Genomic DNA, 56,829 nt, shown 5'->3' on the forward strand with positions numbered 1-56,829 from the left:
GAGTGCTTGAGAGTACAGAAACAAACAGTGAGGTCCCCCAAGAAAGAGACTGACAGCAAGCCAGGAGAGAGGACAAGGCCTCCGGCAATCCAAGTTCACACCCACAAGGAGATTGTGCTGAATTCTGAGTCAGGTGGGAGACTCCAAACCAGAAAGTTAGTGCACAGTCAAGAAGTGCCAGTGTCAGGAAGCCCTGAGCAAACGGAAGATCTTGTACATGATCAGTAGATTATTAAAACAAATTCATTCAGTATCTTAGCACCACAAAGAAAAATAAACTTGTGGAACCTTGTGTTTGATAATTTGGAGTTAAGTGTCCACTGTTAACTCAAGTTCAACTTATGGTTCTTTATGAGCCATAGACTATCATTCAGTGCATTTAAGAAAGTTATGTTATTTGTCAACTATTATTTCTGTAGGCATTTTTTATTTCTCCTATTTACCCAACTAAAGAAATACTGTTTTATTAAGTCAGGTGTTGAAGAGGTCTGCAAAAATGTAAGCCAATGCACTCTCTGACTAAATTGCTTTTGTGAACATATAATTAATTTTTCATGAAAATATGTAATTTATGCTGATATGCAATGAATTTATTATTGTTATAATAAATTAATAAGTTTTTTTAAAAAGCAAAATAAAACCAAAGAATTATGAAAAAGAACCAATTAGAAATGTTGATAATTTAAGCCCAAATTATTGAAAAGAAAAAAGTCAAATTATATTCTGAATAACAGAACAGACAAACTAAAGTGTAAATTAGCCAGCTGGGGATTAAGCTGAAAGGGTCTTACAGAATAGTACAAAGAAGAAAGGAAAATGAAAAAGTTAAGAGACATAAAGAACAGATAAGGACATTTTAGCTTTCATTTACGAATTCCAGAGGGAGAGAACAGAGAGAAAGGAGGAGAAAATATGTAATCAATGGCTAACTGTTCCCCAGAAGTGAAGAAAGCTATGAAATTTCAGCACATCAAAATAAAGGGAAAAAAACGCTGAAAGTTACCAAAGCAGAAAGATGGTCTAAAGAAATAAGGATCAGATTTTCATTGTCAATTTCATTAGCAACACTATATACAAGAAGACGATGAGGCAATACTTTCAACGAGCTATTGAAAAGTCACGTCATTTTAGAATTCTACACTCAGAGATAGTGTCACTTAAGCACAGGTGAAGAGGCATATTTTAAAGCATTCAGCCTCTAAGAAAGTTCAGCACCAGCTGATTCTCACTGGAACAAGTACTCAAGGTGTACACCCACACAGGAGAAAGACTGAAGGAATCCGGAAGAAAAAGCAGTATGAAAAAAGCAATCTCAACCACTGCGTCAGCTATTCCTATAGTTTAAGACTAAGTTAGTACTGATTACCAAAAATGTTTACAAGAACAATCTAGAATTAGAATTCTGGATGATCTCAATGGAGGATTTGGGGAGAAGGGAAACAGCAGAAGGAAGTGAAAATGTCCTGTTTGGGAAGAGTATATGCCTACTGATTAACTTTAGATTTTGTTAGGCAAGTATAACTTTCTGTGGGGATATAAAAAATTGAGTAAAAAAATAGCAATGGAATATATAAATTTCACACCAGCAGAGGAAAAAAAATGGAACAAAGAAAATTTAATCAACCCAACAGAAATCAGAAATGGGGAGGAAAAAAACAAAAGGAGACCACAGGGAATAGCAAACGCAAAGTAAGATAACATGGTTAAATTCAAACAAATGATTGACTGTAATAAGAAAAAAATTTAAAGTGAATAAAAAAATGGGAGATTTGTGTGAAAAAACTATTTGAGGAAAAGGAAAATTGCCAATAAGCTAAGGAAACATGCTCAATCTCCCTGGTCATGAAGGAAATACAAATATATGGCACCAAGATGCCATTTTTACTGATCAGATTGCAAATATTTTAATTTTGATAATAGCACAAGTTAGTTAGGAAGTTGGACAGTTACACCCTCATAGACCACCATTGGAGGTGTATTTTGACACAAGTTGGAGAACAATTTAGCATATCTACTAAAATAAAAATATTTGCATATGGGTACAAGGAAGCATAGTCAAGGATATCTAGCAGCTTGCCTTGTAACAGTGAGATATTAGAAAGAACCTAAATAAGTGAGGTAACAACTAAATAAGCCATAGCATGTTCTTACTGCAGAATACTTCACAGTAGTTAAAAAGAATAGTTTAGCTTCTGATAGTATGGAGAGGTATATTGTGAATATTTAAAAATATGCAGAATGAAAGGTACAGAATCCGTGTCCATGTGTGCAGGCATGGACACTTAGTCACGTTTGACTTTTTGTGACCCTTTGGACTGTATCCCGCCGGGCTCCTCTATCCATGGGATTTTCCAGGCAAAACTACTGGAGTGGTGTGCCATTTCCTCCTTCAGGGGATCTTCCTGACCCGGGGCTTGAACCCAAGTCTCCTGCGTCCCCTGAATTGCAGGCGGTTTCTTTACTACTGAGCCATCAGGGAAGCAGTTTACATGTGTAAAACCACATATATAAATCCTGTATGCATAGATCAGATAGACAGACAGGTAGACACATATACATAAACACCTAGAAAAAGCTCTGAAAACTTAAACATCAGACCCAGAGTTAAGGTCATCTCTAAGGGATGAGCTCAGATGAAGAGCAGGGTGAGCGGTACATGTTGGCTTGCGGGGAGAGTTTGGAGTGGGGTACATACACGGGCTTTAGTCTTCTTTGTAAAGTCTGATTTTACTTTCAAAGTCTGATTATTTGCTGAATGAGTTTGATTACAGTTCTTTTCCTTCTGGACACGTGTGCCTTTGCACAGATGGCAGATCTGCTAACCTAGACTAGCTATGCATTCATGGAATGGGCTGTGTAGGCTCAAGTGGCTTACCAACCTTCGCACAACAGGATGCTTGCTCTCTCTCTCCTCCCTCCCTTCTACCCCACAGTACTCACCAGACGCTGGAATCTTAAGGAAGGAGAGGCGTCTGCCATACTCAGCTGTGGACTAAGGATGGTAGCACCCACTCTCGAATATGCCGGTTACTAGCACCCTGCTAAGCAAAGCCGTGTGTGTGTTTGCGTATGTCGTGTGTGTGTGTGTGTGTGTGTGTGAAAGTCGTCTTTTATATAAGCAGGCTGGAAAAATTATACTTCAGGTAAGGTTTCAGTGACACAATGAAACCGACCCAATAGTTTCTAGACTATTAAAGCTTTTCTGTGACCTCTCTTGAGCTATCCACTTTCCAAGCTCTAGCATATAATATCAAGAAAAAGGGAAATCCTCTCCACTTGAGCAGTGAGAAGCTGGAAGCACATTCAGAACAACTCTTTATGTCACTAATTAGTATCAGGCTTACGCATTTTGCTAGTTTAAATTTGTCCCTTCTTTCCAATCAACTGCTTATAAATCTTTCTATTTGGCAACCTGGAAAATTTAATTTGCTCTTCCAAAATGATGCTGTTGTAGAAATAAAATACGAGAACATTAAATTCAAATTTCATACTGCAAAGTCTGAAGTATTTCCTCTCTACCCCCACAGCCCTCAGAACTTTATCCATATTCTGAAACCCCAGTATTAAGTCATAGTTTGCAGAATCTATTTGGAATTTACATTTTGAATTTTTACAGTACTGCTGATTGTATTGTACTGATAGCTTACGGTGAATGATGTTGGATTCCTGATCTCCGAAGAAGATTTAGCTTTGCTACCAGGGACCAGACTTGATTACTCAAGAGCTTTCATGTAGCAGGGTTTTATTAAAGTATAAAAAGGGACAGAGAAAGCTTCTGACATAGACATCAGTAGGGGGCAGAGGCAGTGCCCCCACTCACTAGCCTGATCAAGGCCTTATATACTGTTAACCAGGCCCACTCCCACAATATACATCTTAAATTAACAACATTAGAGCTAACAGTAGAAAGGTCTTACCAGACTCACTCCCACAACATATATCTTAACAAGATTAGTCAGAAAACCTCCTTAAGGAGAAACTGGACTTTGAGTAAGATACATTGTTATATTGACTAAGACAAAACAATGTAGAAGACAATGTACTTTTCTCCTGGAGAGCCTCAGACTCCTTTCTCCTTCTCAAGGGCTCTGGAGTCCTTTCTCCTCCTTGGGGACCCTGGACTTCTTATCAACCTACCTGGGAATGGACTCTCTCAGTACCACTGGTTCTATTTCTTTCTCTCCTTTGAAGTTGCTAATGCAGTGGCTACTGGTTACTTAACTGACTAGACTCTCAAAGTTCCTGGTGTATAAACATCATTAATGCTTGATTTCCTGAACTTGCATTGGCTTGGTGCCTGGACAATGGCTGGGCAGACCCCTCTCCTTCTCCCGTGTTCCCGTGGTCCAGGGGGCTGCAAGGAAACTGCGGAGTCCTGCTATGTCTGGGCCCCCCCTAAAGCCAACAGTTCAAGAGAGGGCTACTTCAGTTTCTAAGCCTAAGCAATTTTCTTCCACTACCATGCAAAAGGTTTGACCCTAATACATTGCACTCCCACCGAAGATCCTCTACATAAATTGTAGGGCCCACTTCCTGGCTTACATGGGAGCCTCCCGAAGCAAGACTTGGCCTCTCTCCTCTGTGACAACCTTTCTTAATGACTTTTCATATGGCACAGACACACGGGCTCACAAGGTTGGCCATGCAGCTGTACTGCTCACCAGGGAACTCAGCCTGGCTCTTTATTCCAACACTCTTTAGTTTGAGGAGTCTGGGCATCACCTGGGAGCTTGTCAGAAATGCAATGTCTCAGACCCCATCTCGTACCTGTTCATTTAGAATCCGCATTTTAGCAAGATCCCCGTGGAGACACCTCAGGACAGAAAATCAGATTAATTCAGAGAAACCCAGATTAAGGTTCTAGGTCTGAGATCTCCCCTGATACACTTGACTTCACAAATATCCTTACAGGAAACTCCTCTAGGATTTTCATTTGTTGACAATTTTAATTATGTAAGGATAGCAAGAGGGTCACCCATATGATAGGTAGATTTATGTGAATTTTCATGCATGGTTATTACAGTACAAGATCTCTTTAACATGAATAAATTCAATACAAAACATGACTCAAAAACATGTGAAGAAATACCAGTAAAGACAGTAAGACTGAACACACAGGAAGGGGAGTTCAAAGCAGCACCATTCCAGGGGAAGCAGGAAAGGCTCAGTCAAGAGCCTAGTGGTTACTGGCCTTGGACAAAAGGGGTTGACTTTTCCAGAGACTGGAAACAAGCAGCTAGGCAGTTTGCAGCCTGTTTCTTTTGCTTGCCAAGCACCCTTCTTCCTACTTTTTGCAGCATTTTTCTTATCATAGGCTTGTGTGCATGCATGTACACTCATGTCTGACTCTATGCAGCTCCATGGACTGGAGCCCACCAGACTCCTCTGTCAATGGGATTTCCCAGGCAAGCATACTGGAGGGGGTTGCCATTTCCTACTCCAGGAGATCTTTCCAATCAGGACTGAACCAGCATCTCCTGCATTGGCCAGCAGATTCTGTACCACTAGCACCACCTGGGAATCCCCCTTCTTCCTGCTTTTGGTAACAGTCCCAAATTTTCACTGGGGACTACTTCTCTCCATTCTATATGATCTCGGTAGAAGAACCAATTAGGGAAGTGGGAATGTGATCTGAGGGAAGCTAATGGGATTCTATTTATCTCAGGAATGTGAAATTCAGAGGCAAAAACCAAGAAGGAAGATGACTGGAACTGAGTTCTTTTGATGGTGGTGACTCAGAGGAGACTGTCCCAAGTTCCTCTGATTTATGTATGGCCTTCCCAAGACCAGTGTCTGCTTGACTTTCCTTAAGTTCCGTGAGCTCTGCAATATCTTTCCCCAACCCCAATTCTGTTTTGAGTTTGCCAGTCATATTGTTTTTCTTCTGCAAAGAAAAAAAAAACACTGTATGGGATACAGAACGTGTAGACATAGAAACATCTTAAGTTGAAATGAGAAGTGGAAGTCTGTTTTCTCTGGCAGAGGCAAATAGAGCGGACACTTGGAACCACATGGTAAAGTTACGGAAGAGATCTAATCGAGGTTAAGTACACGGATCAAGTATGAGTAAAAGAACTGTTAACCAGTGCTGAGGGGCCAGCTATGTTTGCAGAATATGAAATCGTAGTGATTTCCTTCAGGAACCTAGGTGTCAGGAAGGAGAAAGGGCATAGTTAGACTGATTCAAAGCTAGGAGCTAGCACGGACCATGTATCAAAACTATGAAGTGAGGCTATTAATGGGCTGTTAAGAGAAGTCGAAGGCTAATATCATGAGCTCTAGGCAGGAGAAGCGAGGAAATAAAGCTGAGAGGGTGAAATGGTGTGGTGGGGCATTGAGAGACTTGGGTTAGTTGAGAAAAGACCAGGGAATAACAGAGGGACTTGGAAGTTTAAGAGGCAGCTCTGTTACAGTCCACAGTGAGAAGTCAGCAGTTTCAGTTGATAAGGTCCAGGGTGTGGGTAATTGAGGGGCTCTGAGAATTGGAATGCAGATTAAGGTACATTGAAGCCAAGCTTACCCATGTGCCCACTGAAGTTGTCCATGATGATGTCAGAGGAGATGTAAGTTTGGTAATTGGCTTGGCCCAGTTTTACCAACTATATTCTAAAGCAGTTTTATTTATTAAAAATATTTTAAATGAATGTGAAGGAATGGCCGGGAGGCTGGTAGATGCAACTTAAAAGTAAAGTTGCTTCGAGAAAGTAAGGCTAGCTATGGAGCAACGCAGTGGCCAATAGTGTGGCTCCAGGCACTGCTTGCTTACTGTTTTGTCTGTCACTTAACCTCTCTGTGCCTCTTATTTCCTCAACTATGATGCAAGCATCAGAGTACCTGCTTCACACAGTCATTGTGAGGATTAAATGAAGTAGTATGTACAAAGTAGTAAATTCTTACTACTTCAAACATGTTATATATTATTATACATGAGACATTATGAAACATAATATAATGGGATACTCTATGGTGAATATTTGTGAAAAGCCTGACCGTGTTAGTAGCTCGGTCATGTCCGACTCTTTGGGACATGGACTGTGGCCCACCAGGCTCCCCTGTCATGGAATTATCCAGGCACGAATAGTGGGGTGGGTAACCATTCCCTTCTCCAGGGGATCGTCCCAATCCAGAGATAGAACCAGGCTCTCCCGCATTACAGGCAGATTGCTTACTTTCTGAACCACCAGGGAAGCCTGGATATTTGTGCAAACATGTAGAAAATAACTGAGGTGGTGGTGGTGGTTTAGTCGCTAAATTGTATCTGACTCTTGTGACCTCATGGACTGTAGCCTGCCCGACTCCCCCTCCATGGGATTTTCCAGGCTGGAATATTGGAGTAGGTTGCCATTTCCTTCCCCAGGGGATCTTCCCAATCAGGGATAAAACCCAGGTATCCTGCATTGCAGGCAGATTCTTTAGGAACTGAGCTAGGAGGTAAGCCCCACCCAAATAACTGAGGAGGGGCACTCAAAACTATCCTTGGGGAAATCAGGGAAGTCTTCACTCAAGGCAAACACAAAACATAGGGCACGAGTTTGATAAACAAAGGGCATAGAAAACACGGGAAGAGCTACGTTTAATGCTTACAGTATGGCAGGCACCCTGGTACTTCACAAATACCACATTTAACACCACATTCCTGAAAGACAGGTAACTGACATGGATTAAATAACTTGCCCATGGGCACAAAGGGATGGAAAGAAATTGGAATCTTCATTTTAAAAGGTAAGTTGGTCTGGCAGAAGAAGGTCTCTGCAGATGGACCTTCGGGGAAGCGTGAGGCAGAACAGCTGAATCACTGAGCGCTCCTGGGAAGCCGGGAAAGTTGAGAATAGATTCACAGGCAGGGGTCAGATTACAAATGGATTTTGCCTGTCATAGGAGAAATTTGGACTTGAATCTGAGGGCATTGCCTACGGAGTAAAGGATTTAGGGAGTAAAGGATTTTAAGGAGGCCCTACCCAGTGAGTTGAAACCGCGCATGTCCTTAAAAGCATGATGATAACGAGACAGATCAATCTCCAGTAAATCTGGGTTTCTGTGTGCTGATCCAGTGACAGTCAGCGGAGATGCAGCAAGGAAGAGGCGCAGCAGCCGCGAGCTCTTCTGCACACATCTCCGGACGTTTAAAGCTCTTTGGATGGGTCTTCCAAGATCCTTTTGGCTCCCCTCTGAACACATCTGGTTCCCTGCGTACTTCCGGACTAATTACGCGCCGGCCACTCGGGCCCTTCAGCTGAAGCTCAACTTGACTCGTACACCCCTTCGGCGCCCCCTGGCTTCCGCAGTCTTCTTTTTTTTTTTTTTTTCTTTTCTAAAGTGAAACAGATTAAAAAAAATTATTTTATTAAAGTATAGTTGACTTACGGTGTTTTAATTTCTGTTGTACACCAGAGTGATGGTTATACACATATACATCCTTTTTCATCTTCTTTTCCATTACGAGTTACCACAGGATATTGAATATAGTTTCCTAGGACTGTGTCGTTTATCCGTTAAATATGTCATAGTTTGCACCTGCTAACCCCAAACTCCCAATCCATTCCTCCCCTGACCCCCCACCCCTTTGACAACCACCAGTTTGTTCTCTACATTTGCGAGTCTGTTTCACATACTGTTCATTTATGTCATTTCACATATAGTTTCTGCACATAAGTGATATCACATATCTGCTTTCCTCCTTTTCACTTAGTTCCTTCAGTAGGATCATCGCTAGATCCATGCACGTGACTCACCCGCAGGCAGCTGGCCCAGCCTCCCTTCAGCGGCACGCCCCACATCCGGTCACGTGAGGGGCAGGTCACGGGGCGCTCTGGTCACGTGAGGCTGGTCACGTGCCAGGGCCGCACTGCTGGGGGCTAGGCTTCCGGAGACTTTGGGGGCTCAGCGGGTGCGGTCCTGCGGCTTCGGAGCCCACCAAACTGCACAGCCGGGATGGTGAGAGCGGCGCTCTGGGTTGGGGCTGGGCCGCGTCCGCCGCCTCCCCGGAGCTCAGCCCCTCTTCTCGTCCTTCCCGCTGCAGATGAACCGGACCACCCCCGACCAGGAGCGAGCGCCGGCGTCCGAGCCCCTGTGGGAGCGTCCCTGGTCGGTGGAGGAGATCCGCAGGAGCAGTCAGAGCTGGTCGCTGGCGGCCGACGCGGGCGTGAGAGGCGGGAGCCGGGACGGGAGGGGAGGGAGGGCCTTCTGGGGGTGATGCGCGGCCTGCGAGCGGAGGACATCAGTCCCAGCCCCTCTCCACCCAGTCGATCCCGCTCTGTCTCTCGTGGACTAAATAACATTCCTCTTGCTGTCGAAAACTTCCTGGTGGCAGTCCTCAGGCACTTGGGCGGATGCCGGCCGGTTGACTTACTGCCGCCCATCGCGGGGTGGTCTCTTCCTTGCTTGGTTTTTTCAGCCAGGCGCCAGCTCCATCCTGAGAGTTAGGCTTCCACCACGCCGCAGGCTTACAGTGGCACCTCATAGGCGACTCCCTGTTGAGACCTGGACTGAGTGGGGTGGGAGGCAAACCAGTATATGAATATCGTTGAGTAAGACACCTTACACCTGGGGCCCAACAAGCTCAGAGCCGTGATTCCAAAGTCCCACTTGCGTAGGAGTTTTGGATGAGTAGTGCTTTGTTTTTTTGCCTCTCGTCTGTGATCCCTGTAGAATGACAACCAAACAGCACTTTTAAAATTTCTCCGGGGACGAGACAGGAAGTGTCCATTGACTCACTGCCACTGTTCTGACGAGCTTTCTCAATGTTTTTCTGTGCTGCTTGGTCTTCGTACTGTCGAAAGCAGCATCCCTTTCCCATTCCAGCACGCACACACACGAAGGTGAAAGGAAATGGCTGCTTCTCTGTTTTGATATGCAGAATAGATGCGTGTAATAGACGCATATTGATACTACTGTATGTGTTTTTTTTTTAAATAGCTACTACAGTTTCTACAGGAATTTTCACAACAGACCATCTCTAGGACTCATGAAATCAAGAAACAAGTGGATGGACTAATTCGGGAGACTAAAGCCACAGATTGCCGCCTGCATAATGTCTTCAATGAGTTCCTTATGCTGTCTAATACCCAGTTCATTGAAAACGTGAGTTACTTAGTGACATCTGATTTTTAAAGAAATAATACTGTTAGAAGGAGCAGTAGTCACTGATATTAAGTGACCTATTGTTAGGTTCTCTTAAATTTTGGTGTAAGTAGTACTTCTTGGTAATTGATGTTCCCTCCCTTTTTATTAGTAAAGTTTACCTGTTTTTTCAAACCTTTGAGAAAACCTAATGATAAAAATTTCCTGATATTCCAATGTTTTCATCCATTGTTAATTCTGGAGTTGTCAGCAGTTTTGGTGAATTGCATGGCCCTCCAACAAGCCTTGTTATCCTCTATAAGGAAAGCCATACACCTGGTCTGGTCCTCTGGGCACCAGCATGTTATTAATTGTATGCATTATGTTCTGTTAAGTTATATTAAAAGCATGTGTGTGTCTACTTGGACTATTCTGAACTAATGCTTTGTTATGCTGGCTGAAGCTGTGTCATAAAATCAACTCTAAATAGATTGTTGCACTTTAACCCAAGTGCAATTTTGTCGGTTTATCAAGTTTCAAAGTTTTAGGCTCTAGGAACACGTAGATAAACTAGAGCCCCCTCTTAAAGAATATCACAATTTTCTGTAATAGTGTTATTCCAGAATAAAAAGGAATAAAATGTGGCTGGAGCTCCATGACTGTAGGGGAGATTATTCTAGAAGATGGAGAGGAAGCTTAGTTAAGCTGACCTGTGTTTCTCATAGGGTGACTAACTTTCTAAGTATCAGTGTTAGTTATACTGTGAAAAGAGGATTATTAAATTAGGCTATCTCCTGAGACTGTTAGATACAAAGTAATAAAAATGATTTTGAAAATTGCAAGATTATACAAAGATTTAGGATTGTTAAGAGGAGACTAAATATTGTCCTGCAGATATCTTACACAGCATGTTTGTACATTTTTAGTAATTGAGGTTGAAATGCCACTACTGGGCTTTTGGGGGAACCTGTGTGTAAAATAAAGATCTGAATAAAGGTTTTAAATATCTCTTTGCCTGTAACTTAAGATACAGCAGATCTTCTAGTTAAATCTGTAATCATTTTCTGGTCATCTGCGCAGAATCCGTGCTTGGTCCTGAGCATCGTTCCTGTTGGGAGAGGCAGTCTACAGGACTCGCGTCTCTGCTTTAGTAGTGTGTGTGTGGTCCCATCACTTTTTCATTCCGCTGAATTCTGTGTCCTTTTAACTATATCTGTTGCTCTCATTCTGTACCTTTCTCGCTGGATCAGGTGCTTAGCTCTTCTCAGCAGTCAGTCTTGCAGCCCTAGAGTGGGCAGGGAGTAGAATTGGGAGCCTTCTTTTGTACCTGGTGTGCCTGTAGCACATTTATACTGGCTTGGTCCTGACTGGTACTTTGGGGGAAACGGGCATTATAAGCTTCTTTTTCTGAATAATAACCTTCAGGTCTTCTCTTTCCCCAGCTCTTCTTTTCTTTCCAAGTTTTCTTATATTCTGAGTTTCTGATAATCTAATTTTTGTGGGAGGTTTTTTTGTTTACTCTTGTTTTTCTTGGTTATTTTTTAGTAATAGTTCATGATTTCTGTTCACTCCTTGGATTCCCTACATCCATCTCTCTCTCTCCTTTGTCTTGTGCTTCTTCAGCTTCCAGTCTGCGGCCAACTTTCCCTCTAGATGTGCTTGTGGCCACTGCCAAGTCGAACTGGTTCCCAGACCTCCCTGTAATGCCACGTGTTATGTGTTCTTTCCATTCGTGGTAGAGCATCATGTTGTTAAAAGGATGGCTAACGCTTAATAAAACTGAAGGAATCTACCTGCTGATAATACATTTGGCAGTGATTTGGCTTTGCAAATGTTTTCTTCAAACCCTGACATCAGGACTCATGTATTACAATTCGGTCTTAAATGATGGTGCCATTTGGTTTCATGGTAGTTTATTGGAAAAATACACAAAGTAATAGGTTTTTAGATTTTAGTAACTGACCTCAGAGGCAGCTAGTAGATTGTGAACTGTATTATAGAGTTAGTGAAACTGAAAAGCAATCAAGACTTTTTAGGGCAAGAAAAATCAGTTCCTTTAGTAAAGGCTCACAAGGGGACTCTGAAGGAGGAGAAATGCTGATGAGCAGTGGCCAGTGCATCAGTGCGTTTTCAGTAGGGAATACAGTTCTTGCAGCTTCATTAATCTGTTCCTTTAGGAATTTTGTCCTGAAACCTTGAGTGACCTAATTAATGACTTCTTTCGTAGCACTTCCTATGACTGTAATTCTACATCTATCAATATGGTTTGATGTGTTGAACTTCTCTACTAAATCAAGCCCCACATTTTTACTAAGTGTTCCGTTCTTTGGGTTCACCGTGAGCCTGATACATAGAGACTCAGTGAATATTTGCATGAATTAATGAGAGATCATAAAAGTAAAGAGGACCATGGCTGTGTATAATGTGGTAAGAAATTTCAGCCCTTTGTCAGATTTTTCTCTTAATTCCTCACCTTCACCTCTTACCTCATCTCCCCAAATGAGGAAAAGATTCTTCAAGTAGAAATATCAAAGACATTTGACAGTTGTGTGAATGGCTACCTGATTTTAAAATGATCGAGCAACCCATGAAGCTGTGAGTTCAATCTGAAGGGTGAGGTAAGCAAGCATTGTTGACCTCTTGTGAACTGAGTACTTGAGATGCGTGGTCCTGCCCACCCTTGAAAGCTCCCACGGGTTTTGTGTACTTGCTGGTTGGTTTCCTAGATGTCATTTTGGCTTTCTGAAGGCTGCTGATGTCTTGTGAGGTGTTTTTAATGACAGGCAGGAGAAAAAGGAGGGTATTGATGCTGTTCAGACCTAAGCTTGAAGCTCAGTCTTTTAAGTTAAATGGTCTTGCTATTTAAAGTCTGAAGTGACCTTGGCAGCTGTCTTGTGTTAAAGTCTCAATTTTAAGATTTATTTGCCATTTTTTGTTCATGCCTTTGAAACTTACTCCCCTAATTTCTGGTCTTTGTAGAATGATTTTTTTTTTTAATATGGAAAAAGAAGCAGCATATGAAATTTCAGATACTAAAGAAGAGCCTCTCAAGATTTTGACATGTATATTCTAAGTTCATTCCCATGCAGACATTGGACTTCAAGTTTTTTCCTTTTTTGTTGTAAGAATAATGGACACTTATAGTAGGAGAGATTAATATGTATAAAAAGTATTAAAATATGAAAAAATTTAAGCTGCAGAAGTCAACTATAATTCTGCCACCCCAAATTAACCAGCCACTGATCACTTTGGCATATTTTTTTCTAATCATATGTATGTGCATAACTTTAACCTTTTCTATATGTATGTATTTGCAGCCTGCATTTTTCTTCATGTTAGCATATTATTTTATAAGCATTTTAACACATCTGTGAGATTTACTGAACTTAATTTCTGTTTCTATTTCATTTTATGGCTACCATTATTTAACAATCCCCCATACAAAACTTTTTAAGATAAAATATTTTGTGTATCTAGGAAAGAAGAGATAATAACCACAAATGCTAATAATGTGCACTGCCTTATATTAACAGATTAAAAAATTTTTTTTCCTTAGCTGTAAATATTTTGGGTGTGGGCTTGTTTGTTTTGCTCTCTTTTTACTCTTCTTATGTGGAGAGTATATATATAGTCTTTGGGTGTATATTGGTACGTGTGTGTAGTATGAGGTAGGGATCTCATTTGTTTCTTTTCCATATAGGTAACTTTTATCGTGTAGTTCTTTTCCTCAGTGACATGTATATGAATGTGTGTTCTTGTGAATATGAATAGGCTCACATGTAATTGTGCGTCTGCCTCTGACCTCTGTCTTTTATTATCTTTGTCTGCTGTAGTGTCACGATCTTAAAGACCAGAGATTTCTAATAAGTCTTAATAGGGCAAATCTCTGTGACTTCTCTTTATTCATAATTTTCATAGTTATCCTTGGCTTTTTTACTTCTGTGAATTTGAGGATTATCTTGCTAATTTCCCCAGAAAAGTCTACTAGTATTTTGATTGGAATTGCAGAGAGTTACAGATTTGGTGTTTGTGATTTTGAATGTAAATCTGATGCCATGAGCATCTGACTGCTTGTATTTATTTTTCTTGGAACCAAATTTCAAGAAGTAGAATTCTTGGGTTGGAAGATGTGAACATTTAAAAATAACACCGTTTAATCAGATTGACCTTGGGTTAGAAGATATGAACATTTGAAAATAACGTTGTCTAATCAGATTGATAGTTATTTTGAAAAGATGGGCGACCTCGTTCCATTGCTGGCGAAGGTCGGGGAAGTGGGCACTGGGGTGTGTTGCCATGGCAGCGAGAGTTGTTCCACACCAAGATCTAGAAGAAGCTCTGAAGAGTAAACCAGAGTTTTGTCCTTTGGCTTCGCAATCCTGTTTTTGAGAAGCCTGTAGAAATCAACGATCCATGGCCTAAGAATTTAGTATATATTTACAGTAGCTGGTTTGCACTAGCAAAAACTGGAAATGTCCTTAATGTTCTCTAATAGAGAATTCTTGAACTAACTATAGCAACTTCATACCATAAAATATTATGTAGATATAAAAACAGTTGAGTCAAATCTATATGCATTGACCTAGAAAGTGGTTTATGAGAATATCAAGTGAAAAAGTGGGGCAGAAGGATACGTGTCATATGAATGCAGTTTTGTTTCAAAGCTGGAAGGGCAGAAAACTCTGAATGTGTGCCTATGTCTGTATAAATTTGTGTAAGAGCCTTGGGAAACAAAGAGGAGCGCACACCAAACTTAAATTAATTATTCTGAGGATGAGGTTGGAGGCAGGGATGGAATTATTTTTAAATATATCTCTTTTGCAACTATCTTTATATTGACATTTTAATTTTAATTGACATGGAGTTTACACACTATAAAATACACCCTTTTAAAAGTGTAGAAGGCAGTAGATGTTAGTGTGTTCTTAGAGTTTTGTGACCGTTACTAGTGTCTAATTCTAGAGCATTCTCATCACTGCACTATTTATAATGAGAATATTTTGCTTTGGGAGTTTAGGCAACAATAAATAGTTAAAAAAAATCACAATGAGTTGCCAGAACGATGGCTCTGTATTAGAAAAGAGAAGCCACCTGCCCAAGCTGTATGGGTGAATCCCACGACTGGTCTTCTGACACATCAGTGGTGGGCTTGGCCTGTCTATTTTCTTATAAATGAGATAATAAAAATGTATCAACCATTTTAAGCAACAGGATAAAAGTAACTCACCTTTATGGTTTCTACTGTATAAATGTAAAAGCTCTTACACCTGGCGGGTAGGTTTTGCCACTTGACACGCTCAGAGCCGCACGTTTGAGGGCCTGCACCAGTGCTCTGCCAGCATTGTGTTGGATTAAACAAGAAAATGTGAACTCTGCTTTCTTGTTAATTTTGTGACTGTGGTCAACCATGACATTTAAGGTTTTGTTTTGTTTTCATGTTTCCTAGTCTTTTGTGTCTTTTCTTTAAACTTAATTTTGGGAAAGCTGTCTACTCTTCTCTGCTTGGCCTCAGCCATTTCTTGAATAATCATTTCTTCTTGTCTTTGTCTTTTTAAATTGTATATTGAATTCTTACATCGCGATTGATTCCAAATGCTGTTTTGACTAAAAGCTGAACCTTGCTTCCGTGTTTAGCGTGTATATGATGAGGAGGTGGAGGAGCCGGTGCTCAAGACTGAGGCGGAAAAACCAGAACAGGTACTTGCTTTGAATTACTCTTCTCTTGGGCTTCTTTAGAGAAGAAAAGTAGTGATTTATGATATGGCTGCTGGAGGGAGAGTGGGGCAGGGAGATGGACTTTAGGAGAAATGGCAGAAGCTGGTTTTTGACAGCTCAACAATTGAACTTGTTTGTTTCTGAAATTCATTGTATTAAGAAATGTGTAGATTAAGTTCCTGATTTCTGGCTTAAGAGTAGAGCAGAGGTGTGTAGAGATTTTCTGTAAAGGACCAGGTAAGAAATATTTTGTTTGCTGGCTGCATTGATTTCTATCCTTTGCTTCTTTTTCTTCTTTTCTTCCTCTCCTATCCTTTCCCCTTCCTCCTTTAAAAATGTAAAAACCTTTTTTATCTTGAGGGTTATTAAAAAAAAAACAAAACCAAAACGGGCCATACTGGGCAGTAGGTGGTGAGTTCTCTGAAGATTGTGTATCCCTGTCATTTCAGGACTGTGTTGCTTCTTATTACTACCAGTTTAAGAATGAAAGTAAGAAGAATGCCATGCTACTTGTCACATATGAACGTGTTAGACTAAGAAAGGGTACTAGAAACCAGCTACAGTTTTGCCTGTTTCTAGCCTTTAAAAATTTATTAAAAAAAATTTTATTTTTAATAGATTTGCTAAACTGTTTTAAGTGTAGTAATATCTGGTTATACCAAGTCAAGATTCAGTTTAAAGTGATAGCTATTTAGTGAATTGTCTTTAAAAAATCCACAAGGATGTTTTTGCACACTTAGTACAGTGTTAGGTGTTTAACTTAGAATCAAAAATACCAGAGTGCAAAAAAGACGCAGCCAAAACAAAAAAGGTAAATTAGAAAGACTTCTGCACTTGGGGTAGAAGTATCAAACACTCCTCAGGTTTTCCCTTTTGGCTTTCAAAGCAGCAGTGTATGGGGACTTCCAGGGTCCAGTGCTTAAGACGCCACTGTCCCAGGGTAGGGGCGCAGGTTTGGTCACTGGTTGGGGAACTAAGATCCCACGTGGTGTGTCAGAAAAAGGGAAAACTGTATGGTTTGTTTCTGTAATTATATGTCAACTTGCAGAATATTTGTGAGGAGAGGAAATGACACTAAATATATTCTGCAATACTTCCTACAACTGATGACACAGTTGAATGTGTGAGCGCTGCTGTTACAGGAAGTGGAGATGGGTGGAATATTTTCAGCAGGTTGGTGTTGTGTACAAAGTTTTGTCGAGGTGGGGGGCCTTGTTCTAGGGTAACGTACAGGATAGATTAGAGATGAAACAGACTCTCTCTTGGTTTGAAACAAGTTTATAAACTGTAATCGTCCAGTTATTTTTTTAACTGTAATTGAAAAATAACGACTCTGCCTGGAGTATTTTCTTCTAAGTCTTAACCTCTGAAATTGTCCTAAGGACCATTAACCAAGGTTAGTGGGTACAGTCATGGCAGAGCTAAAACCCTAGGCCCTTTGTTCCTTCAGAAGCAGGGAGGGAAGGTGCCCCTTGTTGTCTTATGACGTGCCGTTCATTGTTTTCGGGCGCTTTTACATAGTCTACAGAGGCTGCATCATCACTCCATTGTGCTTTTGTTTTTGTGAACGATGAACCTGGAGTTCCGGAACCTTCTGTAGTTTGGTGCGTGTTCAATGCATAGACACATTTGGGACTTAACACTCCAAAGTCTGTGCTGAGGCATTCAGCAAAATCTTTGACTTTCAACTTTTTAACGTTGTAAATGATTAAGAACAACATTTTTAATTAAGTTTTTTTGGTTTTGTATGTTTTTGAGCATGAGTCTAGGCTTCAGTGAACATTCCCAGTGTTTTATTAGGGTGGTATCAATATACTGGAGATCTTACTAAAAATTACTTTTTCTAGGAAAAGACCCGGGAACAGAAAGAAGTAGATCTGATTCCTAAAGTCCAGGAGGCCGTGAACTACGGTTTACAGGTGTTGGACAGTGCATTTGAGCAACTAGATATAAAGGCAGGAAACTCAGACTCTGAAGAAGATGATGCTAATGAGCGCATGGAATTGATCCTTGAGCCAAAGGTAAAGACATGCAACTGTGATGTTCACTCTTACACCTGTTGTGACTTGGGTCCTTGGGCGCAGAATTGTTAGGATGCGGCCTTCACCTGTAGGAAGGGAGGATGTCACTTAGCGCCCTCATATTGACTCCATCAGTCAGAGGGTTGCTGTTCAGGAGCATCGACTGAGCACTTACTGGGTACTAGCATGCCAAGTTGGGGGAGTACAGAGATGCAGGGCTTCATTCCTACTCTCAAGATGCTTGTCATAACCATGCCAGATGGCCAGAGAAAGGAGGCAGTTACAAAAGTCACAATCATAGATGTTTTGACTTCTGGCTGGAGAAAGTAGGGTGAAGATGAGGTTTGAATTGGGTTTTGAAGGATGAGGAGGCTCATGAGAGGTAGGGGTTGTTGGGAAACTGACATTCTGTAGCTTGCACAAAGAGGGACCTCAGAAGTGTTAAAAGACATGTGGGTTGTTCCAGGTTTTAGCCAGTATCAATAAAACCGCTGTGAGTGTTCATGAAGAGATTATTGGCCTAGCAGGTACTTACTGCTTTACTGTTACTTTCTCTCAGGTTGGCTCAGTAGTAAACACAAGAGGTTGCCTTACTGATTTTGAGAGGCCTTGTGACACAGCAGTGCTTTGTGAATTGACGCATGCTGCAAAACCAGTCTCTTCTGATCGTGTATTCACCGCACGTTTCTCTTGCAGTTTGAGCCAACCCTGCCGAGCTGGGGCTGGTCCTTTAACGTTGATACGCTGTCGTCGTCTTGCTTTTTCACTGTAGGGATTTAGCAGCAGGGCTTCCCTGGTGGCTCACGCAGTAGAGAATCTGCCTGCAGTGCAGAAACCAGGGTTCAGCCCCTGGGTTGGGAAGACCCCCTGAAGGAGGGCATGGTCACCCACTCCAGTATTCTTGCCTGGAGAGTTCGTGGACAGACCTGGTGGGCTACAGTCCATGGAGTTGCAATGAATTGGACACGACTGAGTGAGTGACTCACACAGCAGACCTTGGAAAATGTATTGCCTGGGTCACATTTCCTCCTTGCAAGTCTCTCACCAGTTTTTCTGTTACAGAAAGACATGGGAACAAGCCTTCTGAGTCACTGAACAGTCAGCCCAATTAGCACTTTGATTTCTTTGCACTAAATTAGTTTTTGCTGTATCTTTGACCTTTACATGAACCTTCCCAAACTTTCTGTCATTTTCCAAGGACAGAACTGTTCTCTTCTGTTCCCAGTGTCTTTTTTATAGGGAAGAGTTGTTAAAGCCAAAGGACCATGCCTCCAGGGTGGAGTGCTTTTTTGGCTCTAAATTTTTGATGTTTGTAATGGCCTGAAATGGAAGAATCTCTAACATGTACCTGTAGATGGTCTACTTCATTTTATTCTGTTGTTTGATCTTCTGATCTTATTTTACCAACTTCACTTCTCTAAATTCTACCGCGTGAACCTCTGAGGGGCATTATTATTATTTTCTTTGGGTTTTTTTTTTTCCCCCTCCCTCTCCTAGATAGGTTCTTATCAGTCTGTTGGAAACATTCCTTTAGTTAATTATGTTGACTGTAGATACTTGCCCTGTAGATAGCTGACAGTCCTCAGTAAATAGCTGTCGCTCTTTGTCCAGCCCATGCTTTCTGCCTGTGCTCCTGCCTCTGCCCGATGCAGCGTGGAGGTGGCCTACTCCATTGCCTCCCTTTGTGCCTTCTGCTCTGTTTGTCCATACACCCCACTACCCACTGACTGTGTTATTTCCTCCGTGTGCTTCTCCACATTGAGGACTTTGTTCTCAAGGGTCGTTGATTGGTTGCTTTTTCTCACCAAGTTGCTCTTCAGGGGAGGAAGATAGGTCACCATCGTCAAAGCTTGTCAGGATTTCCAGTTTCTTTCCTTGGTCCTCCTCCTTTGGGGCATGTTGCTATGAAGTTGTGCCCCTTTCTTTGTTCAGTTACTGCTGGTAAACTTTTTACAAGCCTTTGCCATTTTTGTTAATGTAATTAGGCACTTGAGAAGGGAAGTCTTTATGAATCAGCTTTACTTTTCTGTCTTTACCTAGGATTTAACTTTTTTAAAATTAGTGATTGAAAAAAAAATCCTGCTGTGTTTCTTATTCTTATTCTCTTTTATTATATAACTTTTTTGGGGTAGTCAGATGGAAGAGGATGCCAAATGGAATACCTAATTTTATTTTCAACTTAAATATTTAACTGCCTGTTCCCTTCCATTGTTCACAGGATCTGTACATTGACCGCCCTTTACCTTATTTAATTGGGTCAAAGCTGTTCATGGAGCAGGAAGATGTCGGTCTTGGAGAGCTTTCTAGTGAAGGTACACTTTTGCACTGCATACTTTTGCTGCTTTTAACATTTATAGCTTAACTTTTTATTTAAAAATAATTTCAAACTTCACTTTAAAGTCTTAAAGTTATAAGACTAGGACACGGAACTCTCACATACCCTTTACCCAGGTTACCATTTGTGAATGCTTCACCATATTTGTGTATCATTCTCTCTCTTTTATATATAGTATTACTTTCTCCTGAACCTACTTAGGAGACATCATGCCGCCTTACTCATGTATATGGTTGGCAGTTCATCTCCATGGGTTTTGCATCTATGTATTTAACCAACTTGGATAGAAAATGTTTGGGAATAAAAAATTACAGAAAGTCCCAAAAGCAAATAGTTGCCATGCTGCACAGGCAACTGTTTACATAGCGTTTACATTGTATTAGGTGTTACAAGTAATGTGGAGATGAGTTAAGGCTGTTACAGGAGAAGGACGCGCGTTATATGCGGACACTGCGCCATCTTGGTGTCTGTGTGTGTGTCTGTGTCTGTGTCTGTGTGTGTCTGTTGGGGAAAGGGGGTCCTGGAACCTATCCCTTGAGGGACAACTGTATTTCTTTGTGTATTTCTAAGAATAAGAGACATTACTTTGCCAACAAAGGTTCGTCTAGTCAAGGCTATGGTTTTTCCTGTGGTCATGTATGGATGTGAGAGTTGGACTGTGAAGAAGGCTGAGCGCCGAAGAATTGATGCTTTTGAACTGTGGTGTTGGAGAAGACTCTTGAGAGTCCCTTGGACTGCAAGGAGATCCAACCAGTCCATTCTGAAGGAGATCAGCCCTGGGATTTCTTTGGAAGGAATGATGCTAAAGCTGAAACTCCAGTACTTTGGCCACCTCATGCGAAAAGTTGACTCATTGGAAAAGACTCTGATGTTGGGAGGGATTGGGGCAGGAGGAGAAGGGGGCAACAGAGGATGAGATGGCTGGATGGCATCACTGACTCGATGAACGTGAGTCTGAGTAAACTCCGGGAGTTGGTGATGGACAGGGAGGCCTGGCGTGCTGTGATTCATGGGGTCGCAAAGAGTTGGACACGACTGAGCGACTGATCTGATCTGATCTGAAGAATAAGAACTTTCTCTTACTTAGTTGCACATTCTGCATATTCATTTGCCCATCTGTCATCTTGGTTGGATGTATGTATTGGGCTTTGATGTGAGACTTTTAATTTTTGTATCCTGTTTATTAATGGAAAAAATTAATCCAAGTGGTTGCATCCTGTGAGACTTGGCAAGAATGTTCAAGTCAAGTATACTTGACTTTTTGACCTCTTCCCCTAGTAACTTTTATATGAAATAAAGTCACCAATTGACAGGTCTCCAACAACAGTAGCAAAAAGTATGATTACCAAAGTTAGGGGATTTTACTGGATTTTAATACTAGCTAGTCCTCACAGTCATACCCCCATTTTTCCAGTTGTCCCAGTAATGTCCTCTGCAGTCTCTGTTTTTCTCTGGCTCAAAATCCAGTCTCCTCACTGCATGTAGTTGTCAGATCTCTCTGGTCTTTTGGTTTGATACCATTTCTCAGCCTCTTTTTGCTTTTCACAACCGTGACATCGTCAAAGAGTATAAGCCAGTTTTTTCCTTTGTAACTAATATATTTTTTTGTAACTAATAAATATCCCGTGGGGAAATACTTTGAGCCTATGTAAATATTCCATTCCTCACTATAGTGAAGACACTTTTAATTCCAGTGAATGAGTATGGATGGTTTTATCAAAATCTTTTGATGTTGATGTATGGCGGTTTGTGATCTTGAGAAGAAATTAAGAATGTTTCCTTATGAATATTGGCTATAACCTTTATCTTTCTTCTAACCAGAAGGTTCAGTAGGCAGTGATCGTGGGAGTATCGCAGACAGTGAAGAAGAGAACGAGGAAGAGGTAAGGGCTTGCCGGTGTGTCCACGTCATGGTGGGCAGGAAACTTAGGGTGGGTTTAGCAGGCTCAGTAAATAACATATTCATGAATTAGCAATTTGTTTACAACAATCTCTTAATAGTAATAGAAGCCATGTTCTCAAGTCTTTTCCTTGGGATGGGAAGTTCCTTTTTTTCTTGTGTACAAAACCAAAGAAAACTGCTTTAACCTTTTACATTACCTTTACCGTTACCCTCCCTCCTGCCTCCCCACCATATCCTCTTCTTACCAATGTATTTTGAGGGGGACAACTTAGATAGTTTGGTGGAATCTCTGCCTGAGATACAGTCTTTGAGTAAGTTCTATCTTTGAGTAATTCTACGAGAAAAGTCCATATTTAAAACTTTCTTTACTCTAAAACCTTCTAGACCAGAAGCTTGCTGAAAGCGTCCACTTAAATGTTAGCTTTACTGCGACCTCTGGCATCTTCACACCCAAAGAGCCTGATCTGACTCCCTGTTCTCTAAGGCCTCAGAGTCTGCGGGCCTTGGCCTTGACCCCTGTTGTATCTGGCGTTGTTCCTTTAAATGGAATATGTGTTACTGCAAAGGGTAGGAACTCTCCGGAGGATCGTTCCTGAGTGTTGCTTTCTCAGAGGCGACAGCTTTGTAGCGCGCTCCTCCCCGCTGCTGCTCCTCCATTTGCACAGTTGGTTTCCTTTCCTCCTGCCTCCAGCCCTCCCCTCAAAACACCTGATAGAAGGAAATGAACTTTGTGGAAACAGCCTTGCTTTCACTGATTGTCAGTAGCTAAACCCTTTGCTTTTAGCCACTGAAGCAACTCTTTACCTAATGGCTTGTATTAAATACTGATGTTCCCTTCTTGGGCCTGATGAAGTAGTGGTTTTACTTAGAAGGAAAATAGAGAATGCAAACCAATGCAAACCAATGCAAACTAGCTTTTGATAAGTTAGTTAATTACATGTGCAACTCTTAATCCAAAGGTTAGAAATGATGGGGCAGATTGATATGAGTACATTCTCAAAGAGGTTTAAAAGAATTACAAAGGTGATATGTAACTGGAATAGCCCTTGGTGATACTGCCAACTCTCCACCTCATCTGCACCTTGATACTTCAGGTGATCAGCAGTCAGTTCAGAAACCAGTCAGTGGTGGCTGCCCTAGAGACTTAGACACGACATCATTTCTGTACTTCCAAGTAGAGCCAATGTTAACAAAGCCTTTCTTTTCTCCCCAAAAAGGAGTCAGATGAAGATTTTGCCAATCATAGTGACAATGATCAAAACCGGGTAAGATGCATATATTGAAGTGACTTTTAAATTTTAATTTAAGCATAGCATGTATAATAAATCTATATTAAAATTACTTTTGAATGACTTACGGGAAAGTAAGGATTTATTCATATTTATAGATATTCATGTTTGCTTCAAATTTTAATGTTTTTAGGCTACTTCCTTGTATATTTTTTCTCAATTTTACTTTATATTTTCTTCATTTTTCCTGGACAACAAAGAAGTATAAAAAAAAAAATTGAGAAACAGAGCCTCTAAAGAGCCCAATTACCCGTATTGAAATTTTCATATGAATTTCATCACAAGGATTTCTTTGTCGTTTTAAATCGTCTTTGTGAGTTGCTTTGTAAGCTTATGTATTTAACATACATGTATAGTACTGTTGTTGGAGAAGGCAATGGCACCCCACTCCAGTCCTCTTGCCTGGAAAAACCCCATGGACGGAGGAGCCTTGTGGGCTGCAGTCCATGGGCTCGCAAAGAGTCGGGCACGACTGAGCGACTTCACGTTCACTTTTCACTTTCCTGCATTGGAGAAGGAAATGGCAACCCACTCCAGTGTTCTTGCCTGGAGAGTCCCAGGGACGGGGGAGCCTCGTGGGCTCCCGTCTATGGGGTCGCACAGAGTCGGACACGACTGAAGCGACTTAGCAGCAGCAGCATGGTACTGTTGTAGTCTCTAAATGTGTATGGGAAATAGTTTTAAGATTTTTATTTTTGAGATAATACTGCATTCAGAGTTTTCATTTCTAAAAACCCTTTGCCTCTGACCTCTTTTCTTAGAAATTAGGTGATCTAATACTACTTGATACTACTGTTTAAGAGACATTCCAGATTAACAGATGGTGCATAATGATTTTCCCAGAATCTCATCAGCACTGGAATTATGTATGATTTTTTCTACCATAGTATATGTTCAGCAGTATATTGAGATGATTCCAGTTTGTATTTCGCTTTCCTAATTGAGAAAAAATTTTTCCACAAAAATTTCCAACTATCAAATGAAAGATTCAGCACCTTTTGATGTTACTTTTGTTTTTCACTGCTGTGTGTCACAAATGTGGCTTGTCTTTATGATTTTAATAGTCGGTCCTTCTGGAGAGTGTATGTATTTTTATGCAATTTACTCTTAAGATTCACTACCCTCTGACACACACCATTGCTACAAACATGGACATATTTGTAAAAGCAAAGGACAACACTTTAAATTCAGACAGTTTTTCAAATAATGTGATTTAAAAGCATTGGTGGAACTATTTGTATTGTTGAAAATAGACTTGTTTTGTGTGCCATTGCTAACCTCAGAGTTCAAAGGATTAAATTAGTTGAAAAAGTGATCTAAGCATAGTGATTGGCACAGTTTATTGATTTAAATGTTAAAAAATTAAAAAAACTAAACAGTTTTTATATACAGTGGCTACCTTTGTAAAAATTAGAACTTAACACATAAGATTGTTTGAGTCATTTATTCTTCATATCTTTACACTGTCTAGAGGTAACTGGTGTTATCTGAAAGGACATATTTCCAAGTGCTGTCCTTCACTCTTACAGATATGTCCGTGTCAGGGGCAGTGAGTTCATGCCCGTGTCTGTAGCAGTGGCGTGTGTCGGGGGCAGTGAGTTCATTCTGGGTTTATCATTCCCTGCTCTGTTGCTTGGACCGCCTTGGATGTCTCTCCAGTTGTTACAGTTAATTCTTTTTAACTATTAATATTTTTGTTAAGATAGTAGTATACTTACTTCGGAGAAGGCAATGGCATCCACTCCAGTACTTTTGCCTGGAAAATCCCATGGATGGAGGAGCCTGGTGGGCTGCAGTCCATGGGGTCGCTAGAGTCGGACACGACTGAGCGACTTCACTTTCAGTTCTCACTTTCCTGCATTGGAGAAGGAAATGGCAACCCACTCCAGTGTTCTTGCCTGGAGAATCCCAGGGACGGGGAAGCCTGGTGGGCTGCCGTCTCTGGGGTCGCACAGAGTCGGACACGACTGAAGCGACGTAGCAGCAGCAGCAGAGAAATGAACATAAGTAAGTATGCTGCTGCTGCTACGTCGCTTCAGTTGTGTCCGATTCTAGCGACCCCATGGACTGCAGCCCACCAGGCTCCTCCGTCCATGGGATTTTCTAGGCTAGTGGTGGACATTTTTAATATTTCATTTTTTGCTGTTGCACAGAAAATAAGTCTCGTATATGATTTGCTCCAGCACATTTACTGCTTTGGAACTTTTGCTGCATTATTTGTTCTTCCGTTTTGAAGGAGAAGTCTAAAGCTGAGTGGTAGTATCTTTTTCAGCTTGATGCCCCTATCTGATACTTTTAATCCGCTGGTTTATGCTTTTAGCACATTGCACCGATGAGTGATGAAGAAGAGGATGATGATGGTTGCGACATTTTTGCTGACTCTGAGAAGGAGGAGGAAGATGCTGAAGACATGGAAGAAAATTCTAGGCCTGTAAGGAAGGCTGTACTTGCCATCACCAGGCGAGGGTTCAGAAACGACCCCTAGGATTCATTCCTTTCATTGTCATTTATATTTGTAACCATCTCGTTTTGCATCATCTCACCTTTCACTTCATCACTTTGCTCCGTAATTCATTTTCACTTTTGGAATAATAGTTTAGCATCCCAAGTTGCCAAACAAGTACCACTTTCTTCTCCAAATATTAAGATTTTACTAGTTAGATCATTCAATATATATTCACATTCAGAGTTTCAAGATCCTAATTCTCCTCCCCCCAAGGACCTTGTGATATTTTTCTTGTCTAGATCTTTGAGTATTAAAGTTGAAGTATTAAAAAAAAAAAAGAGCATCTCCCTTTGAAGGAACACTGAGTCCTCTTTCTCTGGTGATCTGTTATAGGGTGCGCATGTTTACATTTATTTAGTTAAAACATCTTCTCATCCATCACTTTCTTTGCCATTGTTTGGATAGTTTTGTTAGGTGTCCCCAAATAAACTACTAGTTAGTCACAAAAAATAGTACAAACAAGTGATTCCTTTGGTCTTCCCTGGCTGTAGAAAAGAAGCAGGCCTACTACATTTGCTGATGAACTGGCAGCTCGGATCCAAGGGGACGCCTCGAGCCGGATGGAAGAGGAGCGCACAGGTACGTCGCCGCCTCTGAGAGGCACTCACAGGCGGTGGGCCGTCGGGACCCCTCTCTGGGCTGCCCTGAGGTGGGTTTCCTGTTTAATTACTAAGGCATGAGAAGCATAAATTGCAGTTCTTACCAGGTTTGCTTCATAGATTCTCTGATAAGTAAACACTGGACCGCCCCCTTCCCCGGGAAAAATGTACATACACACGTCTATACATGAAGTTTCAGGGGATTAATGAATAACGGAGAGAACCATCGGCCCTGGATTAAAAATCCCTGGCTTAGTATTTACTCCTGTATTTTATTTTGACTAACAATGTAGCATATAATATTTTCTAGTGGTTTAACAAAGTGGAAAGATATCAGAAGAAATCTTTCAGCAAGTGCAATCCTGGTGTGTGTGTGACCTGCTGTGATAGCTGGACCCTTCTGCCTTAAAAAGAGGCACTTCTGAGTGTCTTCTCTGGGTAGGGCACTGAGTGGGTGCTCTGCTGGAGCAGACACGCAAAGTTGAATGTCTTGCTCTCATCTTAGGAATTGTGAGGGTGGCAGATGTTTGTGAAGCTTCAGTAGAGTAGACTGAGTGTTACTAAACTGTGAAATATTCTTCAAGCCTTATCCCCAGGGGATGCAAAACCTCAGAAGACGTTGAAAGAGAAGAAGGAAAGGAAAACTCCCTCAGATGGTAGGTCTTTCCCCTTGATCCTCTTCTTTAGGAGGCTCTTGACTCAGGAAGGGGAATATCGCTTCCGTAATTCATTAAAATGCCTCTTTTAAAGCTGACAAATGAGGTCTGTCTCCGTTCACTTTTAGAAAGGATTTAACTGCATGCTTTTGGGGGTGTGGGGAGAAGTGAGTGTGGGTTAAAAATGCTTTAAAGGTTTGATTTACTGGATTTTACAGGGACCATTAGCTGTCTTTCTAGATATTTATAAACTAGGGATTGCTAGCATTTGTTTTCAGTAAGGAATATCATATCAGGCCCTTTCACGTTCAGCAGTAATGTCCATTGTATTTCCACCTGGGGCTGTGTCAGTCTCATCTCTCCTCAGTGTACCCTTCTGTCGCTCAGATTCTGGTGGGATAGGTCTTGATGGCAACTGAAGCATATACTTGCTTCAGAAGAAATGAGATGAAAGGGATCGCCTGCAGAGTTCACTCTGCTCCAGATGCCTAACACACTTGAGAGTGGGAACCCAAAGAACCTTTTAAGGAATTCGATGGGTTTTTGTCTGAAGGCCCTCAGACCACCAGCATTCAAATAGTGCTTACTACATATGGTTAGATAAACTCCCTGCCGGTTTTGGAGGTATTGTAATGTTAATCCCCAGAATTGGAGTTACAAACCCATCTTTAATTCTCCATGCAAAGCATTCCCTTCTGTTTGCTAGATGAAGAAGATAACTTATTCGCACCCCCGAAGCTGACAGATGAAGACTTCTCGCCGTTTGGTTCTAGAGGCGGCCTGTTCAGTGGAGGGAAGGGACTTTTTGATGATGAGGATGAGGAGGTGAGCCCGTGGTAATCAGTGAAGCTCTCCATAGCTGTGTCATGGGTTTGCAAGGAAGAAATAACTCTCAGTTCCTTTAGTGAGGAAACAATGGCTTTTTAGTTGGAAGTTGCTTCTACTTTCATATTTTAGGAGATTTTGAACTAAGGGTCACAAAGTGAGGAAATACTGTATCTTGATGCCTTTGTTAAGTAGGGAGAGGATGTGAGAGTGTTAATAGTGAAAAATTTACATTTACTGCTTAAGTGGTTGTTTCTTAATGTCTTTTATCTTCTTACATGTTTGGATTTAATTTCTCTATAGACTAAATTGGGCTTCCATGATGGCTCGGTGGTAAAGAATCTGCCTGCCAATGCAGGAGATGTGGGTTTGATTCTTGGTCCAGGAAGATACCCTGGAGAAGGAAAAGGCAATCCACTTCAGTATCTTTGCCTGGAAAATCCCATGGACAGAGGATCCTGGAGGGGCTACAGTCCATGTGGTCACAAAGAGCTGGACATGACTTAGCGGCTGAATAATAACAATAAGACCTAAACTGTTTTGGGGTCTGATTTCATCATAGTCTTCACTTTGGAACTGATTTTCTGTCAAGACAGTAGATGTGTATTTTTTAAACTTTATAAGACACTTTTCTTTAGAAATCTTGAAATACAGCTCCGTTTTCCTGTGCTGTTTTGAACTGTGTTGTTTTATTATAAGCAGAGTGACCTCTTCACAGAAGCCCCTCAGGATCGGGGAGCTCGAACCCCTGTTAATGAAGGTGAGCGTGGATTGAGGCTGACTGTGCTTCTTCGTTATAGATTTCCAGAACTGGCTCCTTCCTGTCAGGAGATGGAGCCCCTGAAGTTATCCCCAAACTTTGTTAGGCAGGAAGCTGTTACGTTCGCCTTCATCTAGTTAAAAGCGGTTCATTTGCACTAATTCGTGTCTTGCAAAAACAAAAAAGTACCATTTGTAAACCCATATCACAATTTTGTCTCTCTCATAGAGAAAGCAGAAAAAGTCAACCAGGGAAAGCACTCTGGTACTGTTGAGGATATCTTAATTTAATCAAGTTCAGTTCAAAGAAACATTTCTGCAATTCTGCATCTAAATTGGAGACCAGTACTGCCTTAGCCCAGTGTACGTTAGAATAATTTGTGACATTTTTAAGCACACATATGCTATTAAAAAACTTAAAAATTTTATTCTGTTAGGTCTGTGGTAGTCTTGAGAATTGGGAATGAGTTATTTTAAGTGACCTGGTCTCCCCAGGCCAGAAGTCATCAGATTTTGGACTACTATGATGCTGGCTGACCTGATTGTCTTGAGGTTCCTACTCTCCACTTTTTGGCATCTGTGACTTGCACGCTTTCCTGTTACTGTCTTTGTTTTGGGCACTAATGTCTCAGATATTTTGCTCTTCGTTTTTTACTTGCATGTTTTCATTAAACGGGATGGATGGAGTCAGAACTGTTGAGCCCTGCTTGCTCTGCTCCCGCCTTCCCCATCTGTGCTCTGCATCTTCCTTGGCCTTGGCAGCCAGCCCCACTGTGATTGTCCAGAGTCTGTGATCTTCCATGGGAGTCACAGCCTAGATTGGTTTAATACCAAGAGAAAAGTCAGGACGTCGGTAGAGAAGATAATACTAAGGAATTTTTAAATGGCTCTTGGAGGAAAAATTAGTTTTTGAAAGTCTCCTGTTAGCTCTGTGTTGTGTTGTATATATTTTAGGAAGGTGCATTTAGCAAGGAAAGTTGCTTTCTTTGTTGAAATGTTCTCTCTCTGTTTCTCATTTTAGCATCTTCATCTTCTAAACCTGGAAAGAAAATCCCGGCAGGAGCTGTTTCTGTATTTTTAGGTATCATAACTTAGAATTTGTTTTTGATAACTACATACTGTAGTTTTGTGTTTTTAATACTGTCCTCTTCCAAGAGCTGACTAGGGAGGAGAACAGGAAGACCTTCAGAGGGCATCCACAGAGAGCTCACTCACCTGTGTTAGCTCCTATTCCCTTAGAAATTGGGTTTTTCCAGTGTGGGTGATCAGTTGGTTTCCCACTGTGGGACGATCTGTATCAGTAAAGGATGCATGTTGTTGGGTCCTGTTAATGTTTGTGGATGAATTGGAACTACAAGTTCTGGTGGTGGTACTGTTTTTTTTTCTTCCTGTGAAGTCAGGAAGCCCACCCACAGTGGCTCGCAGCTGGTCTGTCCTGTCCTTCCACCCACAGGGGATACTGATGTGTTTGGTGCCACCTCTGCCCCGGCACCAAGGGAGCCCCAGAAGCACGAGCGGCCCCCTCCAGGAAAAAGCACGTACGTCCCAGCATCGGCTGGCCTCTTCGATGATGACGACGATGACGATGACTTTTTCTCGGCATCCCGTAGCAAACCTCCCACGACAGGTACTACCCCAGCCTGTGTTTCAGGGAAGGTAGCTGGATGGGGAATGTTGACCTAAAAAGGCATGAAGTTCCTCTGGTTCCTCAGCTCTCATACAGTGCTGGAGTCCCTCCTCAAGCGTTTCTGTCAGAGGTGTCTCATCTCGATTCGGTTATGGAGCCTCGGCAGTCTCTATGTTATGGACCGATCTTTTCCTCTTTAGAAACTAATTACTAGGATTGTCTTCCTCAGAGGGAGAAAAAGCTGCTCCCCTCTAATATGATCAGGATTCTAGCTTCGACCTTCTCAGTTACCAAGAAAGTTTTAATTGTGCTTTCTTCCGGCATCCTTAGTAAACTGTATGTGAACAGAGCATCTATGCCAGGTGTCCAGTTCCAGCAAGCCCAGGTGACCTTGGCTTTTCTCTTCTGTGATGGAGTTTTCAGCCCCTTTACCGCTTTGGTACTGTCCTTTCTTCACCCCTCAAATCTCAGCCATTGTGTTCCTGAAGTCACTCCTCTGAATCAGTTGTTATTTAATGAGCAGATGGCTCTCCCAGGACTGTTGTAAAAGTGCAGACTCCAGTTCAGTGGATTTAGGGTGGGGCCCTTGAGCCTCCATTTCTAACAGGCTCCCTGGTGGGCAGAGAGCACTGGTCTCTTTGTTGCACTTGGAGTGGCAAAGGGTTTGTTCACTGGTTTGTTTTCTGGAAGAGAAAGGTGGACACCACTGAGCTGCACAGTTTCCAGCTACCTGAGCAAAGAGCTCTTTCTCCTCAGGACGTGGACCAGGATGCATCGAGAAGCAGGCTGTTCGACTTTAGCTTATTTTCCAGCAATAAGTGTGGAGTAAGGATAGCAGCAGAAATGCAAGGGAAATAATGGCCTGGTTTTAAAAAGCGTGCAGACTGGACACGTAATATGCTCACATCTAGGCTGACTGAGATGACAGTGAGTAAAGGCTGAACTGCTTCCCGGGCCTTGGAAGGCGTCTCACTTGTATCATTAACTGATTTGGAATCACAGGTAAGTGGGTGCCACTCTGTTGGACCTGCTGCTCTCCTGGGACGTTCATGAACCAGTGCCCTCATTTCAGGGACACACACCTCACACCTCATTCAGTGACGTGGTGCTTGTGGTTGCGAAAGGTTGAAAACCACCCACATGGTCACCAGTAAACTACGGTCCTTCCATTCAGTGGAATTTTGTGAAGCTGTGAAAAAAGGAAAGTTTATCCGTGTTGACATGGGAAGATATTACACCCTAGGTATATGGAAGGAAAGTTGCAAATCATAAGATTTTTTTCTTAATGATGTTACTTAGAGCCATGTTTGTGAATTGCTAGAGTTAACATGTTACTATATCTTTGTGGAAATTAGAAGTATGTGCATCAAACTCTTCCCGCTGGCCTTCCTGTTTGGGTGGGCAGGTGGAATTATGCGGCATGTTTCATTATTTGATTCTGTATAGTTCGGTGCTTTTAAAGAATCATTTATTTACGGCTGTGCTGGATCTTCCTGCTGCGCGTGGCCTTTCCCTGGTTGTGGAGAGCGGGGTGTGGGCTTCTCATTGGGTGGCTTCTCTTGTTGGGAGCACAGGCTCAGTTGTCCTGAAGCGTGTGGGATGTTCCTGGACCAGAGACAGAACCTGTGTCCCCTGCATTGGTAGGAGCATTCTTTACCCCTAGATCTCCAGGGAAGTCCCTGGCTTTTTTTTTTTTTTTTTTTCTTGGCTATGCAGCTTGTGGGATCTTAGTTTTCTGCCCAAGGATTGAACCTGGGTAGCAGAAGCCAACTCTCACTTCTCAGATTCCTAGGGCGGTTGACTTGTCAATGATCTTTCCGTAGGTCCCTCTCTGCCTCTTAGGCCAGTCCAGACCCCCTGAAGCGCGTGCCGCTGCTTGGAGAGGATGCAGGCAGATAGTTAAGCTGTCTGCCCTGTGTGTTTCACTGGAGCAGCTCTCATGCGCTGTGAAAAATTCCAGCTGGTCCACTTAATATTTCTTCTGTAACTAATCGAGCAATAACATGCTTGTTCTGTTTATTCTTTGAGAGAGAAGTTGTTTTCATCTTCGAATTCTGTGGTGGGATTTCTGACCTTTGTGTAACTTTATGCTGTGGTCTCTTTCTAAAGACAAAGTCAAATCCACTGCCAGTATCTTTGACGATGAAGAAGATCTGTTCAAAGAAAAAACAGTGGCTTTGCCAGAAGCTACTGTGAATCAGACAGATGAAAATAAAGCAAGAGCAGAAACAAAGGTGAGCAGGAGGGAAGACTAAACTTAGGTGTGTATATATGGGGCATTTTGTTAATTCATCTGGAACCCACAGGGAAGTATTGCTTCCTTTCAAATGTACAGTGAACTTCAGATGTGTAGGGTGTTGAAAGAATACAGCAAACACCCAAGTAACTGCTACCGCCTAGATTAAGCAGTTACTGGATTTTATCTTCCTGAGTGGTTTTAATGGATGTGTTAAATGGATGCATTATCATGTGCAAAAGAATATTGTTTTACTTCTGTCATTTCTCCTGTGTTGATTAGCTGGGATTCTTCTGAACAGAAGAGCTTTCTCCCCCCCTTCTTCCTTGTCTTTTTAGTATCATTGTAGAATCATGGATTCTCCATTCATTATCTTATAATCCATTAACGTCGTTATTTAGTTGATGCTCAGATTGACCTGTCTTTGGCTAGAGGGCTGCGTCCCCCTCAGTCTTTAAGCTCTGCTCGCTCCTGTCGCTTCCCTTGCTATCCTGCACAGCTCCATCTATCCTCTTTCTGAAGCACATCTCTTGTCATGTGTTCCTGTGAAACCCTGGCCTTCCCGCTGCCATCCACCTGGGTGCCAGCATTCAGAACTCAGCAGGCTGCTACCCCGGCACCAGCTGTACACATCCTGTTTGTGCTCTGCACTCTGTGGGCAGTTCGTTCCACACTGACCCCCCAGAGGAGCCCTCTGCTTTACCTAGTTTTTCTCTTCTTTGATGGTTCCCTCTGCCCAGAATGTCCTTGCTTGAACCATGGCCCATGTCCAGGTCCGTCTGTCCTGAGAAATTTACTTTACAAGGACTGCTGCTTCCTTCTTTCCTAACATATACCAATTCTTAAATCCTTTTTCGTGGTGCTTCTGTTTTTGCATTAATTCTTTATATGCACCTGATATGTGGCCAACGTCCATGATGTTTTCTCTCTTCTGGTGCGTGGCCTGGGGCCTTACCTAGCAGAGAGTCAGTACATCTCCTGAACAAGTGAGTGAATGAACCCTTATTTCCAGGTTTCTGGTTTGTTAATTCTTTAATTTTTTCTTTTCAACAAAGGTCATGCTACCTTCCAGCAAAAATCTCAAGCTCTCGTCGGAAACAAAGACTCATAAAGGTTTATTTTCAGATGAGGAGGACTCTGAGGTAAGGAATTCTTTTTCTCAGTTCTGGAAATTACTTCATGGATATGACATTGGGAACTATTTCTGATTCAGGATGTCTCAGAGGTGTAAGACTCAGTCAGTACTTTAGTTCTTTCTTTGAAAACAATGTTTTGAGAACCCATGGTATTTAGAAAGCAATGTGCATACAGTCCTGTCACTGTTGAGTTTAAATCCAGCGCATCTCCTAGGAGGAAAACTCAGGATGCTCAAATTTCAGGCTGTGAATTGATGCGCAGTGTAATGAGGTGTTGCTACAGAACAGAAGTACACACACAGCTTCCTCTTTAAGAAGGAATTGGGTATCGTATGAACAGTGGGTATCGTATGTAGTGACACACACACTCTGTATCACTGGAAGTAATAGCCTTCCTTCACAGAAAAAGATGTGGACATGGCAGAAATTTACATGTAATTTCAGGAAATTGTGAACTCTGGGTTAGACTCTTGTGGTTTTTTTTTTTTTTTTTTTTTTTTTTTTTAAAGCAACAGAGCCCTTTCTTTCAGTGAACTGTTGCCAGTGTGTAAAATGCAGGAGAGCCATGGGAAGCTGGTTGCTCCTCCTGTGTGGCTCTTTCTACCTAAACAGACCTATGGGGCTCTTTGGGGCCCAGGCAAAAATCACGGGGCTGAGTGTAGCTCTTTTCACTTAATGAACTCATTAGCACTGCATTGAGTAAATACTGATTCCATGATTACAACGATATCATCGAGAGAGTCTTTGAAACTGTGTTCTTGTCCTACTTGCCTGACTCGTACGCATTGAAGATTTTCTTCCCGAGGGAATAGTTGTCCTATTTCATGTTTCTGATTCATGTAACTCAGTTTGCAGGTCTTGCTTTGCATTGTAGGCTGACGTTTTACAGCATTTTGGAAGTTTCTTCATAATCTACCAGATCTTTGTCTAGTTCGCAACATTTCCTGTCATGTCAAGAGTACAAAAGATTTTAAAATTAAAACTGAATATATATTAGAAGAAATCATATCCTACTCTCAGGAGGCATGTCAGGTGGTCTGGCAGAGACATTACTTTGCCAGCAAAGGTCCGTCTAGTCAAAGCTCTGCTTTTGCAGTGGTCATGTATGCATGTGAGAGTTGGACTATAAAGAAGGCTGAGGGCCAAAGAATTGATGCTTTTGAACTGCGGTGTTGGAGAAGACTCTTGAGAGTCCCTTGGACTGCAAGGAGATCCAACCAGTCCATCCTAAAGGAGATCAGTCCTGGGTGTTCATTGGAAGGACTCATGCTGAAGCTGAAACTCCAGTACTTTGGCCACCTGATGCGAAGAACTGACTCACTGGAAAAGCCCCTGATGGTGGGAAAGATTGAATGCGGGAGGAGAAGGGGACGATAGAGGATGAGATGGTTGGATGGCATCACCGACTCAATGGACATGAGTTTGAGTAAGCTCCAGGAATTGGTGATGGACATGGAAGCCTGGCATTCTGCAGTCCATGGGATCGCAAAGAGTCGGACATGACTGAGTGACTGAACTGAACTGACTGGTATCCTACTCTTATTAGAGGAGAAAGGGGTATAACTACATTAAACAGTGTCACAGGTCCAGTAATTTGAGAATCTAGCTTCTGTTTCCATTGTTACATGTGTTTATCTCTCTGATTCTCTGGACAGAAGAAGGAAGTTATTTTTTAAGCATGGTAGGAAATCGACTGGCAAAGTTTGCCCTGTCCTTTGCCATCCAGGTGGGAGCATGGTGCCTCTGGGCCCCTGTGAGGCCGCCTGGAGTCAGGTGTGGGCCTCGTCCTGCTCGCCGGCACACAGCGAGGACAGAGTCTGGTGCGCGTCTCAAGGACTGTGACAGCCCGCTCTCCTCTCTGACGAGAGAGGCCTGGACGGGTGGCATCTGTTGTGCCATAAACTTCAGGATTTTATATGTGATACTTTAAAACGGATACATGTTATTAACCAGGAACTTTAATCTTGATCCAACAGGATTTGTTTTCTTCTCAAAGTGTGAGTAAGTCAAAAGATGCGAGTCTCCTGCCTAGCAAACCCCCCAGCTCAGTCTTGCTTTTCGATGATGAAGATGGACAGGTAAACACTGTTACTGCAACACAAGCTAATCGAGTTTTCAGTTGGTAGAAAACCACTGCCAACACGGCTGTGCATCCAGAGGCTCTTACAGTAGAACAGGGCAGCGGGAAAGCAGGCGAGCTGTCTGAGGCACATGTAACAAATACATTTCGGTGTTTATTTCAGTGATGCCTTTCTTAAGTTCTCAGCTGCACAGTGGGCAGCCCTTAGATTTCTTGACCCAGCTCTGTGCAAGACTTTGTAGATTTCACTTGTATAATCTGCTTTTAAGGAATAGTTTCAGGGGATGAAACCCAGCGATCTACAAGAGTGTCTCAGATGAAGTAGGAGTAGAGGGGAGAAGACAGCCATGTTCCTGCTTTGCTTTTCTTCCCCACCCTGGATGAGAGAGCAAAGTGGGGCAAAGAAATGAGAGGGAAGAAAAACCAAACCTTTGTTCTCATGCAGAATCATGGGGAGGCTGAGCTCATGGGCTTTGTCATCAGATGCCCATGTTCATATCCTAGGTCCACCACATGCAGATCAGGGACTTTGGGCAAGTACTGATAACAACTTTGCTGAATCTCCTCTGGCGTAACAGTTCATAGCGTCATTGTGACGGGCACAGCGCCTGGCACACAGTGAACGCGTGGTAAATGTTAGCTCGGTCTCGGGCATCCCCAGCGAGGGCCAGGTCATTACTCTCACGGCCTTTCCTGCCTTTGCACGATTTCCTTAAAGGCTCCCTTTATCTGAGCTTAACGCTTCAGGGCCATTCACCTGTTGTAGTATATTGTTAAGAGTGTTTTTCTGTCTAACTAGGGCTCAGGCCCTTTGATGGTTTGTTCTCAAGGTATGTGTCTTGCATAAATGTAAGAGAGTAGAGAAAGCTTCCCATTTCTTTCTTTTTATTCATTGCTCTGGTTTGTAATTCATAGAAAGAAAGGTGCAGGCTGCCAGCTGCTGCAGGGGCTGTGCTGTTCTCCCGCCTTCTGTAGGCTTTGGGCCCTCCCAGTGGGCATAGAAGGCCCCCACAGGAGGCCTAGACGGAGCCAAGTTCCCTCCTGTTTCTGTGACTTTGTCGTCTTCTTACTCCCCCTTGTGCTCCCGCCCGAGTGTGCTGCCTTTGAATTCTGTTTCACTTCTATGACTGAATACAGTTAGAGAAGATGGTAAGCTGTTGCTGTAGGGTTATAATAAGAGAGAAGTGGCATCTACTGGCACTGTATGATCTTTTCCCCCCAAAGATGTTATGTATATATTTTTCACTTCACTGGAGACTTACTCTCTCATAATTTAACACAAGAGAATATCTAGTTTTTTGTTTTATGTGTTCAAAGTTGTCATACTCTTCTGCCCCCCCGCTTTTTTTTTTCTAGGATAATCTTTTTGATACTCCAGCTGCTAAGAAGCAGACGTCGTCTCTACTGACTCAGAGCCAAAAGAAAACAAAGCCCTCTGAGCCTCCCAAAAAGAAAGCATCTGCCTTACTGTTCAGCAGTGATGAGGAGGTGGGTGGAAATTGGAGGAGTAGGGGATGGTTTGATGGATTTAAGAGTTACGGCTGTCCTAAACATCTTTTTCTCCCTAGTGTAGATCTAGTGAAGTTTGGTTACTAAAAACTATAATCACAAAATTGTCATTCTATTCTTGAAGAAAGATATTTATTATAGTATATTAATTTAAAGGTTAATCTTTTCAAAATACTTGGGCATAAAGTGAGTATGGTCCTCAAATTTATAATCTATATTTATCCAAATGAATTAGGGCTTATTTCACTTAGTTAAATGATCGCTGTGTTTCATTGATCAAGGACTATAGCTCGACAAGGCAGGAGTGGCTTATGCCGGGTTCACTCCTTTTCTGTAAGTCTTCACAGGGTTGCCATTTGGTATTTGGAGTATATATATTGTTGGAGCCAGTGGAGAATACAGTTCAGCAGCTGTTCAGATTTAGCAGTGTAGAAAAAGACTAAGTATAATGATAATAAAAACTGTGAGCATTAAAAATCTTATTTCATAATAATTACTCTGTTTTAACGTTGTTAAGTTTTGAGGGTAAGATACAGACAGATAAATCATAGACATGTTCAGTTTTTTATTGAAAGAAACTTAAAATGATACAACATAATTTGCTTTTTCTACTCAAACCTGTGAACGGTGATGGATTTTCCTTTTTTTTTTTTAAATTCTTTCTAGCATTGTTAGTGGGTTGTTCTCCCTGTAGTAATGGCCAACCATCATTTGAATTTTCTATCATATTATTGCAGTTCAGGGAAAATAAAAAAATACCAGCCAAGGTAGGGAGCAATAGTACCTGCAGAGGAAAGAAGAACAGGCTTCCATTATAGAAAAGTAGCTTGACTTTGGCTGCCATTGAGGTCACTTGGAACCTGAGAGAGCACTGATCCCAGATTCCACCCCTGGGGTTCTGAATTAACTGTTCGGGGGATGACCCGTCAGTGGAGTTTTCTGAAGCTCATTTGGGGGTTCTGGCTTGTGGTCAGTGTTGAGTCGGACTTCTTTAGAGAAGCACTTCTCAAACTGTAACTTGTGAAGAAGTCACTGGATATACTGTTAACGAAGGCAGATTCTGATTCAAAAGGTCTGGGGGTAAAGCCCTGAGACTCCGTAAAACAGCAGCTGCTGCTTTACAAAACCCACTTGGATTTGTAAAGCTCTAAACTCCAGAGACCAAAGGATCACTTAAGCAAGTGCTCAGGAGATCCTTGATTTGAAGGGGTGAGCATAGCCAGGTGGGGTTTCCTTAAATGCTTTCTGAAGGCCAGATTCAGAATTTTGTGATAAGGATCACCTGCAGATTTCATTGTATCTTACTTACGTTGTGTGAGCTTTTTTTTTTTCTTTTAATTTGGCTGAGTCGGGTCTTATTTGCAGCATGTGGGATCTTTGGTTACAGTTTGCAGATTCTTAGTTGTGGCACATGGGATCTAGCTCCCTGCTGCTGCTGCTGCTGCTGCTAAGTCGCTTCAGTCGTGTCCGACTCTGTGTGACCCTATGGGCGGCAGCCCACCAGGCTCCCCCGTCCCTGGGATTCTCCAGGCAAGAACACTGGAGTGGGTTGCCATTTCCTTCTCCAATGCATGAAAGTGAAATGTGAAAGTGAAGTCGCTCAGTCGTGTCCGACTCTTAGCAACCCCATGGACTGCAGCCTACCAGGCTCCTCTGTCCATGGGATTTTCCAGGCAAGAGTACTGGAGTGGGGTGTCATTGCCTTCTCCTCTAGCTCCCTGACCAGGGATCAAACCTGGGCTATCTGTGTTGGAAGTCTAGAGTCTTAGCCACTGCTAAGGGAAATCCCCTGCATGAGCTCTTTATGCATTTTTTTCCCCCAGCTTACTTTGGAATTTAAAAAAATTGTAATTCAAATATCATTCTCCTCTGAAGTTGAGAATTCTTGACTTTTTTTAAACATTCTTATTCCTTCTCATTCCCCTTCATAATTAATTTTTTCTTTGAAGTAGAAAAGATCCCTTATCCTAACACAGAGAGAGAGAGAGAAAGAGTGTGGTAGGCAGCGATGGAGGGAGACACCAGAAGGTGTGTGGGCTCAGTGGACCTAGCTGTCTAGATTTGAGTTCAAAGGAAAGCCTTGGACAAGAACTTGCCTCAAAAGTGGCACTTAGTTTACATGCGGCTTAGTTTAACGAGCGGGAATTGTATTTTATTTTTCAGGTTTCTTAATCTGAGTTGCCAGAGGACTTTAACATGTGTTTTACCTTTTAAGGACCAGTGGCATATTACTGACTCACAGACCAGCTCCACAGCCGACAAGTCTAAAGGAGGACATAGGGGCCCTGAGCCCACCCCCCAGGAGGTTAAGGCCATGAAAAAGACCAGCCTCTTTGAGGAGGATGACGAGGATGACCTGTTTGCTATTGCCAAGGACAGGTGAGATAGTCCTTGTAAGAAATCATCTCGTCAGTGTCTGGTAACAGGTGAAGGTATTTGATGAGCAAGATGTCAGTTTCTGGGGGTGACATGCTGATCGTTCATCACTGGTGATGGTCCAAACGAGAATGTCTTTGGTTTTCACTTGCACGGTATTCTCCTTTGGTACTGTGAAATGTTTTTCTTCATAGATCCTTACCTAATTTCTTCTGCTTATCTCTGCATGGCTTATGGGATCTTCATTTCCCAACCAGGGATGGAACCCATGCTCCCTGCATTGGAAGTGTGGAGTCTTAACCACTAGGCTGCCAGGGAAACACTCTCCCTTTTTTTTTTTTTTAACCTTAAAATACTGTTTTTCCTAAGTTTGTTAGGGGTTTAAGTACGATTTGTCTTTGTTTTTTTTTTTCCCCTGGGATACCCTAAAGAATGTGAAGTTTTGTCCAAGTTACTTAAGTTTGTCATTTGGATAGAAATGCAACTGTGTAAGGTCAATGATTGACTTGGTGGTATGTGGGTTCCTGTAGGTATGGCCTGGAAAGAATATTGTATTTTTAAAATCACATTTGCCTCCAGTTGGACTCTTTGTTTGTTTGTACAGCCAAAAGAAGGCCCAGAGAGTATCACTTCTGTTTGAAGATGATGCTGACAGCGGAAGCTCTCTGTTCGGCTCTCCTCCCACATCTGTTCCTCCTGCAACAACGGTATTCCTAACCTCTTAGCCCATGAAGTATCCTTGAGATGATGTTATGTGAATACTGATGGTTCCTTCAATGAGGTCCTAAAACCTAACCTTGGAGCCTGAATCTTGTGGAAAAACTCCTTTGCCTGACTTTAGAGATCTCCTGATAATGGTATTTTACAGGTGAAGTACACGTGCAAAGCCTGGAGAAAAGCATCACACAGCCCCTTCAGTGCGAGTTGTAGGCATCCAAGTCTCAGGGGAGACCGGGGAACAGCACGGTTGCACCCCCTCCTGGGGGAACTGCCGGGCTTAGTCCCAGTAGCATGGAATTCTGCTAACGTTAGACCAGCCCAGTTAATGTACAGGTTATCCCTTACAAGAGCAGGTTTCAAGTACTAACAGTTTGGTCCTGGATTGTAATTATTCACTATTATTCTTAACAGTGAATAAGTAACAAAGGAAGGAATTTCTGACACAGGCTGCAGCATGGATGAAGCTTGAGGACATAGTGCTGAGTGAAGTAAACCAGCCCCAGAAGGACAAATGCTGTGTGATCGTTCTTACGTGAGGTGCTTAGGGTAGTCAGATTCATGGAGATAGTAGAATGGTGGTTTCCAGGGCCTGGAGTGTGGTGGAGAGGGGAATGGGGAGTTGTTTAATGGGTAGAGAGTTTTGCAAGATGAAAAAATTCTGGAGGTTGGTTTTACAGTAATGTGGATATACTTAATAGTACTGAACTCTCCACTTAGAAATGATTAAGATGGTAAATTTTGTGTTTTTTTAAAATCAACATTAAAGTTTTTTCAAAAATTGGTAATAGTATGTGATAAGAAAAGTCCATTAGTGCCTATCTAGTCTAAATAGCTTTCAGCAATTACATATAAATGGCATTACTACCATGATCACTGGAGCTAAAAAATTAGCAAGTCTTCATGTTAATTATATCAAAAGGAGTATTAAGGGATGAGAGGATGGTGGCATTATGGTAGTGTTTGTGCCGAGCCCTTACTTGGTATAAAATGCTGTGACTGGCTAGAGAAATATACTGCTTGATCCTTTCAAATGAACGGATAAAGATGCATGACAGCTATCAGTGTAAGTTAGGAAAGCAGTAAAGGCCAGGCATAGATATAAATATTCTTAGCAACGAAGCAGCTGGTAACTTACCAAAGAGAACGGCAAAACCTTTATGGGTGGCACCCGAGCTGAGCCTTGCTGGGACGATGGAGGATTGGCTTCTCTAGACAGTGGGGATCCAATGTGGAAGAGTGGAAGTTTACGGTAGGCGTCAGGAAGTGTGAGGGTCGAGGAGGCGCAGGTAGATGCGGGTCTAAAGCGGGGCCTGTTGATTGCATGTGTGAAGTGAAGTGAAGTTGCTCAGTCGTGTCCGACCCTTTGTGACCCCATGGACTGTAGCCAACCAGGCTCCTCTGTCCATGGGATTTTCCAGGCAATAGTCCTGGAGTGGATTGCCATTTCCACAGTTAATACAAACTTGTGCACGTTTGGGACGGGAGACGAATCTGGTAGGTGTTTTATTTTAGCAGGTCAGCTCTGGGTGATGACATGTAGCTGAAATGTGTAGGGAGGGAGGGAGGCAGAGAGGAGAGACTGCTGAGCGTCTGGTGGCAGAGGTTGCAGTCTACGTGACGGCGCACACGAGGGGTTAACGACACAGGAGTCAACTACAGACGCGGGGCAGAAACTGCCAGCAGGCCTGAGACAGTGGTGGTTACTGCTCCTCCCCGTTCGTGCCCCTTTCCTCTGCTGTCCTGTCTCTCCTGACCCCAACGTTTAGCTAGTAACCCTGAAGACGAGCACACATTTGTCTTCCTGTATACATTGCCATGGAGAAGGCAACGGCGCCCCACTCCAGAACTCTTGCCTGGAAAATCCCATGGGCGGAGGAGCCTGGTGGGCTGCCGTCTCTGCGGTCGCACAGAGTCGGACACGACTGAAGCGACTTAGCATGCATGCAAACATTGCTGTGCTTGTCAGGCACACTTTGTCTGTTTTTAGCCACACCGTGAGCCATGCAGGATCTTGGGCTCCTGACCAGGGATTGAACCCGTGCCCCCTGCAGTGGGGGTACCGTGTCTTAACCACTGGACCAGCAGGGAAGCCCCTTTCCTTTTGTTTGTTTTTGAGGATGTCATTTACTCCTCTTTTGATAGAAAAAAGAGACTGTCCCTGAAGTACTGCCTTTGCTGTTCAGCGATGAGGAAGAAAAGGCAGCTCAGTCTGGAGTGAGACCTGCAGCTAAGAACGCTGAGAGCACCAAGCGGACCTCAGAACTTGGGAGAACTCCTGTGGTCGAGGAGTCAGGAAAGGTGGACTCTTTTTTTCTTGTATCATCTGTTAGTTTTGTCTCTCAGATGTTCTTGTAAAACCCATACATGTACGCACATACCCTTACATTTTTCTACCACAGAAAACGATGACTCAGTTGTTGAAACTTTTGAGAACACTAAAAAGCATGAAGAAGACAATACCCGCTCTCACTGTTCCCGGAGGCCTCCAGTGCTGCGCGCGCCTTCGCTGTCTTTTCTAGGCGCGTGTGCGCACCGTGACACGCGTGGTTCCCGGTTTATGCTGCTGTCGGTGCTGTTTTGCCTTTCTCTGTCTCAGCTCATTTTTCCTTTTGGTTTTCTCCCTGCACATCTGTTCTTTTTGACTTACTCTGTTCTCTGGAGTCTGTTTCCCTTTGGTTTCTTTTAGTTTCCACCTGTACTTGAATCACAGGGACAGCGTTAAAAAAAAATACTAACTAAAATTCATACTTTATTCAGATTTCTTTAGTTTTTAACCTGATACACATCCTTTTTCTCCAGGATATCACATTCACTGTGACAACTTTTAAGAAGATTTTCATTTTCATTTACCAGTCTTTGATGCTATTGCCTGTGAATTACAGAGTGGAGTGAATTGTTGTTTCTTCTGCATTAACTTTCTTCTCCTGGGATGTCTGTCCTCTCCTATAGGAGGCCTGTGAATAAGACTGCTGGCTGCATCTGGGAATCGGCAATTCGTTCAGTCTCTGCCTTTTCTCTCATTGGTACCTTTTCTCTACTGTGTGTGATCAGCTCTCTTCTAGTGCCTATGTGAAGAAATGTCGCCAACACTTTCGCTGTTGAGGCTCCTTGGGGCTACAGTGATGCAAACGTTTTCTCTGTGTCTGCGTCACTGTGTGACACCCTCTCCTCATCACCTCCACGTGGACCTTTCCTGTGCTGCTGGGCCCACTTTCTCCCTGGATTCCAGCTGCAGGTCACGCTGCTGCCTCCCTTGCTTGAAGATAAGCCCCTTGAGGGCTGGGGCCACGTTCGTTTTGCTATCCATGATACCTGTGAGAGTGCTTAGTGCATTACCTTGCACCAAGTAGCCACATTCAAACACATATTTTATTTAAAGAAGCATATTTTCTTCACAGTTTAACCACTGTGAAATTAGGATGCACCTCACAATTGATGGCATGTTTAATTACAAGTTGTTACTTTTTTTTTCTTGGCAGTTCATACAGGAACAGTAGTTATTCTAATCAATGGTATCTTGCCTGAAACGCGGTGCTTGTTGAATGAATAAATGCTGCATTTTATGATTATTTTAGAGATTTCTTCTAGTTGCACAGTATAGAAAAGGCTTCTACAATTTAAGTGTCCAGTTCTATCAGTTAGATTCCTCCCTTGGAGTTATGTGTTAGTTAGTTATTAGGGAGTATATGATCCATTCGCAGTGATTGGCTTTTGTGTTCTATCTGTGACTATGAAGTTATTTCTAGCTCATGAGCAAGCTGTGTGACTCAGGGTTATAACTGATACGTAATGTATCTTGGTTGGATGGAGTTATACATACAGGTTTTAAACTGTACGTATAAAAAATCATCTTTTTTTGGAAAAAAAATCATCTTTAATTGGAAAAATCATCTTTGATTATGAATTACCTGTTCTAGACTTTGCATTAGAGTGACTGATCAAGAATTGGCCGGAGTGTTCTGTCACCTAGGAGTAAGTGTGATTAGCTGTCGTGCCCTGAAACAGATACGTTAGTAACTGAATTAGTGAGGAGCTTGGTAGGCCCCACAATAGTATTTGTGTTTTCAGATGTTACTCACTTTTTTCCCTTAACCTTACTATTTCCATTTTCAGGAAGGATCTTTGAATGTACTTACTCAGGAAACAGCCAAGAACGCTGATTTATTTTCTTCATCATCCCCATTGGACAAAGGAACTAAAAGTAGAACCAAAACGGTTCTTAGCTTATTTGATGAGGAAGAGGATAAAACGGAAGATCAAAGCAGCTTCCAAGCTCTGAAAAAAGAAGTAGGAAAGGTGAGCCAAAGCTGTGAAGGTTCAGGCCTTCAGAAGGACAAGAGTGTTTCATCTCACTGTCAGTTCTGTGATGTGAGTTGCTGGGTCATGGAGGGTTCCAGTTTCTTCACATTCTAGCCTCACTGTTGTTGACTTCTCTGATGATGGCCAGATGCTGGTGAGGTGGAGAAGCGGGTGCTGATGAGGAGGTGGAGAAACCGGTGCCCTCCTTCACTGCTGGTGGGAAGGTGAAATGGTGCTGCCAGTTCAGACATCAGTTTGGGGCTTCCTCAGATTCTTAAATAGCAAGAGTTACCATGTGGGACCTAGCAGTCCCACTCCTAGGTGTATATCCAAGAGAAGTGAAAACACATGTTCATGCAGAAACTCGAATGCAATGTTCCTAACAGGTATTATTCATAATAGCCAAAAGATGGAAACAGCTCAGATGTCCACCAGCTGATGAATGGATAGACACAATGTGTATAGCTATATGAGAGAATATTCTCTGGCAATAAAGAGAGTAAATTATTAACGCATGCTACAACACAGATGAACCTTGGAAGCGTGTTGAATGAAACAAGCGGGGGGGGGGGGGTGGGCAAAAAAACCACATTATTATATGAATTCATTTATTTGAAATGTCCTGAATAGGCAAATCCATTGTGATAGAAAGTATTAGATTAGTGGTTCCAGCATCTGGGGAAAGAAGTGGACAGAAGTGGAGAGTGACTGCTGGTAGGTTTGGAGGTTCTTTTTCGGATGGTGAGAATTTTCTAAACTTAGATTGTAGTGGTATTTGGACAACTCTGTGAATATACTATAAACCATTGACTTACACACTTTAGGTGAATTTTATCTCAACAGAGGTGTTAAAAAAAAAAAACCAGCTATGGGCCATAGATTGCCGGTACTTTTTGTAAATCAAACTGAGGATATAGTCCAACAAAAAATGTTTTATGAATTTTTTTATTATACTAGTAGGATAGCCTTGTTTATAAATGAGAGCTACACACAGTAAATGTAATAATTTGCTGTATTTTCTTCCCTTCTCTTACTGTATATGCTTTTGTATGTAAATTTCAGATATAAAACTTTTAATCTTAGTTGCTGTGTTACACTAACTTTTATGTGTCATCAGTAATCATTAGTTAATTTTAATGAGACACATTTTGTCAGAAATGAGTGTTTTTGTTTGTTTCTATCTGTGTTTGTGATACTAAAGAATGAAGGGAAGAATTTTAGAATGTGAAGTCTGGGGCATCATAGTATCAAACCAAGTAATGTGAGTAGTAATTTGCAAATGTCAGATACCCTAGCAAACAGAAAGAACTTGTGTGGAATCTGAAGGTAGTGAGGTGGAATGTGGATGGACAAAGTGGAAGGTTGGCGCATCCACCTGTGCCCGGTATTTGGCCTAAGATGCTGGTAAGCAGAAGTTAGGTAAATGTGCTTGACCGCCTGTGAGTTTCTGAGATTAAGTCACCTGCCATCTTTTCTTCCCTTTAGGAATGAGATAGAAAGAACTTGTTTAATTTTGTATTTTCATTCCTAAAATGTTCCTCAGTATAGAACTAGAACTAAAGATTGATGTTAAATAACAATTTAGATACCACACAAAGGTTGAAAGATCATCTTCCCAGATTATATAAATATATTCTCCACTGTTGCTGGTATCTCCTGAGTATTCTGTTCTGTGAATGTGTCATTCCCTTTGTGATGGACACTCAGCTTGTGTCCAACCTTTGGACATTAAAACAGAGCCACAGGGGACATCTTTGTTGTCTAATCTTTATATCTGTGTTATTTCCTTGGATAAATCGCTGGGAGTCTGTACATGACCTTCCCTCTTTCCTAGAGTCCTGATCCTGGTACCCGTCCCAAGAGCACAGGCGTCTTTCAGGATGAAGAGCTCCTTTTTAGTCACAAGCTCCAAAAGGACAACGACCCAGATGTTGACCTTTTCTCTGGCACCAAAAAATCCAGGGTCAGTTCCAAGTGGTTCTGCACAACATAGCTTTGTGTCTGTATTAACTAGCACTTCTGCCGTTCACCTGGCTCTGTGAACTGGCTTTGTTTTGCATATTGAATCTGAGCTTTGTCTGTTCTAGTTGTTGGAGCCCAGTGTCGGGAGCCTGTTTGGAGATGATGACGACGATGATCCTTTCAGCTCTGCCAAGTCGCAGCCTTTGGTACCATCCTTTTGTTCTCAATACTGTGGCATGTGGGGAAACTTCTGGGAAAGGAAATGAATTATCCAGTTATAGAGTTAAGGAAAATGCTCATAAGTAAATGAACAGAAAATGATGTGCCGATGAGGGCGTTCATGTTGTCCCCTTCTTATGCTTCCTAGTTAACTACCATTAAAGCAATAACGAACCAGGTTTTCTTACTGAGTTACAAATCTTGGGTGATTCTAAAGTTGTTCATTGAAAGACCACTGCATGTGATACGATGACTGAACATTCATGCCTCTCAGGTGCAAAGTTGCAAATCTGAATGTTAATCTGTATGGTCATTTCCCGCACCCCCGCCCCGCCCCCGCTTCTGCAGTAGCTTTTCTAAGGACTCTGTTTTCTCTTTACCGTAGAGAGGATGCCAGCAGTCACAGTCTTCAGAAAGCTATTTCTGAAATGCTGCCCTTGTATTTGTTTGTTCAACCCTTATTTGAGAAATGACTTTTAAAACTCAGAAGCCTTTTTTTTTTTTTTTTTATGACTTTTCCTTAATGTCTTACGATACCTGACAGACTTTGCGTGTTCTTTGTTTTCGAAGATCCCAGAAAAGAAGAAGGTAGTGAAAAAAGACAACTCTGTTTCCTCTGTCAAGAGCCAGAAACATCCTGAGTCCACTCAGGGTATCAAAGAAAAAGACATATGGAAATCGGAAACACCTCAGGTTAGAACTGATCTCTTTAAGGACTTGCGTCTCCTGTTTGCCTTATGATACAGATTAACTCCATCATGCCGCCCCAGGGTCATTCAGAGTTCTGTTAATTAAGAAAGAAGTAGCGACTGGGACTGCTTCTCTTTGTTTACTGCTTCCCCAGCCCCTGCTTCTCTCTCCTCTCCTCACTGCACGGTCTTTCCATAGATCTACACTTACCATTATTATTTTTGGAGTGCCTGCAGACTCGATTCCAAGGTAGAGTGAAGATAGAATGAACGTTTTCTTCTCCTGGAACCTCATTTCTGCCTTTGGGCTACCTTGGAGTAGGACTTCATTTGAATTAAGTATCAATTGCATCCAGTCTCTTGATTCCCTCTGTGGCTCTTCCGAGCTTGCTGCTGTCCGGACGCCTCAGCAGTCTTCCCTGAGGCGCTCCTTCTGAGAGCAGACCAGGACTCGACAGTGTGTCCTGGCCCTGGCTCACAGCTGTCCTGGGATACCTCACTGAGGCCTCGGTGATTTGAGCTGTGGGAATGAAGCTGCAGGACTCGCACATCTCCAGTAACTCAAGTCACAGCTTCTTCTGCTTCTAGAACTAGTGCATTAAGCTGTGGGTGAATTTCTGTGTGCGCTGATATTTGCTGTGTGAGATAACCAGCGTGATAATGTTTCCAGCTGGTGCTCTAAACACTATAATTCTTACAAATCTTATTCATGATCTTTCTCTCCCTTTACTCCATGTATGGTCTTAACAGCCTTCCGCTAACTCAGTGGATAAGGAAGCACAAATGAAGTAATGTTAGTGAAATGTTCTGAGAGTCCAGGAAAGATTCAAATGTCTTTTCCATTGTAGAATTACAAAAACCGATAGCTTTGTTCCATCACAAATTTATTTTCAGATATAAATGTGATCCAAGAGACACTTCTCTTTTCCCCAGTGGATTTTTAACTGAATGTAATTTCACGCAGGACTCACCAGGTCCCGCTCCACTTAAAACCAAAGAGCCATCCCCTCGGATCTGGAAAATACAAGTAATTATAACATGTCTGGAATCTTCATTGCCTGCCTTGTGGCATCTATACACTTTTTTGGGTTTTCCTTTTTGTCAGCTGCTGCCGGGTGTCTTCTCATCTCTTCCCCACCCTCTAGTTGTTGCTTCCTGTGTGCTGGGTCTGTAACATCTCTTCTTTGGGCCCTGTGATGGGCACGGGTGATAGCCCTCCATGTCAGCTGAGAGTTGATCAGGAGACTCCCCTGCATCTCTCTCTCTCCTCTCATATTATGCCCATCATGATAGCCCTGCATCTCAGCTGAGAGTGGATCAGGAGACTCCCTGCCTCTCTCTCATATCATGTGCACCATGATAGCCCTGCATCTGAGCTGAGCATGGGTCAGGAGACGCCCTGCACCTCTCTCTCCTCTCATATCATGTGCATCATGATAGCCCTGCATCTGAGCTGAGCGTGGGTCAGGAGACGCCCTGCACCTCTCCCCTCTCATATCACGTGCACCACGTGCACCAAGTCCTTCGCCATGTATCACAGCAGCAGTAATTGACTGTTGTGTTTAAGAAAACAATACAGACTCAGCTTCCTTTCTTTTTTTTAGGCAAATTTAGCGATCAACCCAGCAGCCTTGCTGCCTCCAGCAGCTCCCCAGATCTCTGGAATGAAGTCTGTTTTGCCAGAATCTGGTGTTCCTTCGTCTGAACCTGGGAGGATGCAGAGTCTGGAACGTGGGCCCACTCCTTCTGGGAGTGGGGAGGCTGCTGTGAGTTTTGACCTTCCAGCTCAGGCAGATCCCTTACACTGTGCGAACAAGGTAATGAAGCCTCCTTTGCTTGCTTGCCTGCCCTTTTTTTTTTTTTTTTTTAAAAGAAAAACAAACCAGAACAATTTGCATGTTTCTTCTGAGTTCATCGGTTACACAGGATCCGCTGACTCCGATTCCTCATTTGAAGGAGGCGCCTCTTCTTTCCTTCAGCCTCCTCGCCTTCCTTCCACCTCCTTAGTTCTGTGTCCACCCTTCCACCACCCACGTTTGTTATGTTTATGTTCTATCTCAGTGGCTAGCTCACTAGCTCCCGGCTGCTCCCTGGAGACCTTCTAGACACCGAGCGGATCATATCCTCACCATGTACTTCCTCTGCTGTCTTCTTACTGCTCAAAAGAGAATGTTCAAGCTCCGTGGTTTAGTATTAAAGCCATTTACAGTCTGTGCTAACTGAAGCTTCCAGCTCCCACCAGTCCCCTCACACCGTCAGCCTAAATCGAGTCCCCAGGCACCATTCCCTGAACACACGTGCCCCAGCACGCTGCTGCCATCCCTTCAGGCCACCTTCTAAGTCAGCAGAGCTCTTTCCTCATTGGCAGCTCTGCACAGACGTCACAGCTTCTGGCATATTTCCCCTCCTGCTCCTTGTCCTGGGCTCCCCCTCTGAGATCCACGGCAGTTATCCCATGTCACAGTGCTGCACAAGACTGGACTTGTGCTGCATGGACTGGGAACTCTTTGGGGCTTTACTTTTAGTTTGTTCTCTTTTTTTTCTATCCAGTCTTCCTTCTCTAAGAAGTCTTAGGTGTAATTGAGTAAGCAGTAGTACATAGGATGACCCTGCAAATACATGCATTTTAAGTATTTTCAAAACTGTTTTCCTTACAAAAAAATAAGACATCCTCATTTTGTTATATTTCTGTTAGCTTTTTTGTTGTTCCTGTTAAGTTTAAATGGACTACTTCTTGAAATAATTTAGGCAATTTCCTTGAAATAGGCAAACACCATTGAGCACTTTGCCTAAAGTAGCATGTGCCTTTTTAGAGCTACCTGACTGTGTTTTGGGGAAGTTTTATAAATACTGGGTTATTACTAATAAGTGATGCATGTTTTGTGATTACTAATAAGTGATGCATATATTGAAAGTTCTGATTCCCAGGCCACATTTTTTTTTTTTATGTGAAATATTTAAAATTGGATTTAGTGTTTGTTGACTGGAAGAAAAGAGCCCCTCTCTTTCTTCATTGTTCTTAGTTCCCTGTTTCTGGAGCCTGATTTTTCATTAGCCCCCTGAGAAAGCTTAGTGCCAGAATCCCCCTGATTCTTTCCTGTTTTGAAAGATACCTGCATTTAAACTAGGGCAGAGTAGGGCCCAGGGAGCACTGTGGGACACGGAGTAGTGTGGCCTCTAGGTAAGGGAAGCCTTTATCAATTGAACAAAAATTGTCCTCAAAAGACTCAAAAATGGGGGATACTAAAGGATTAAGAATGACTTAGTCTTGGAGTAGTAGGAGCTATGAAATGCCTTTGGAAATCTTTAACAAATAACCTTGTCTGTATGTTACATAGTATCTTAATTGAAATAGACCAGACAACCTTATAGTATTTTGAGATGTTGGTTATTTGCTATGTTAGCTTGGAGCACCTTTTAAAAAACCATCAGATCAACATGTGGTTCTTGCCATTGCAGACCCGGGTCAAAGTGAGAGGGAAGCGCAGACCGCAGACGCGCGCAGCTCGACACCTGGCTGCCCAGGAGTCCACTGCGGCTGAGGATGTGGGTTCCCCCAGGGGATTTGTGGCACAGTTGACAGATGGTGCCACATCACCAGATGGTCGTCAGCCACCGCTGAGGGCAGCTGGTGCAGCAGACACCTCTGAAGAAGCAGTGGCAGCTGCCACTCCAACATGGGCAGGTGGTCCTGTGCCTGGAATGAACAGAGGCCCATTTGTGAAATCTGTGGGTCAACCTCTTGAGGATGATCTGTTTGATTCTGGAGATATCTTTTCCAAGGGCATTGCATCTCAGTCTGCAGGAAGAAAAGCCAAGGTGAAGGCAGCCAGCAGCCTAGCCAACCTGGCAGAGGGAAGTAAAGACAGAAGCCCCATGTTCCCTGCTGTCGGTGAGGCAGGCAGTGATGATGATCTCTTTGAGTCCATTAAACCAAAACCAGCAAAGAAAACAAATCCTTTCCCTTTCCTAGAAGATGAGGACGATCTGTTTACAGACCACAGAGGCAAGAAGAATGGGTCAAAATCCAACAGTCAACAGGATATTATCTCAAAAGCACAAGATATATTTGAGGTAATAGGACATAAAAATACATCTTTGTGCCTGGTTTTTTGTTAAGGAAGATATCTGATTGGCTTATTCGAATCAGAGATTACATTAAAGCTGTTTTGTTGCTGCTCAGTATCTGCTTGCTTAATAATTATACTTAAGTTTTCGTACTAATTATACTCAGGTTCTCTTATTAGGTTATCTTATTAGGGCTTCCCTGGTGGCTTAGACAGTGAAGAGTCCACCTGCAATGTGGGAGACCTGGGTTCGATCCCTGGGTTGGGAAGATCCCTGGAGAAGGCAATGGCTACCCATTCCAGTATTCTGGCCTGGAGAAGTCTGTGGCCTGTATAGTCCATGGGGTCGCAAAGACTCCGACACGACTGAGCGACTTTCACTTTCTTTCTCTTATTAAATAACTCTGAAACTTATTCAGAAGTCATTTTCTGTTTTGTTCTTGGCCATTACCATTGACACAGGTCTTGATTTTTATCATTTTTATACAGATGTTGCTGCAATCAGCATACATAAAGTGGTATCTTTACAGCTTGGATGTTTAATCTCTGGTTCTTGGGGAAACAGGCCATGGCAGGAGCTGATGATTTAACACAGACAGCAAGGCCTTGGGTGATACTCTTCAGGAGATGTTTATTGAGCGTCTGGATACTGGATGTCGTTAGGCAGATGTTTATTGAGAATCTGGATACTGGATACACAAGGTGAACCAGGACCCGTGCTCTGCTCCCCAGAGCTCTCAGAGGGGAACTGGATCAGACAGGGCAGTAATGTTTCCAGGTAATGTGAAGTGCCTGAAACAACCCAGGGCAGTGGGGCAGAGTGGTGGATTGGTGTGTGAGGTGCTTCTTCAGGTAGCACTGGTAGAGAAGGGCTCTCTGTGCAGCTTGTGTTTTAGCTGGGACCTGGAAGAATGAAAAGGACTTTGCCAGGCAGAGATTTGGGGTAGTGCTCTCCAGACAGAGGAGCAGCTCATGTGGCTGTCACAGAACACCGTGGCAGTCGGCATTTCTGCAATTTGTCGAAATGAATGTATGTAGTAAAGAAAAAAAAAAAAACCTTGATTAAAAATTGTTTTGGTTGTTTTTTGGCTTACAAGGATGATATATTTGCTACAGAAGCAATTAAACCCTCACAAAAAACAAGAGAGAAGGAAAGAACATTTGACTCCAACTTGTTCGATGATAACATTGATATCTTTGCTGACCTAACTGTAAAACCAAAAGAAAAGTCCAAAAAGAAAGTGGAAGCTAAGTCTATATTTGACGATGATACAGGTAAGTTTGGTTTTCTGTACATGACAGAGAGAGTCATCACCCTTCAGTGACTTGATATTTCTCTCGCTGTCTTTGTCTTGACCCTTTCCTGGAAGATGTTCCCTAGTCGGTTTCCTTTGACCTGCTCTATATTTCTGGGATAGACTGACGGTGGATAAGTAAATCGACTAGTCATTTTGGTGAAACCATGTTTTGTTATGATGGATGTCAAGAAATTTGATAAATATCATAGCGGTGAAGAGCCTAGAGCTTGACTGTGAAGTCTAATTTAACTTTTATCTTACTGTGCCCCCTGCCAGTCATCCAAAGGAGGCTAAAGACTACGTTTTTGGCATTGAGATCCTGCAAATTGATGTGTTTATTCTGAAAGACTGAGATTGGATTTTTCCCTTTGCTTATTTTTAGTGCCTTTTCCTTTTAAAACCCAAAGGGAAAAGAATGTAGAGTAGAAATAAGTATAATATCACAGATGGTAAAGTCATGGGCTGGATTTGAGATAAACTTATCCTCCTGCATGTGCACACATGGCTTTGTAGCTGAGAAAATTATACTCAGAGAGAAACTATAACTTGTATGTGATCAGAAAACTTGGTTAGTAGCAGAGTCAGGACCAGCTAGAGTCTTAGAGGCTTAACCTCCTTTTAGTGGTTTTAGGTATCCTGTGTTATTATCAGACTTGAGTCTTTGCTGGTTTGTGTAGATACGTCTTAAAAGCACTCATTTTCTTGCCTATTCTGTGACTCTTTCTTTTTTTTTTTCTTCCATTTTTAAAGATGATATCTTCTCCTCTGGTATCCAGACTAAGACAACCAAATCAAAAAGTCGATCTTCACAGAAAGTGACTGAATCAAGATCTGGACAGAAGGTTTCCAACATATTTGATGATCCCTTGAATGCCTTTGGAGGCCAGTAGAGTGTACAGGGTATCTTTCAACTACATCCTTGAGTTAATGATGCTGTCTTCTGTGCTCCTTAACTGAATTATAGAAAACAAATACTGAAACAACTTGCTCACCTCTTACGCAGCATACTTAATATTTTTCTGTACTGGTTTTAAAATCATGCTTAATTCTGCAAACAAAAATAAATGTTTCACAGTGTTACTATTTTTTAAAACCATATTTTGATTAGCCTTGGTAGGGCCATGGTTTAGGGTCTATTAGAGAAGAAACCTATTTGTGCCTTCCATGGGTGGGTAGAGACTCCCAGAGGAAGCAAATGCCTGACATGACCAGAAGTCTTCCCTAAATATATGGGAGCCCTGACTTAGAGCCTGGGCACTAGATAGAAGAGGAGGATGAGAGATTATATACTTCACGTGTCTTTACGCTAGGAGAGCAGGTTTCCTCACATTCCACTGAATTTTGAAGATACCTTACAGGTCCACTACAGTGAGTTGGCAAACTGCAGTCCTCTACAGTTTATTTATTTATTTTTGTAAACAGAGTTTTACTGGAAGGCAGTCATACCCATTCATTTCTCTGGGAGTTGGTGATGGACAGGGAGTCCTGGCATGCTGTGGTCCATGGGGTCACAGAGAGTCAGACACAACTGAGCAACTGAATTGATGGCTGTTTTCAGCCTTAGTAGGTAAATGCCGGAGTTGACAGTTGTATCAGAGACTGGACGGCTCCCAGAGCCTAGGATGTGTCCTTTGCGGCCCTTTACAGAAACAGTTTGCTGACCACTGTCATAATGCATCCATTTTCACTCCTTGGAGCTTTGCATTATTTTTTGAAAGCAGCGGAATGAACCCAGATAATGGTAGGGAGAAATGCAGAGGATGGGAATGTCAGCTTCTAGAGCACCACTGTTCCATAGAACTCTACATTGATGGGAATATTCTGTAACTGTTGTCCCCTGTGGATGGCTGACATTTCTAGTCTCTTTTCCTGTGCGGTGCTCTCTTGCTCATGAGTATTCAGTCCGTAACGTGGTGCAATCTTGTAAGCAGACCCAGTTGGCTTCACCCATTCTGAAGCCACTAACTTCTTTCTTTCTTGGATACTTTATAAAGTTGAATTGAGAATTGTTTATTCTCAAGAGATTTTGTATGGCTGTCACAGATCAGCTGTTTGTCCTGCTCTGCTGAGAGAGTGACCCAGATGGTACATAGTAGTTCGCTGTTCCTTTTCCCTACCTATGTAATGCATCTTCCTTCTGTGCCTTAGGTTATTTGTATTCAGAGTTACTTGTATGCTCTTGAGTCAGAGCCCAATGTGGGATCTTCCTCATTCAGTAAGCATTTTTTAGACATGTGTTTCTTGTGGAATGATAAAATCTGCTGACCCACCATTAGGACTGATTCCAGGGAATTTAAGAGACAGTAAAGTTAGAAAATATGCAAATTGCTATTTTGAGATGCTTGAAAGGGAGAGGGAACTTAACACTTACTGGTTCAATGGTTGGCACTATTCCTGTTTTCAAGTGGTAAAGAATTGATCTTCCAGTGCAGGAGATGCAAGAGATGTGGGTTTGATCCCTGGGTTGGGAAGATCCCCTGGAGGAGGAGATAGCAACCTGTTCCAGTATTCTTGCTTGGAAAATTCCAGGTACAGAGGAGCCTGGGTGGCTACAGGTACAGAGGAGCCTGGGGTTGCAAAGAGTTGGACCTGGCTGAGCACGCACACACACACACACACACACACACACACACACACACACACACACACACACACACACACACAGTCTCCATAACTCTACCAGATAGATATTGCCCTCATTTCACAGATGAGGCAAAATCTGGAAGCAAAGTAACATAGTGGAACAAGTTTGGAGTTTTGTGTTGAGGCCTAGATTAAAATCTGCCACTTAGAACTGTTTTGAGTGTAGGCAACTTGTTTTACCTTAGTTATTTCCTTCTTCGTCATTCATGTAGGGGCCTCAGTACCAACCTTGCAGGATTGTTAAGAGAGAGAATATGCAAAGATCCTCATTAATTATCTGGCACTTGAAACTTGGTAGATGATGATGATGATAATGAATTGGCTTCCAGTGTTGGAACCCAAGGCTTTTTTTTTTTTTAATTGGAGGCTAATTACAATATTGTGGTGGTTATTGCCATACATTGACATCAGCTCATTCACCTGACTTGAGCTTGTTCTCTCAGTTCTCCTGACTGAGAGGGGAGGCAGGTTTGGAAGCTAAGGTTTGATTCAGTAAGATTCACTCCACCATAGGCTGTCTACAAAGATAATAATCTTACCTTGTTCCTCAAGGAGCTCCAATCTACTCAGTATTAGAATTTAAGAAGGAATCATTGGCGAGACAGCCTGAAGATGTGTGAAAGCCCCAGTACCTCCTCATAAACTTCAGTGTATTTTCAATTTTCTGAATTGTGGAGATAAATTGGTGGGTAGGTTCTCAGAGAAGGTGAAAGGATGGGTGACAAAGATTAGATACTGCAATTCATTTTAGACTGGTTCCTCTGAGTCACAAGATGAGGATTAGTAAAAGCTTCTGTGAGAGGGAGACTACTTTTATTGTCAGCTAACTAATCCAACTAGTAAAGCAGTAGGCCAGGATAGTTGGAAAACTGTAAGGGTTGGATTTAGAACACCTATAGGAAATAAGAAAAAGCAGCAGTGGAGGCCATGTCAGGCTGAAAGGCTTGTGTTGTCCGTTATGGTGTACACTAAGGTCAACAGCTTGAGAATTAGAAAACAGAAGGGGCTGGCTGGTTGGGCATACCCAACACTGCAGTTTAACAACCCGAAGTACCCACTCAATTTCAACTCCACACAATTCTCAGTAGGTTGGATGAGGAAAAAAGGGGTAAGACCTACAGAACTTGTTTTCTTTCCCCCTTGCTTTCAACCAGGCATGGCAATGGCCCCACATTTCAGATAAGGTATGCAGGACTAGAAACGGGGGACAGTGAAGTGCGTGGAGAAGGATCCATTCAAGGCATGCCTCCTGGGCCGCACTGGAAGTGCACAGGTTGTTGGAAGACCATCGACTGGGACTA

The 56,829-nt window shown here is 42.4% G+C and overlaps 1 protein-coding gene and 2 long non-coding RNA genes across 12 annotated transcripts; 2 read left to right on the forward strand and 1 right to left on the reverse strand.

Annotated features, from left to right (window-relative positions):
• The first annotated feature begins 6,576 nt into the window (after nt 1-6,576).
• LOC129621854 (uncharacterized) lies at nt 6,577-8,352 on the forward strand. The gene is made up of 2 exons (XR_008699723.1): nt 6,577-7,722; nt 8,052-8,352. It is a non-coding gene; the product is annotated as an uncharacterized LOC129621854 (long non-coding RNA).
• LOC129621840 (uncharacterized) lies at nt 7,556-8,849 on the reverse strand. Of its 4 annotated transcripts, none has more exons than XR_008699717.1 (2): nt 8,733-8,849; nt 7,556-8,311 (listed from the first exon to the last, which is right to left on the reverse strand). It is a non-coding gene; the product is annotated as an uncharacterized LOC129621840 (long non-coding RNA). The 4 variants fall into 4 exon arrangements; XR_008699720.1 differs by having other exon boundaries at nt 7,556-8,306; nt 8,733-8,844; XR_008699718.1 differs by having other exon boundaries at nt 8,613-8,734.
• Nucleotides 8,789-53,965, forward strand: WASHC2A (WASH complex subunit 2A). 7 transcript variants are annotated; one of them, XM_055538690.1, is made up of 31 exons: nt 8,789-8,934; nt 9,020-9,142; nt 9,916-10,080; nt 15,694-15,756; nt 17,622-17,795; nt 20,014-20,107; nt 21,952-22,013; nt 23,251-23,298; nt 25,643-25,753; nt 26,320-26,407; nt 27,012-27,083; nt 27,790-27,908; nt 28,608-28,668; nt 29,689-29,748; nt 30,121-30,294; nt 32,404-32,528; nt 33,586-33,672; nt 35,643-35,744; nt 37,103-37,234; nt 39,471-39,634; nt 40,236-40,338; nt 42,494-42,649; nt 44,465-44,647; nt 46,485-46,613; nt 46,738-46,818; nt 47,402-47,524; nt 48,485-48,547; nt 49,125-49,337; nt 50,980-51,594; nt 52,685-52,862; nt 53,636-53,965. In XM_055538690.1, exons 1-31 carry the CDS (start codon nt 8,932-8,934, stop codon nt 53,773-53,775), a joined length of 4,011 nt encoding a protein of 1,336 aa, XP_055394665.1. In that variant the 5' UTR covers nt 8,789-8,931; the 3' UTR covers nt 53,776-53,965. The 7 variants fall into 7 exon arrangements, with proteins under 7 accessions (XP_055394665.1, XP_055394671.1, XP_055394681.1 ...); XM_055538696.1 differs by having other exon boundaries at nt 28,611-28,668; XM_055538706.1 differs by having other exon boundaries at nt 21,955-22,013.
• Nucleotides 53,966-56,829: the final 2,864 nt, after the last annotated feature.

Source organism: Bubalus kerabau, chromosome 1 (genome assembly GCF_029407905.1).
Source record: "Bubalus kerabau isolate K-KA32 ecotype Philippines breed swamp buffalo chromosome 1, PCC_UOA_SB_1v2, whole genome shotgun sequence".
NCBI lineage: Eukaryota > Metazoa > Chordata > Mammalia > Artiodactyla > Bovidae > Bubalus > Bubalus kerabau.

Coding starts and splice junctions, on each gene's coding strand:
- WASHC2A (XM_055538690.1), top strand. Junction 22,014..23,250: donor AAGAAGAGAACGAGGAAGAG/GTAAGGGCTTGC, acceptor CTCCCCAAAAAG/GAGTCAGATGAAGATTTTGC. Junction 39,635..40,235: donor TTTGCTATTGCCAAGGACAG/GTGAGATAGTCC, acceptor TTGTTTGTACAG/CCAAAAGAAGGCCCAGAGAG.